This window comes from Hydra vulgaris, chromosome 10, assembly GCF_038396675.1.
Source record: "Hydra vulgaris chromosome 10, alternate assembly HydraT2T_AEP".
NCBI classification, from domain to species: Eukaryota; Metazoa; Cnidaria; class Hydrozoa; order Anthoathecata; family Hydridae; genus Hydra; species Hydra vulgaris.
Window position 1 is genome coordinate 15,048,634 of NC_088929.1, and position 72,089 is coordinate 15,120,722.

The 72,089-nt window shown below is 29.2% G+C and overlaps 4 protein-coding genes and 1 long non-coding RNA gene across 5 annotated transcripts; 3 read left to right on the forward strand and 2 right to left on the reverse strand.

The window, feature by feature from the left end:
• Positions 1–12,013: 12,013 nt before the first annotated feature.
• On the reverse strand, positions 12,014–13,303 carry LOC136086157 (zinc finger MYM-type protein 1-like). The gene has a single exon (XM_065808434.1). It carries the CDS (start codon positions 13,301–13,303, stop codon positions 12,014–12,016), a length of 1,290 nt encoding a protein of 429 aa, XP_065664506.1.
• Positions 13,304–13,371: 68 nt separating this feature from the next.
• Positions 13,372–14,550, reverse strand: LOC136086158 (zinc finger MYM-type protein 1-like). Its single transcript, XM_065808435.1, has one exon. The coding sequence runs from the start codon at positions 14,548–14,550 to the stop codon at positions 13,372–13,374; it is 1,179 nt and encodes a 392-aa protein (XP_065664507.1).
• A 14,052-nt stretch (positions 14,551–28,602) lies between these two features.
• LOC136085809 (uncharacterized) lies at positions 28,603–29,338 on the forward strand. The gene is made up of 2 exons (XR_010641190.1): positions 28,603–29,069; positions 29,142–29,338. It is a non-coding gene; the product is annotated as an uncharacterized LOC136085809 (long non-coding RNA).
• Positions 29,339–38,100: 8,762 nt separating this feature from the next.
• On the forward strand, positions 38,101–38,556 carry LOC136086159 (deoxyuridine 5'-triphosphate nucleotidohydrolase-like). The gene has a single exon (XM_065808436.1). The coding sequence runs from the start codon at positions 38,101–38,103 to the stop codon at positions 38,554–38,556; it is 456 nt and encodes a 151-aa protein (XP_065664508.1).
• Positions 38,557–41,192: 2,636 nt separating this feature from the next.
• Positions 41,193–42,431, forward strand: LOC136086160 (ATP-dependent DNA helicase PIF1-like). Its single transcript, XM_065808437.1, has one exon. The coding sequence runs from the start codon at positions 41,193–41,195 to the stop codon at positions 42,429–42,431; it is 1,239 nt and encodes a 412-aa protein (XP_065664509.1).
• The last annotated feature ends 29,658 nt before the right edge of the window (positions 42,432–72,089 follow it).

Consider the following 72,089-nt stretch of genomic DNA (forward strand, 5'->3'; position numbering starts at 1 on the left):
AATTAATATTATATTCTCTGTTACATTGTTTTGAAGTATAAAACTCATTTTCATATTTGCAGTTACAGCACTTGATAAGTAACTTTGAGGCAAGTCATTTTTTGTCTTGCATTTTTTCGAACAATGACAAGGATGAACACTCACCATATTGAGGACATGCTATAGCACTAAATATATCAGATAATATATAACAATCTAAAATGCTATATCCAAATATTTTCATTCTTGTAAAAGCTCTGGAACATTCAATTGGCTTTACCTTCTTCGCAGATACAGATGTAGAAAATAAATTTAATCCAGATTTGTTATTTACAGAGTTATTATTGACGGTTGTAGTATTTGAATCAACCAAAATTGTAACGGAGGGATTATCATTTAACTCCATTTCAATATTTTCTTTGTCAAGACTGTTAAATTTCTTCCCTAAGAAACCTCTCCTCTTTTTTTAGTTATTATTCTTGATTTTATTCTACACGCCTTACTCATTTTTTTAAAAAATTAAGAAAAGTGACAACTTTAAAAGCTTCAGAATAACAGAAAACTGCAATCTGACTTAATAAACCAGACTTTTTTTGCTCGCTGGATAAGTAAAGAAGCCAAACCAAGCATTTTACTGCAGCTATTTAGAAATACACATTAGTTATTAGAATTTTTATTAACGTCCTACACCGTTGCTATGGTATAAATTTTGAGGTACCTTAAAAAAATGCTAAACTTGAAGGATTTAATGATTAAAATCAGTAAAAAAATAAATAGTTTTAAATTCTGCATACATTAAAATGCATAAATAAGGAAAAAATATTTTTTATAAATTTTGGGTTAATTTAGAAGGGGTTTCCCCCTTAAATAACGGAAAAAACATAATACATTAAATAAATAAGCTATTTCTTTTGCTTCATTAAACCTTTTTGTCATAACTCCAATAATGGTATTTATGAAAACATAGAAAATGTTAATTCTAAATTCTTCTTTCGGCAAAATTATAAACTCGTGGGCATTTTTTTGTCATTTTACTATATTTTTTTTACTAATAACTCTGTGTTTATTTGTAGAGAAGTGTTCAACATTCTACATTCATTTAAAATAGTATCCCAACTATCTTTTACTGTATTATATTTAACAAAAAGACTTAACAAATTGGCTACTTTTACATCCATTGAATTGCAAGCTTATAAAACAGTATTTCTGTATATTTATAGTTGCAAGTTTAAAAATGAACTGCAACTCTGTGCCAAGTTTTCCTCAGTACTAGATATCCAAAAGGTTTTATATATTTTTAATTCCGATTAGCTCTGTTTGAATTTCAGATGTCAAGTTAAGTTCCATTGCATTTTTAAATTAAGAAATATTTTGTTTTCATTATCGCAATTATTTTGATAATAACAATATTTCCATTATTCTTAGTTTATGAAGAAATTATAAACCCCAAAATTTCTATTGTTCTTCTTCACCTAGTTGTCATCGTTCTTCTAGTTTATTTATGGCAATATGTTTATTTATGGCATTCGTATTTATGGCAATAACTCATCCGTATTTATGGCGATAACTCAAATTCTTTATAAACAAAAAATAAAACTTAAAGTTTACAAATATTAATAATTTTTATTGATTATATTATATTCAATATTAATAATTTTATATGAATTAATATTTAAATAATGCTAATTTTGATACCGTAAACTTATTAAAATGTATTAGTCAATAAGAAAAAATCGAAAACAAAAGTCTACAATTTAATCACCACAAAAGAGAGTTCAAATAAAGCAATCTTTACAACTTTTTGTTTTTAAATGAACATTTACAAAAGAACACTTGCAATTTTAATTAACAAAAGAACACTTGCAATTTTAATTAACAAAAGAACGAAATTTAAGGGCAATACTCCACTATTTATTATCGGTCGTCATTCAATCGCAACTATTTCTTTAAACAATAAATTTTTGAATTCAAGCATTTATGAAATAACGAGTGAAAAATAATATTTATATGGGATCACTGGACGTTATTCCTGATTTTTTAACAATATTTATATATATACATTTGACAAAAGGAACAAAAAGGATATTTTCCACATTTTTTGATAAATCAATCACTTTCAATGCATATCACGTTATTAGTTGGTGGATTTCTATCTTTGTTGCTTAAAGAGTTTCCAGCTCTGATGCTTAAAAATATTGTAGTTTGGCTGGTTGAAGAAGACCCAGTCGTGGATTGAAGACTGACATCCAACTTTCTTTTATCTCCTTCCTTAATAAAATGAATTTTGGTTGAACTTTCAACCAAGACTTCAGTTGTTTCTTCCTGAAGAAGTTCTTCTTCAGCATCCTACTCTGCTTCATCCTCGTAAAACTTTGCGGAAATCCTAACCTTTGGTAAGTTGTCCTTACAGTAAACTAGCATGTGGACATTTTCGACATCAAGCTCTGTCCTTCTGTAGATTACAACTGCACCACTTGATGAGAACGCGAAGACGATGTCTGAAAAGTAAAATAAATTTAATATTGTGTCAAATTTTCAAACAAATTAAATTAAAATAGACTGGGAAAAACTTTCAAAAGGCTAAAATTCAAATTTAAATTTGAGTGACGAAAGTTCAAAAATTTGGTTTTACAAATTTTGGAAATTGGCGAGTCCTTACCCCTTCTAAAAAGCTATTTCAAAACAAAGTTTTTTTTAAAAAAAAAAATATCTTCAAAATAGTTTTTTTTTACGTGAATACAAAGGTATTTTCTGGAACACTTGGCAATAAGAGGATAATCTGAATGATGTCTTCTCCACCATTGTTGTACATCGACATCGGCTGGAGGAGGATCTGTTAAGTTGAGGTACCTGCTCATTTCCTACTGCATGGGGCTAATGGCTGCCTCAAAAAGTGACCGAGTGGGCTAGCTAGACTGAGAATATCTCATTTTAGCCCTAAAAACAATAATGACTACAGTAAAAACAAATATATATATATAGAGTGGCGTAACTATAAATTTGGGGCCCCCCGCCAAAAGTGTAAAGGGGCCCTCCCACTTTAAATTTTTTCAATATATATTTACAAATGAAATATCCAATATTTGATTGTTATATTGAGTTAATATAACACGATTAAGTATACAAAAAATATTTTTTTTATAAATTTAAGAAATAATCAAGAATCTTTTCTCAAAATAATTATAAAAAAGAACGAACATTGAAATTATGTTTAAGAAATGCATACTTAATAGCAAAAACTAACTTTACCTCACTTATTTCTATGGCAGAATTTTTATTTTCATAATAGCTATACTTTCTTAACGCAGTATAGTTTACATTCGTTAATACGTGATACATAATGACGCAAATAAAAACAAATTTAAAGTTTGATATTTTGTCCCTTAATTTTAGAGATTCAGTTTGTTCTACTCTTTTCGAATATTTAAAAAAAATTTCACTTAAACTTTTAACTATATCTAAAAAGTGTAACTTTATAGCTAATAAAGAATTAATTCTTAAAGACCATCTTGTTGGGTTTAATTTTTTTATTGTTTCTTCCGATTCCCCGCTAAAATTTGATAACAAATCCCATCTTTTAATACTGTTGCTAAAAAAAGAAAAAATTTCTTGTAAAATTATAAAAAAGTTGTTTACTTCTCTACAACCAGAAACAGCGTCATTTATAACCAGTTTAAATAGTGACTCGCACAATGAACATATTGCGCAGATGGCTGAATATTATTTATTTTTTTCTGAATAAATGCCGATCATCACATTAGCTCCAAATCAAAATTACTGCCGAGTGATCTTTTATTTCATAAAATCCAAAAAAATTTCTTTAATCTCCATTTGACAAGGTTGAGTGTCCTGTTTGCGAATTATGTGAACGTATCGAAAAATTAAACTTCTTTTCTAGATACGTCTTAAGTTGTGTCAACTATAATAGAAAAAAGGCAGACTCATTTATTTCCAATAATGTTTTTTCTAAATTTTGACTTAAATATTGAATCACTTCATTTTGGATAGCTGGAAGATATTTTATAGTGAGCCAAAATCGCTGTGTTCGACCAAATTTATATGCACAATAATAATAATTTGTAGGAAAATGTCTACAATTTTATGAAGGATCTTTTTTAAATGGTCCTTGTGGTTTACATCTTTCAGAGGAAATAATAAATCTTTTTGTGCTATCATCAAGAAATTTTCCTTTAAAATATCCCATATCTGTTGCAAATGTATTTAATTACTGAAATATATTCGGTTCTGGATCTGTTTCTTCAACTTGCATTGCAGTGGTAAGATGTTAGGATTTGCAAAAATATCTGCATTACTTTTATAACGAGATTCATTATGATCTTTTGAAATTTCATTGTGTTCTAAGTTAATTGAAACAGATAACATTTTTTCTTGTTGGGTTGCTTGAGAAGTACTAGTAACGACATATTTGATATTGAGTATTCGACATATCATGATATTTTTTATCCACAATTACTTCACTAGGTTTCTGTTCTACTGATGAAAAAATAAGGATATCTTTGTATTGTTTTTACATAATCTATCATCAGTCTCCTTTTTTAATTTCCTTTTTCTGGCTCTACCCATACAAGTTCTTTTTGAGTCCATGCTATTTTAAGAAAATTATTTTATTAGAACAACTATATCTATGTTTTAACCCAATAGATATAAATACATATAGCTAAATATTTTTTAATAAATAATAGACTTAATTTGTATTTATTCTTTAGTTCGTATTTTGACTCCGCCCTTTTAATTTTATATCAGACATGTACACATAATTTGTGTTTCTTTGTTAATTCGTACTATCCTCGTACTATAACAAAACCTAGTGCGTACTCAACACAAAAACATTGTTCTACCTGTATCGCGTTTATATACATTTTTTAATTTAAAAATTTTAAATTAAAAAGTGTAATTTTAAATCAAATTTTAAATCGCTAGAACAAAATTGCAAGTTTTTTTTAACAAGCTGTTAAAAAATGTTACCAATATTATAAATATAACTAGTTTATTACCTATTAGCTAAACATTCTGATAACTTAACTTATTGTAATGAAAATTATAATTCTATGATTTTTACTGCTTTGCATGAATGCCTATAAAAAGAAAAGCACTTACCTTCTAAATATAATAATATTTAATAATTTATACTTAATTTTCCACTTCAAAATGACCTAACTTTATCGACAAATACGAAAGTACTAAATTATATCAGGGGTATTTCTATAATAGAAAACGTTAATATTCACTAATGTTCACTAGTATTCAATTGAAATACTATAATAGATTTGCTATTGAAATTAAATTCTGTAACAGAATCTCTATTGAAATTTATTTCTCTAATAGAACTTCTGTTAAAACTAAATCTTTAATAGAATTTCTATTGAAATTAAAATCTAAAATAGAGTTTCTATTATAAAAAAATAACCTGTTTTTTATTTAAGAATACGTGAAAAATCTCCGTGGGCCCTCTAAGCTCCGGGGCCCTCCCGCCTTGCGGGGTTGTGCTCCCCTAGTTACGCCACTGTATATATATATAATTTTTTTTTAAATCAAAAAATATTCGAATTTAAAATTTGAGTTTCAATTACTTAATCTTAGCTTCAATGCTGAAGTCTTCTTCATCAACTTCCTCAAAGAATCCATGATTCAAGTCATGTACTAGCTCAACTTCATTCTCCTTGATGATCAGCTCTATCATTTCCCTGTAATTTGAACTTTCATTTTCGGCAATTGTAAGTCCTTTGTAAAATGGGTGGAGAATTGCTCCATAAGCATAGAGCTTGATTTTGGTCCTACAAACCGGAAATCTCTTTTACAACTTTGACTGTAAGGTTTTGCAGAATACTTTAGTCTCCTCGTTGATTGTTGGTTTATTGAGATGAGAATTTAGATAACCATCGATATTAAAAAGTTTTGATACTACATAGCAGATGGTTGGTTTTTCGTCAGAAGAAAATAGTAAAGACATCTCTTCAATCTTGGTGAGTGGACCAATGATGGAAACAATCTGAATATAAAATTATTACAATTATTGATAATTATTATTCGACTAATTTATACGAACCAGGCCCCTACTTTTCTTAAAAATGGCTTTGGTAATTTTGAAATTTGAAGGCCCTTGGTGACAAGTGGGTTCTAAATTTTGGGACTGAATTAAAAGGAGAAACATTTTGTCCCCATTTAATGCAGATTTGGGCCAGAAAGTCTCCCTTACCCCGTGAAATAAGATCTGATGTTTAATAACTAAATAATTCAAAAAAAACTGAAAAAAGCTGGCCTTAACTTTAGAATGGATAGCATCATCATCAAGATGGAATTCCAGCGGGTGCAATAATTTGGACAAATTCAACTAAAAGAAATATTGTTAAAAATTTGGTTTAAAACTAGTCAAACTAGGTTATACCAAACGCAACTTCATTTTGCATAAATGTAAAGTAGTATAAGACGCTTCTAAAAAAATGTTTTTTTTATAAAAAAAAATTTAAATATAAAATTTGTAAATAAAAATCAAAAAACTCAAAATTTTCATTTTTTATTTTATTTTGAAATAAACATGTTCTTTTTAATTATGAAAAAACTTTGAAAGTATTCGAAACACCAAAAAATACATAAAATGCTTATTTAATTGAAAAATGTATTTATATTAAAAAAAAATATATAAACATTTATACGAGCTTTTGGCTAAACTCTAGACTAGAAACAAACACGTACTTTTAAACTTTTTAAAAAACATTTTCATTTTTTTTTTGCGAATCTTTAGAAAGAAAAAACCGTGAATTTAATTGTCTTATACTATACAATATACAATAATATCAGCATTGGATTAAGGAGATAGGGGGTAGGGGGGGTATAAAGTTCCGAGTCCCGCACATTTAGGGACTAAAATCTTTTTAGCAAAGCTTTTTTTTAAAGACTTTTTTAGAAGTAGCTCTAGGCCAACACCTAAAGTCTTATTTTGCCATGTAATAACCAAATTTTTATATAATAACTAAATATAAACATAAACATATAATATATAATATATACATAATATAAAATATATACAAATAATGAATGTATTATCCAAACTTAAAATTAAAAACTTTTTCAATTGAGAATTGAAAAGTTTAAAGAAATTAATTACCAGTTTTAATGTTTGAATCATCCTTACATTGATTGTTTATCCTTACAGTGTTTCTTGACTCTCTGTTGATTAATGCTGCTTTTTTGAGTTCGAGATGACAGTTTCCTAAATGCATCAAAAGCATTCTTCACTTCGGGGATGCTGAGACACTCAGTCACCACAAGGTTAAGTATATGGTCAACACACCCAAGGCCTTCCTGAATTTCCTTTGTTAGTTATGGGATGGCTGCTAGCATATTACCTGCATTTGTGCAGGTCTTGTGGACATGTGATGGAAGGCCTACAATCTTACTAATTGTCTTGTCAAGAAGTTCAGCAATGTTTTGAGATGTATGTCTACCCTCTGCACTTCCACAATACACCAGAAGCTTTTCTAGGGTTTAGTTCTTTGAGATATAGTGAAGTGTCAAACCAAGGAATGGAACTAAGTTTTTAAACAAGAAAATAAATTTTCTATTATATCAAATTTTATTACTAACACGTCGTTCTATGTTATTCAAAAGGCCGGTATTTACCTATATATATATATATATATATATATATATATATATATATATATATATATATATATATATATATATATATATATATATATATATATATATATATATATATATATATATATATATATATATATATATTTATATATATTTACCTGTAGTATGACTAGGCCGCGGTCTAGGGCCCTACGACTTCCAAAACGTTGTCATTTCTCGTTTTCTATACAAAATCACTGCTATCATACATTTATATAAAATCATTTTTATTTCTATTATTTATTAAATATTTAGAAAATTGAAACATTTTTAAATAAATTAAAGAGTAAATAATTAATTTAAGTTTAAAAAATGTTAAAGTTCATGTCTGACGAACAAAAAACATTATAGTGAAGAAGAATATTGCAAAAATTTAGATTTTAAGGAGCCCAAAAAATTCCTGAAAATTATAAATTTTAATTTACTTTTGATTTTTACGAAAACATTTTGCAATGTCTTTTTTAAGGCGCCAAAAATTGATTTTACATTGGACGTCTTAGTGTAAATTCAACAATGGCCATCCGATGTTATTCCCTCCCCGGTAAAAAAAATTAACAAAAATAAAAGATTAATAATTTTTTCAATTGACTTACTTTGATGACCACAAATCAGTCGTGAAAGCCACTCCAACAGCATTGTCTTTTAAATCTGTTACAACCTTATTTGTCACTGCCTCTTTGACCAATCGGTTAAGAAGAGAAAGTTTTGCTCCAACCTCTGGCGGACTTCACATGGAACTTTGGATCCAAGTATTTGACAAAGTTTTGAAATGCTGCCCCATTGACATGGTTGAAGGCAAGATTACTGCTTTTTAAATACTTTATCACAGCCAAATCAAATTTCAGCTGGACAGGTGACCTCACATTGTGTTTGACATACCTCTGAAAGTATGATGGTGTTGTTGTGACAAACGATGCCCTACCACGAAATGGAGACTTCAGAAAATTTTTTTTCTGGTTTGCCTATTGTTGGTGTAAACGAGACCTAAATTAAAGGATTTAATGATACAAAATGGGTATATTAAATAATTAAATTTGATATCGATTTATATCAACAATGAAAAAACAAAATCATTTCAATTTAAATTATAAAATTTGGTAAAAATTGATGTTTTGCTTTAAAATTGAATTTAGTCAAAATAAAATTTTATCTTAATTTGTGAAGCATCAACATCAGTTCTGAAATCAGAGAGAGTTGAATCAGAAAAGCCAGATCGGTCTGTCTTGTTAGAAGTTTTCTTCTCAACTTGGTTGTATAACTTATCATGCTTCTTAGTATTATCCAGTCTTTTTTGATTCCATGCTACCTCAAATGTAATAACTGCTCTGGCCTGTTCCGGATGTAAAGATCTAATATGAGTTCTCAGGGAGCTAGTATTTGAGCTAGGTGTAGACAGAACCTTTCCACAAATTGGTCCTGTTCCTGCGGGCACTTTAATCTAATAAGTTGCCTTGGGATAACTTTTGTCCTTTTCGTTATGATGTTGGATTTTTTCAAAATAAGATCACAATTGATAATTATTTTTAAACCATGTTGACTTGATTTTAGCTTAATTTTGGTTTAAAAATGAACTTGTTTTTTCAAGAAGTAATAAAATTATAAGTTTTTTTATTTATATTGTAATGATTGCTATATATACAATTCCCTATGGACATTATTTTCGCGCAAAGGAAATTGTTTTGAATGCCCTTTGAATTCACGCAATTTTTTCATTAAATTCCGAGTTTTTAATTGTCACTTTCTATCGTTTGTTTTGTTTAAAAATGTTCAATTTTTCAATTCCAAAAAATAAAAGCATAGCTTAGCGCGCAAAAATAGAATCGTAATGTTTTAGAATTTTATTGTAAAGCTTAATTTTGTTGCAGTGCGTCGAACTATTTTATAACTTCTTGAAAAACTGTGTCTTTTAACTTAATTATAAATTCAATTTGAAATTTGCTCACTCAAAACTCAAATTTGAATTTCATATGTTTTCAAATTTTTATCCAATTAATCAGAATTCGAAATTAAAATCGAATTAAAATTTAGATCTCAAGTTTGAAAAAATTTGAATTCGAATTTGACCCCAAATTCCGAATTTCGTCGAATTTTTTCGAATCGAATTTAAAATTCGTCCGAGCTTCCTTCACACTGTGCGGAACGAAGCGGACAAAGCAACTATCATTCATTTAATTATTTTTGTTGAAAACTATAGTGATCGAAGTGAAAGTTTTGATTCATTATGTAAATTACTAATGTGCGGTAAGAATAAATCTTTTTTTTAAAAAAAATAGAATATAAATAGTTTTATTAGTAAATTTATTACAAAAATATAGCTTGTTTGACACAGGGACGTGGTGGCCCAGTACGAGGGTACGAGGATTTGTACTGGGCCCTGATTCTACTTCAGGAAACTGGGCCCCCAAAAAGAAACTGGGTCCCCAATCCTCAAAGAGAAAAAATTTATTTAAGTTCTATAAGTTTTTATGAGGGCATTTTTTACAATATTTTATTTAAATTGCTTTCACGTCGGTTTGTTTGCTTGTTTGTTCGGTGTCCACACAAAGCAAACACTAGGTCAGCGGTAATGAGAAAAGAAATACGCTAAACATGATTTTAGCGTAAATAAAAGAAATCGTTAAGAAAAGTAATTTAACAAAAAAACAAAACACTTTGTCTAGCGTAAATAAATAAAATCGCTGTTGAATAGTAACAACGAAAAACGTTGTTGACCTGAAATTGATAGATTTTATACTGTAAAAAAGTAAGTAATGCTTTAAAAATTTACTTGTAAATAGCAGTTAAAAATAATGATTAAAGTTTTTAGGTAAATAAGTCAAAAAAAATATCTTATCAACGTAGAAATATAAAGAAGAAAGCTAAAGAAGTATAAAGAAGTATAAAGCTAAAGAAATATAAAGAAGAAATATAAAAAAGAAAGCTAGGAACTAAAGTTGATCGATTAGCTTGTCTTGCTCGAAAAAGAAAACGGAAATTTCGAGCTAGAGCAAATAAATCAGCTGAACAACGAGCATCTCGGCTAAAAAAATGAAGAGAACGATTTGTTAAGGCAAGGGCTGCTGAAACAGAATAAGTAAGGGGCAGACGTATTGCTTAACGAAAAGAATACCGAAAACAAGCATTGTAGTTACAAACGAATAAACGATGCCTCCTCTTAATCTGATGAAATTAACCATCCCATCAACAGAAAAAAAAAAAATTGTTATTGAAAAGTTCAAAACAATAAATATATAAAATGCATGAATTAATTTGCTTTGCATTGATAAATATGCTTAATATATGTTTGATAGATAAAATTGTGTGTTTAATGAATTTTTGTTATTACTTTCATTCACTACTACTCAATATGCTCCAGTCCACTCCCTATCGGTCCATAGATTTTATAAATAGTACTACTATTTATAAATTCCATGGACCGATAGTAGTTATAACTCAAACGAAAGAAATCAATGCCCTGGTCTCATCATACGACGTATTTTTAACTTTATATTTATTAATGTTATAGGTGAAATGAAGGAAAAAAAAAGACAGAGGCAACATGGAAATACAAATCTGATGCTGAAAAAAAAGCTCAAAAAAGAAAACATGAACTGAAAACAGCTCGTAATGATCCAAAACAGTCAAAGTTAACGGCAGGTCTCGTGTCAGTGCAAGAACCACAAATACAGAGAAAATCTGGGACATCTTTTACAGTAACAGAGAATGTAGAATTAACATCAACATTCATTGTGATTATCACAAGTAAGCCTATTATTGAAACAGAGCCATTAACAGAAGTTAGTGACCAATCATCTGTAAAAGAAACAAAAAATAATCAAGATGTCATAATTGCAGCAGATAAAGGAGCAAAACTACAATATTCGGAAACATTCAAAAAACCGAAACGTTACTGAAATTGAGAGAGTGACTCTAGAAATAGGTAATTATGAAGTGCCTGTAACTGCAGCGGCAGACCTAACTCTAGCAGAAAAGATTACTCAGAAACAATCAGACAACGTTGTAAATGTCAATGAAAATGATCCAGCCAAAATTCTAGAGCTGAAAAATGCAAAGATGATTGATAAAAGAGCAATTTATTTTATTAGGGCCTAATCAACCCACAAATCACTCAAGGTTATCTAAGTATTACTCTGAACAGTGGCGGATTTACCATATGCGAGGCCATAGGCAAGTTTTCTATTTTATTAGTTGAGTTTTTAATTTTTGTGTTCTATTGTGTTTTGGATATTTATTAGAACGTAACGAAGCAAAAAACGCACATAGGTTTTAAATGTACATTAAGTATTTTTTTTATTTTGGATGAAGATGCACTACTCAAAATGCGATACCATTTATTTTTTTCGCAGATTTTAGGAGGATCGATTACATTGACTTAAAACTTAACCTTTCTGACTTTTAAAGACGCAAGCTCATCAATTAAATCAGAACAGTCCAAGGACCGACTTATTTTATTTTCAATGGAAATTAAAGCTAATGCAGATAAGCGGTCTTGACCCATAGTGGAACGTAAATAGTTTTTTATGAGTTTTAGTTTGGAAAATGACCTCTCTGCGCTTGCCACTGAAATAGGGGAAGTTAGTAAAATTCGTAGGGCAATAAATAAATTTGGAAAAATTTCGATTAAAGAATTTGCCGTAATATACTTCAAAATTTCCAGTGCATCTTTCGATTCCGCCGAAGCTTCCATTCTTAAAAATGTATTTATTTCCGAGTATAACTCTTCATGGTTCACTTCCAATTCTTCTGTACTAGGATTTCTCAGTGATAAAACTAAATTTTTACAATCATTCAACAATTCATTTGCATCTAAACTTTGCATTTTTTTGGTACGGGTTAAAAAACCTAATATTTTGTTGTATGAATCAAGCATTTTGAATCTTTCATTTAAGCTTACTAATGCAACATCAATTATTGCATTAAAAAAATCTACTTTATATTTAGACTTTCCATTTAGAGGTGTATCAGTTCCTTCATATTCAAAAAAACGGCGTTTTCGGCTAAGCCGCACTTGAGGGAATACTGGCTCAGTACCTAATTTTATAGCTATTTCTTCAGATTTTTTAATAATCGCTTCAAATGATTCATCACTTCTGAATGATTCTAAAAATTTTTTCCTAGTTTCCACCAATTTTATCATAATAGAAATATCTGCCGAGGGATTCTGCTTAACTTTACTTACTTTGTTAATTTCAAACAATAAATCATGATAAATTGTAAGTGAAAGTATAAACTGATATGAGGATATCTCATTTGCAAGACCGTTAGCTTCAGAAACAGCAACTCCAATTGAACTTGAATCTGCAACTTTGTATAAAGCTTTTATAATTTGAACCAAATTATCTTTTACAACTTTTATACTATTTATACGGCTTTCCCAACGCGTATCTGATAATGATTTAACAGTCATTTTACAAACACTTTGCAGTGTGTCCCATCGAACGGTTGATGCAGCAAAAAATGTAAAAATTGGTTGAACAGTACCAAAAACGTTAATTGCAATTGATACTGATTTCGCAGCATCACATACCATTAGATTAAATATGTGGTTAGCACATGGAACGTAAAGAGCTCTGGGATTTTTTTCTTTGATTAAAGCTTGAACCCCTTTGTATTGCCCTCGCATGTTAGCACCATTATCATATGATTGCCCGCGACAATTCATTAGATCCAAATTATACTCAGCTAATTAATTTAAAAAAGTTTCAACAAAACCTGAACCAGTGCTATCAGTTATGTGAAAAAACAACAAAAAATTTCTTCAATTTGTACTTCTTCCTGATAAATTTTAACGCATCTCAAAAGAATTGAAAGCTGTTCCTTATGACTTACATCAGGAGTGCAATACATGATAACAGAAAAATATTTTGATGACTGTACAGAAGATACGATAGTTTTCAGTATTCTTCTCGATATAAGTCCGATTATTTCATTCTGCACATCTTTTCCAAGATAAGTGTCAAAGCATTCTTTATTTTTTATTCGTTTGAGATGCTCTAACCTAACTGGATCAAATTTTGCAATAAGTTCTACTTTTGCCAAGAAGTTTTCATTATTAGGCTGATAAAGTTGCTCACGGTGTCCACGAAAAGGTAATGATCTTTCAGCTAACATTAGCACTATAGCAAAAAGACGTTCAAGTACCAAGCGCCAATGTTTCTTCTCATTTTCTATCATTCTCTGCAAATTTTGATCAATTGTTGCATTTGATTTTAAATCAACTGACATATTCATCCATTTTTGCATACAGCTAATGTGATCCTGAGATTTATCATGTTGTTTTAAGCTAGAACCAATATTTTTCCAATCTGAATAACCTTCAGTCGACGATAAACATATTTTTCGGGAGGAAAAAATTATGCAACAAAAGCAAAATACCGAATTATTTTGTATAGAATACACTAGCCAGCTTCTAGAAACTTCTTCACCGTTAGCAAGAACTCTCGTGTAGAAACTAGTATTAAATCTGCGACCCGATTTATCGGCTTTAAAATTTATTTGTTTAACCTGAGTCGGTCCTTTTTTAACAATATCGACTCTTTCTCGTTCATTAAACGAAATAGGCCATAACGCCGGGTCGTCGGAAACAATAACCACATCAGTTATATCTTGTTGTGCTTCATGCAACTGAGGATTCGAAGCTAAAACAAAATCATTAGAAGCTAACGAGGACTCTTGAGACAAATTCATTTCAAAATCTTTTTCATGGGTGTCCGGTAATAGGACAGTAGAAACTTCAGAATTTGAATCATCAAAAGAGAAAGACGCTAAAGATGTTTCAGACTGGTCTGATAAAACATCTACCAATTTTTCTGAAACATCTTGCAAAGTAATAGCACCTGTATCAAAAGTTGTGTTAGTACCTGATGATATATTAAAAAAACTTGTCACTGGTTTAATTTTTTTTAACATATCTGTATGTTTTTTCTTATTTCTTTTTTTTTTCGGCACCCGAAGCCCATTTTCTTCCAGTGTCTCGATCACGATGAGGATTCATAGTTAAATAACGATGAATATAAATTTAAACTTTTTTTAAAGTTTGATATTTATTTATAAATATATAATATAATTTATATAATAATAATATAAAAGCGAATAATCAGAAGAATAGCCAAGGAAAGAGCAGAAGTCGTCAATATAAAATGTATAATCAGAAGAATAACCAGGAGAAAAGCAAAAATCGTCAATATTAAAATCGCATAAATTACTAAGAACACCAAAAACGAACGTCTGAACTATAAGAATTATAATTTAGAAGTGAAATGGAAAACAAATAATCTCTATTTTTACATCATTAATTACTTACATTATACCAAAAAATTGTAACTCGCACACAATCATAATACAACATTTTTTATACCAACAACAATCATACTATAGCTATATCAATATAACAAACCATAACAAACGAGAAACTAAAAACAAAATTGTTGTCAGGAAAAATAAAAAGATCATTAATGAAGACATTAAAGTGCTCACAAAAACAAAAATGGCATAGCGACGTCAAACAAATATAATACTACAGAAACCACAAATCTTTTCAATATAAAACCAAAAACGTACCAGGATTTTGTATATTAAAATGTACATAAAGAACTCAACTTATAAAATGCATAAAGACTCAAAGTCAGAAGGAAGGAGCAAGCGTCCTTATGAAAACATTAATGTAAAATAATAAAAATAGTATGTAAATGTGATAAATTAGTAAAAGAAAAATCAGTCTTTGTTGTAAGTTCTGTAACGTCGAGTCTAATCAAAAGCCAGCGTAAGGAGTGAATATAAAAGCCACAACAATAATAAGGGAAGTGCCAGTCGTAAATCAAAGAGCCCAAGATGGCTTTAACAGCAATGCAAGGAGAGTCTCCAACTTTAGACTTCACCAACTCACCAAGGATATTCCCAGGGACGGGGGCAGCCCTGCTTATGGGACTATTGTCAATAACTGTTAGCAAATGTAACCATACTTCATCGAATCCACAATGGATAATACACCTATACATGGAATAAACACTGATCTATGGCTCAAAGAGAAACCACTACAACAACTATCCGGAACCAACATAACATCCCATCACTGCTCAGATTATGTCTTGTGCAACAGTAAAAATGTAAAGACAATATTATATAAAATAAATAAACAAACAAACAAAAAGTCATTCAGTTACGAGGATGGAAAAACAGAAAAAGCCTTTGAGACGTGTAGGTGTATATGGGCAAAGATATATTTGTCACTGTCGTTGTCAATGTATATGAGACTAGAAACCACATACACTTTCATATGGTTGCCAGGCATTATGTATAACGCAAAAAAAATTGCTACATACATAATAATAGATGCATATGTAAAGTTAAATATTTTATAAAAATACTGTTTATAAAAATACTGTAAGCATACATTATATTGAATTTTAATAAATGAGTTTCGTTGTTTATATTTGTTGTACTAAGAAAATTTTTTTATATTACTTGTACTAAGAAAAAAAAATGCGAGGCCACCTAAGCGCGAGGCCACCGGAAAATGCCTGCTTTGCTTGTGCTTAAAGCCGCCGCAGACACTGAATCAGTTAAAGTTAAAGACATTCAAGTTGTGCAGTAAAAGTCATGACTCTATCACTACACAAAATTTTTTGCATTGTTTTTTTATGCTTTGGGTCAAGAGAGAACACAAATTCTTAACGTGATGGGTTTAATAATTGGTCAAACTTAAGTCACATCATAACAAAGCATTGCACCCAGAAAAACCATCGAAATGCTGCTAAAGCTATGGTTCATGCATTATCAGACTCCACAATTGATAAAATATTAAATATTGAAACCATGAGACATCTGTATTAAAAAACGTAAAGAAGTGCAGAAACTACATCAATACCTAATACAAGTTATTGATGCTATTCGGTAATTGATTGTAGAGAGCATTTCTTTACGTGGAAATGAGGAAGCCAACTTTTACAATGACTCTGAAAAAAGTGAAGTTTTTCATTGTGGTGCGGGTAAATTTCTAAATTTGTTAAATTTACTCAGTCATTATGATGAGCTGCTAGTAGATATTCAAAAGTGTGTGGGTATACCTTATGATGGTGCGAGCAATATGCAAGTTATAAACAAAGGAGTTGTAACACATTTAAAGCAGCGTTCTCCCATGGAAATAAATATTTATTGTGGATCTCATGGAACAAATCTGGTTATGAAAGCTTGTGCAAAATCTTCTGTTGTTTCTGTTAATCTTTTTGTAACAGAAAACAAGCCTGGTGATATGTAGAAATTAAAGACTTTTCATTACGGAAACTCAAGGAAACGAATTATTATATATGAGAAGTGCAAATTTCTTCTTGAGGATGTGAATTTGTCTTTTGAACTGGCTGCTACCCATAGTGTTCGTCTCCGTGCCATACAAAATGCTACAGACCGACTGCTGACACTATACCCTGCGGTAATTAGTTGCCTTGAACAATTTTCAAATGACATGGAATTAAAAATTAATATTCGAAGTGAAGCACAAGGTCTTTTAGCCCGATTTCAGTCATATGAAACAACTGTGACTTTATGTCTCTTCAAAGAAATTTTTACTATCTTGGGTCCCTAAATGAAATTTTTCAAGGAGAAGCACTTAATTTTTCCATTGCTATAATGTCTGTCGATGTATCACTGGAAAAGCTTCAAGTTTTAAGGGACAGTGCTGGCCAAAATGCTATTTTATCTGCTGTTAAAATTGCAACTGAAGCTCAGCTTGAACAGCAAACATTTGTTGAGAAAAGAGCTCTCAGAAAGAAACGACAGGACTTCGGTGAAACAGAAGATGAGCGGCTTACTCAGGCTAAAGATCAGTGGCTAGCAGAAGTGTTTTATACTGCAGTGGATTCAGCAATTGCAGTTCTTGTTGACAAATTTTCTTCGCAACGAAAAATTTGAGTAAGCTTAGACACCTTTTTATTGAAGAATATGAGTGAAGATATCAGTCATAATTTTCACTATGATCAGTCATAATTTTCAATATGAGTTAAGATATCAGTCATAATTTGAAGATATCAGTCATAAGTTTCATAATTTTTAAAAACTCTAATTCTGCAAAAAAAATTCAATCAGTGCTTGAAAAATTCAAAATTGGTATCAGTTTAAATGAACTCTCTACTGAAATGGTTGATTTGTGGAGATCTACAGAAAGGCTGTAAGAAGGATACAAAACTTTGCCTTCTTTTCTCACCATTAAAATTAAATGCAGAAGACTATGTTAGATGCTGTATTCTCCTCTGTTGCAATTCTATACAAGATATACAGTACAAGAAAATGTGGAATTTGACTCATTCAAACATAATAAAAAACTATGCTGATACAAATGAGTTACGTAATATTTTGTATCTATAATAAACTTTTTTTAGTATAAATGTAACTTTCGTTGATCGCTTATTTGTCTCTCTATAAAAGTACTTAACCGGGCCCCTCTTCAGGAAATTCGTACTTACTTTTCAGGTGCCACCAGTCCCTGGTCTGACAAACAAACACATTGACTCATCAACATCATACCGAATTTCACAGAGAACTGTAATATGTTTAAGAGGCCAGCAAAAATTACATTACTGATTTAAACACTTGCATTTTCAAGCCAACGCGAACAAATCAAATGCTCGTAAAAATCCGATAAGCGATCTAAGGGCTCCTAAAAATTTTTAAAGGCATCTATCGATAGAGACTATAGTAGATCTTATATATAAAAGTTCAAAAAACACAATATTGTTTTTTTAATGGTTCTGTGAGAAAAAATAAATTATTTGCACAGAAACGGACCTCTGCAATCTTCCCCATTCACAAACCCCTTCCCTTTTTCATCAGGCCTATAAACATACATACATACATACATACATTCATACATACACACATACATACATACATATGTATATATATATATATATATATATATATATATATATATATATATATATATATATATATGTATATATATATATATATATATATATATATATATATATATATATATATATATATATATATATATATATATATATATATATATATACATATATATATATTTCGAAAAGTACATAATAAGGCCTTAAAAAGTACATAATAAGGCATTAAACTTTAATATATACTTTTTGAAAAAATTGTTTGAGATTGTTTGTAATTTAAAATTTTTTAAAATTGCTCATATATATGTTATATATGAATTAGAGTAATAAATTTAGCTCGGGTGTATTTACTTTCACTTAGAAGTTTATGTATAAACCAATTCGCCACATCATGTCAACTATTTATCTTTAAAGATTGTTTTTTAACCAGATTATCATTTATTATCAAATAATTTACCCAGTGGGCAAAGGACCTAAATAAGACGTCTTTTGAGCGTTCAAAAGTTGTTTAAAAGACGTCTTTTTTACGTTCTGTGCCCACTGGGTAAGTGGTAGACTTTCTTCTTGTGTATTTTTTATGAAATAATGTGCATTAAGTTTTATTTACATTAGTTGACAGTTTATTTGCTTTGAACAAGTTATTCATTTTATTTAACTTTAAACTCATATCTATATAAAGGATATCACTATTGAATATGAAAATGTTGGTATAATCAATATATATTATTAATTTTTTCAGATAAGTTAAAAAATTCATTTATATAGATTTAAAATGTGTGAGGACCAAGGATTGATCCTTGTTGTATTCTGCATAAAATTTTTAATGTCCCAGTATGCTGATTTTTTCCGCTCAGTAAGACAAGGAAAAAGTTTTACTTGTTACACTGTGGTGATTTATTGTTTCAAAAGTATGATCTATAAATTCAAAGGCCTTTGGCATACCAATAAATATTTCTTATATAAACTGTTTTGTTTTTGATTCATTGCTTATTTAATCGACTAGATTCATAAGAGTATGATCTGTTAAAATGTTAATTTTTAAGCCAAATTATTTGAAGTGTAAAGCTTTTTTAGTGAAGTTATCTAAAATTCCGTTATACATAACGCGTTTAAATATTTTTGAGAAAACAGGTAATAAAAGTATTGGTCTATAGTTGAAAACATCACAACTATCATTAATTTAAACTTTATCTGCATTTATTTTAACTAGGAATATTGTTTCATATATCAAGAGTTTTAAGCCATAAAAAAGAGATTTTTAATGCAAAAAACCAAAATGTCTTTTTTTGTTTGAAATCACTGCATTGCTTAATACTCAATTAACAGAGTAAAAGCGGGTCAAACCGATCATACTGTTTTCTCGATCACTGATCGAAAAACTTAAATAAAACCAGAACTTATAGGAATATTTAAAGTATAAAAAAATACCAAAAGAAAAAGAATCATCTCCATTCAAATGTGTCAAAATAAAATCCAAGTCATTTTATTTTTTATAAAAGTTTAAAAAGATTAGTAAATATTAGCTTTTTTCTCGGGAACCATAATTCGTTTAAAAACAATTTTACCCCTATCTTGTAGAAAATTTAATTTTTATACCGATTACATAATTTTTTTTCGTTTTATAGTTAAAAATTTGACAAAAAGTAAGGAAAGTTTATATTTAAATTTTTCTGGTAAAACCAACCATTCACATATTTAATTTAAATTCCTTTATTATCTAGTATGTAAATTTTTAAATTAGGAACCTATGTAAAATAAAATATTCGATTTACTCATGTGTTAGTTCCTGGTTCTTCCTTTATATAGTTCTTTTACAAAAATGACTCAATGATATTTATTAACTATTCACTTTCGAGATGACAATAAGTAAAAAGTCATTCAATGAAAAAGATATAGAAGCTGCGTTAAATGATATATAAAATTAAAAAAATTCAATCAGAAAAACTGCATTCACATGAGAGAATGAAAATTGAAATGGAAAATAAGCTAAAGAGATGTTTTCAAAAAAAAAATTAATCTTATGTAAAAAAATTGAGCCGACCGAATATTCCAAAAATGGCCAATATATTACAAAATATTGTGTTGTAGATCATCTGAAAAGAAAAGAAGGAATTAAGCAACTCAAATTAGCTAAAAAATAAGCCAAAAAACGTAAAACCATTTACAAACTCATAATGCCATTGCCAAAATAAATAAATATAGTTTCCGAAATAACAGCTTTTTTAACGAAACCTTTTGTCAAACAAAGTTTAACCAATTACTTATCACTTTCAAATTACATCACCTTCAGCCAAAAGAAGAAAAGTTATTAAATGCAGAAAGTGTAAAAAAAGAATTTCATTCAGACATTATGTAATGCGAGAATCCAAATTGCAATACTTAACTCTGCAAGAAAACATGTTTTCCAAAAAAAAATTTGTAATGGGTTTTTCTTATTGTAAAAAATGTAAAACTTAAATCCCTTATTATTTCTGTATGCTTTATAAAAATATATTTCTAAATGTTATATATAAAATATATAAAAATATATACATTTAGATATATAAAATGTTCAATTTATTAAATGTATTTTATCGGTTTTAACCGAGTTTCTGCCAAATGCGATAATTTTTTTTTTCTTTTGGTTTTCATGTTTTCAAACATAATAAAAAAAATAAAAAACAAAAACTAATAAATAATATGCTTTTTGGTAATTTCTATCTTATTTGAAATAAAAAGTTTTAAAATTTGGAAAAATAATAAAGTTATTTGATTTTTTATGTTCGGTGATCGGTTTGACCTGCTTTTACTCCATTGTCTTTTGTTTATATATAATTGGCCTATTGTCTATTGTAGCAAAGTATGCCTAAAAAGCAAATAAACTATCTTTTTGAATTAACTTAAAACTTCGAAGATTAGTTACAATGTTGATAGTAGAGTCATGACGCGGGTTTTTGATGGGGTCAGACTAATAAAACTTTGTTAGAAGTAAATATAAAAACACCTTTTAACAAACCGTAAATTTTTATGTATATAACGATAAAAAAACAATACACCAATTAAAAACTAAACGCGGCACTGTAGGTATACCTACATTATAATAGTTATCTTTTTTATAAACTTCATGCATCTGCTTCAAGCACAGTTTTTTTGGTTGCAATTTTAATGGAGAAAGTTTTTTATACCTCGACCCCTTAAATTATTATCGCTTTGTATGGGCAACACCAACTTTTTAGCAACATCTTGTAGTCCATGTGACTCATGTGAATTTACAAGAAAATGTTTGGCTATATTACTCTGTTTGAAATTAAAAACTGGAAAAAAATTCTCCTCAATGCAAACAAAACATTTGTGTGCCGTAAAATCAGGTGAATAGAAACAGCTGAGTAAAGTAGGAGCTTAACAAACTAAGTAATCAAACCAAATTGATTTTTTAAACCCAATCATAAAATGCATTTTCGAAAAGATAACGTAAATCTAACTAATAAATCTAAATCTAGATTTTGTCGAGGTATATTTTTTACAAAACGTTTATAAACTATAACTTTTAATTTAAAATTTATGAGCACTTTATACCAACTAAAAAATAATATCTTACGCTGTATATTCCGTATGATTTCAACAACTACTCTTGGAGCTGAATGTTTTGGTTTTCCTATGCCGCAGAAGCGAACATAAAAGCTTGCAAGCATTATACGCTTTTTCAAAGTATATTAGTTCTAAATATATTAATTTCATTTAAAACCTTTTTTAAAGTAAAAACGGCATAGAATATCTATAAAAATAAATTATTCCACATCATTATAGCATGTCTATAATATAATGGCATTGTCATGCAGTAATGGTATGTCAATCCCAATATATCTGATGAAAAAGAGCCAGATGATAATCTTAAAAAAAAAAAAAGACAGTTCCGAGTTTCTTAATTTTGGAAATTTACCCATCAAGCGGGATAATGAAGGTTGATCTGCTGAATAAACCCAACTTTGCCGAAAACAAAACGCTGACTTTGAAGACGCTTTAATTTTTTTTTCTAAGTGTAGACAGTAATGAGTTAAACTTTTCAAATTCATTAAGTTTTCTTATTCCCGAATTAAATATAAATGTGAAAAACACAAAACAATACTATGCTCGGTATTAAAAGGATAAATATGTTTAAAAAATCGATATTAAAAAAATATTTGAAAGTTTTTGTTTATGTATGAAAGATATCCTAAACATTTTTAATTTAATTTGTATAGCCAAAACATGGTGCAACTCTGATGAAGTAAATTCTAACGCAAATATCCACTTAAAATTTATCCACGCCTGATTTTAAAATAATATAATTAGCGTGTAAAGCAAAAAAGCGAGGTGGCGACGTGCTTATTCATATAAAAAAAAGTTTTCAATTTGTTACGAGGTTTGACATGTGTATTTCTGATGACAATAAAGAGATTTTAACAACCGAAATTTTAACCAAAAAACTAAAAATATACTATTAAGTTGTTGCTATCAGTTAAAAAGTTCAATAACTTGACGTTATTGAACTTTGTAACTGTTATTTAATTACAACAGTTATAAGAAAAACAACTAAACAACTAAACAAATTAAACTATTTAATTAGTGATTTTAACTAAAATTGCTTTGAATAAAATATGAGGCATTGCGAACGAAAGGGGCACACCAACCAATTTTCGAACATTCGTTTTCTTTAACCATTTTTTACTTTAGTCTGTCATCTACAATATAACACAAGATCAACGTGTCAGTGGGCCTCTTTCTGACTGAAAATCCCTTGTTATTTACACGTGATAAAATCTGAAGAAACACACTTTGTAACTAGTAAAACATTAGTCCGAAAGAGGGGTCTGAAAAAAACCACCAACTACCACAGATGGGGAGAGGGGTGAAAACTCTTCTACCACGTGTGATGAGATATTATAATGGGGTTTTTTTTTTTTCATCATCATTATCATGCAAATTGCGCCCTAAGAAGGCGATTGGTTGTAATGGTTCTCACGTGACCGAAAAGGTGGACTGAAAAAAGTGGCGTTAAATGGGGCGTCAAGGGGTGTGATATGGTGACAAGTGGTGACAAGTGACATGGTGACATGGTGTCAAGTGACATGGTGACAAGTGGTGACAAGTGACATGGTGACATGGTGACATGGTGACAAGTGACATGGTGACATCGTGACATGGCGACAAGTGGTGACAAGTGGTGACATGGTGACAAGTGACATGGTGACATGGTGACAAGTGACATGGTGACAAGTGGTGACATGGCGACAAGTGGTGACATGGTGACATGGTGACATAGTGACAAGTGAAAATAACGCATGCGTGACAGGGTCATTCTTGTCACAGTGTGCATGTTGTGACATGGTGATTTATAAAAGAATAAAAAAAATTGCGTTTATATTATTGAATTTATTAAAAATAACGGTTTATAATCTCGATAGGGTCGTTTGCCATATATTAAGCGGTTAAAAAAGAAAAAAAAAATGTTTTTATATTATTTCTTTACAGTTGTAAGATAATTCAGAACTGAGCGCTTCTTCTGCAATAAAATCTTTTTCTTTTTGTGTCAATGATAGCGAAGAGTTTGGCATTTTTATTCTAATCTAAAAAAAATATTTTTAAATGGGTTATTCTTTAAGGAAAAAAATTTTCAAGTTTATAAATTTGAATCTGTTAATAAAAAGGTGTTGAAAAAATGGTATAAAAAAAAAACGCAAGAAAACGATAAAAATAATCGATAAAAACTCGGCATTGACATTATTTTTAGATGGAGAAAAATAAACCGCTGCAACAGTTTAAGCAGCCGAAAAAGTATTAGTCGTGAAACCGTACAACCCTCAAGACGATAGCACGATCAAGTATCATAATGGTATTCCGTACGATAGCACGCACTATAGTTTCCCTGTGTATTAAATTAAAGAGAGTCATGGTGGAAAAAAGATTTTTTAAAAAATCAAAAAACTTTTTTGTTATTCGGCCGCTTCAGACATGATATAAAAGAATACAGCTATAAAAAATACTAATTTTGCAATAAAAAAGTAAATAATCTTGAAAATTGACTTGTTGTAAAAAGAAAAAGTATTAAAATATGAAATAAAAATGTATTATAATAAAGTCTATTTACAGTTTAAAAAAACATCTTGTTTTAAATGTGGGATGCAAAAATGACATCCCGCACATTGTTCGTCTATATCCCATATAAACGAGCACTCTTTCCAGCAGCATGGTTTTTCTGGCCAACTGCATAAACAGCAACCAGAGCAAAAATATCTTTTTTCCGGTTTGTCAAAGTCTTTTTTAATTTTCTCAAGCTCTTTCATTTTTTTTCTTTTCATATCTTTCTCCTTTTCGTTTTTTGTTTTTTTGTAGGCATAATTTATTTCTAAAAAAGAAAAAAAAAGTGATTAGGTTGTGCTCAAGTTTGACATGTTTATAAATGTAACTGTATACATACCTTTAGTTGAGATTGTGTTTTCCGTTTCTTTTTTTTTGCAATACCTGTTTCTTTTTCCTGTTCTTCCTTTTTTCATAATTTTTTTATCCATCTAAAAAAATTATACAAAATATTCGTAAATTATTTTATGGTTAAGAAAATAATTTGCATTTATAAATTCGTATTGATTTTTTAACCAATAAATAGTTTTTAAAATAATATTAAATATATTGTCAAGATATTTTTTGCCTTGGTTAACCAAACAAGGTTTAAAATTTATTTCTGCAAAAATACAACTAAAAATACTTTGAAGTCCTTTTATTAAAGCTTTTTGTATAATAAAAAAAGACAAATCTGTAGAAGTTCTCCATAGCCAATACGGCCCGCGAGTATAGTTTAAATTTTTTATAAATATTCTATGTGTCCTATATTCAGAAAAACCATATTCGTCATGAAATCTCCGCAAGATTTTGTCAAAATTAAATTTGAAATTGACCAAAATAGATTCAATTTCATCCATGACTGCTTCCATTTTATTTTTTAACTTTTTTATTGATAATTTACTTAAACAGAGTTGTTTTAATGACAAATCAATTTCTCCATTGGGGTAACATTTTATTTCTTTCATGATTTGATCGTAAATGTCAATATTAAACCAAATTCTTGTGTTTTGTGCCACTTCTTTTAAATAGTAAGAATAAGGAATAAACTTGTTTTCTCGTTTTGCTTTTTTCCGTTTAATTATTTCTTCCCAGACTATATTTTCTTCTAAATCTCGATGAAAAACACAAAAAAAATCAACATTAGGTTCTTCATAATTTTCCGTGTCACCAATTTCTTGAGTGTATTTTTTAATGTTTTTCATTCTGAAAAAAAAAAAACTGTTATTAAAGATAATCGAGTATACTATTATTACAAATAAATTTTTCATAAATGACAAAGTTATATTGATCGGTAAACCATTCAATAGTTTTTAAAATAATTTTAAAAAAATGGTGCAGATAATCTTTATTCAAGTGATAATATTTTTTTTTTGAATATTCAGTTTCATAATATACTTGTGCAAATAAATAAACTAAATTTATTAAAACATTATGCTGCAAAATAAAAAATTTTAAATGAGGTTTTATAAACTTTTCCAAGTTTTTTGTTGATACTTTATCAGTTTTTAGTATATATTTGGCAACTTTTTTTTTCATCGAATTTTCTTTTCTTTTTTCGAGGTAGTAAAGAAGAGTTTTTTTATCAAAATGTTTTTCGAGCACACAAAGTACATTTTGAGTTAAATTTGTCATTTCTTTTTTTATTCGAATAAATACCATTTTGCGTTTACATAAATCTAATAAAGAAAGTATCGGTTTGTCGGTATAAAGTTCTTGAAACGTGCGAGAAAGATTATCTTTATCAAGCCATATCTGAGCTTTATTAATAAACATTTTAGTGTAGTATGTGTATCGTCTCAACTTTGGATTAAATGAACTATGTTCTCCATTTTCCATTATCATTCGAGGACGTTTGTGTTTGATAACAAATAAATTGCCGCTGTATTTTCTTTTAAGAGTCTTCCTTTCTTTCTCCGTCATATTTTCTTTTTTGGTTTTTTTTCTTTGTTCAATTTTGATTTAAATTTGCTAATCTCAGCGTTGGCAAAGAATCTTCGAGCAGTTTGGTAACTTATCTTTGAAATTTTCTGAAAACGTTTAAATGTCTTTGTAAATTTACCTTATTTTTGTGAGCATTTTTTTAGTTGGTTCTAAAACAAAAAAAAATGACAAAAATAATTATAATATATATTATACTGTGTGTGAATAACAACAAAAATTAAAGTTAATATTTATTCTTAATATTATAAAGTATCATTTGCTATAAATATTTAAAAGTTCTTTTTGTTTTGCAACCACAACTTCGACCGGATAATTGCTTTTGTTTGGTTGACCGTCAATTATCGCTGCTTTTGGCGTCTGACCATTTGATAAATTTATGCAGTCTTCATATGTTGGCAATTGAGGAATTTTCTTCTTATATTTTATATATAAATCCGTTCTTCCGATTATTGCTAACATTTCTAATAAAAGATTGAATTTGCTTTCAGGTGATATGAATTCTTTGTTGTCGTGATAAATGGAATATGTGTTAAAGTGTTCCATTAAATCGATGCCATCTTTTATTTGTTCCTTCAAACGGAGCGGTATAGATAGACAAAATTTTAAACTACGTGTGTTGTCGCTCGTAAGATGATCTGCAAGTTCTCTGAAATATTTTTCAATCATTTTTTTTGCTAAAGAATAAAAAAGTTTTAATATCAATTATTTAATACAACTTAAAAAAAATATTTAAATGTGATTTTCAATAGACACATTAATAAACAGCATGTTGTTTACAATAAAATTTTTCAAATGTTCGTGATTTATAAATTCTGTATATCCGATAGCCGGATTATATTCATGAACAGGTTGGTAAAAGTATCGACAATATCCGGCATTTTCAAGTTGACCTTGGTTATAATTACCAAATGATATTTCCTTTTTCATTTCGTGACCATTATTTCGCAGAGTAACAATAACTCTTCTTTTAAACGGCCATTTTAAAACGTGATCATGTGGAGATTGCAAAAGTTGAAAGTAAATGGCCATTTTTTTTTTCAGCAATTTCGTACCCATACATTTTTATTCGATAAAAATAACCGTCTGTGGTGTAAGCAGGGTCGGAATAAAACGGTTCATTGGACAGTAATCTGAGATCCATTTGGTCACATTTGATAATTTGATTATCAGTGATTGGAAAATTTTCTTTTGATATTTTCATATCGCAAACAAGAGATTTTAAATTTGCAATTTCTTCATTTTTTTCGTTTATCAAATTTGTCAAGTATTCTGTTGAGCTTTTGACATGATTTTCAAATTCTTTATTTTTGCAAGTGACCAAACTTGACAGTTGAGCAATTTGTTTGTTTGAATTGGAAAGTGAAAGCATACAGTTATTGATTATTTTGTTAAAGACATTTGTGTTTGATTTTATGGTTTCGTTTATATTTTCAGTCGCCTTTATTATAAATCTTTCTTCTAAATGTGATAAACAATCTGTGACATGGTTTGCCATTATTTCAGTTGGTATTTGATGGACGCATAAAAAACACAAAAAGGTGCTTGGTTGAATTTCTTCATATCGGCATTCGTGCGTTTCTAAATTATTTACATTGATTCCACAGCAAAAGCAAGAAGTCGAATTAATTTTTTCCAAACAGTTTTGTTGATGATCAAGCAGGTTCTCGATATTTTGCAACATTCCACAATAACAGCAGCATATTTTTTCAGTGTTTTTGCGACTAAAGAATTAATTTATGAGCCCATTTTTGAAAAAGAAAATACACAAAAAAAAAAAAACGTTTTTTAAAAAACAAAACTTACTTGATAAACGGTTCCATTTTTTTTAATTGAAAATTTCAAGTGTGAAATATTTTTTTTTCTAAACTTTAAACTTATATAAAAAAAGTAAATATTTATTAAACAAGTGTGAAACGACAAAATTAAATGATCGGATTAAAATAAAAAATGACAGTAAACTGTAAAAACAAATTTAAAGAGAAAATGATTTTCATTGATAAAATTCTGAGAAAATATTAAAGGTATTTTTCGAAAAAAAAAAAAAAATTTAGAAAGATTTTTTCCGAGAAAATTTACAAAATTTTATAAATAATCTATTAATTATTAATTATCAACTTTAATAATCAACGCGTTTAAATTGCTTATAAACAGTTCGTCGCGTTCAAGACGGTTTTTTTCATCGTTTAGCCATATTTTTAAACTGTTTACAATGTTTATGATTGCCCATTCGTGTTGTTCGCGTTGAAATAATAATTGAAATACTCTTGAAAATTTATCGTAAATACGCAAGTAATCGTGATCAATGATTTCTATGGTATTATCAGCAAATCCAAAATACTTGGCCATTTCTTTCCACCGAGCACCCACAACATTTTCAATACATTTTTCCAATTCTCTTCTCGAATTTATACTCATTTTTATATTCTAAACAAAGCAAGTTATATTGTTACTGCCAAAAATATATATATATATATAAAAGAAAAAATTTTTAAATAGTTTTATTGATGGCAAAAATAAGATATACGCCTAGAACTAAAGAAACAGCCGGTAACTTTTTTTATTTAAAAAAAAAAAAACAGTTTGAATATTTTTTAAATAAAATAAAAAATTTATTTTTAGAATATATGGCGCGATCAAAAGCTACGGTGCCACGCTTAAAGTTTTCAAAATTAACACAAACAAATAATCCGATTACTCTTCAACAAAATCTTCCTAGCAACTGTAAAAACATAGTTATGTGCAAACGTAATACAAATAAAAAATATAAAGATAACAAAACAAATCGAAAACTGGGAAGAGTCGGTAAAAAAATAAAACGTTGGCGACAAACAGAAGAAAATTATATACATGGAAAATTAAACAAAAAACTAAATATATTCTCAAAAAAATTGTAAAAAAAAAAAATATTTATAATGTTACACGCTGTATTTTTTTAAAATATATAAAATTTTTCTTTTATTGTTCCGCGCTTTATAACTTTTGCTTCTTCTTTTCTTTTTTTTTCTCTAAAAAAAGTGAAAGAAAATTAAAAAAAATAAAAAAAAAGCAAAACTTATTTTTATGGTTAAAAAATATTTACCTCTGTAACTTTAAAGTCGATTGATTCTCCATCTTCAACTTTTTCAACGTTGTCTTTGACTTCATTTTCTTCGACTGTTAAATCAATTACTTTAACTTCTTTTTCTTTCATTGAACTCATGACCAAATCATAAGCCGCAATAAAATCCTCCATAGGTACTCCGTCCGGTTTCAACACCCTTTCATAGAATTCCATATCCTTATCGTCGAATTTAGTGATAACTTCTGCTGTGTTCATTGTGGCGAATTGATATTTTTTCAAAACAACCTGCTATTTATCTGAAAAAAACAAGTAATGTTTGCTCAGCTATATTTATTTTTTTATAAATTATTACAAAAGAATTATGTAGTTGAAAGAAATATTAAATATATGTTATAACAAACATTTTTTTTATTTCTGATCAAAATAATTAAAAAAAACTTTAATAAACTTTAATGTTTGTTCAGCTTTATAAACCCTTTTTCTTTTTCTATTCATTCTCTTCAAAGAGTAATGATTTCTGAGAAAAGTGTTTAGAAAAACAAAGAACTGTTCTCTTTCTTAGAGCGAAACAATAATTTAAAAGATTTCAAAGTACATAAACACATCACGTATACGTAGCATAGTGCGTTCGCATTCTGCACTATGTTGTAATCGCCATTCATGAACCGTTCGTGGGTTCAAATCTCAGCTTCACCCTTAAACTTCGATCTTTATCATGTCATTAAATGTAAAAACACTATAACCGTATGGTTTAGTGAACACTATAACCGTATGGTTTAGTGATGTATTGTCTAGAAAGTTATGTGTAAAAACACTATAACCGTACGGTTTAGTGATGTAATGTCTAGAAAGTTATATGTCAAAACACTATAGTCATAGTGAGTGCACTAGACTTAGTGATGTCCGTCTAGAAAGTTATATGTTAACACTAAAGTTCTGGTGAATACACGAGACTTGGTGATGTCTGTCTAGAAAGTTATAAGTAAGCAGGCAAAAAATAAGCATGCAAAAATAAAAATAAGTAAGAAATAAATTAAGTTAGTAAGCAGGAAAATAAGTAAGCAAGTTAACCGCGGTTAAATAAAAAAAAGTAGGCCTACTCATAAGTAAGACAATAAGTAAGTAAGATGAATAAGTAAGGCTAAGTAAGACAGTGTCGGGGACACAAAATTTTTTACAAAAAATAAAAACAAGTCACTAAGCAAGAAAAATAAGTCAGTTAAAATGTCTGTCTTGGAAGTTATAAGTAAGCAGGCAAAAATTAAGCATGCAAAAAAAAAATTAAGTAAGAAATAAAAATAAGTTAGTAAGCAGGAAAATAAGTAAGCAAGTTAATACTCATAAGTAAGACAATACTACTCCTAAGTAAGACAATAAGTATGTAAGATGATTAGTAAGGTCAAGTAAGGCAGTGTCGGGGACACAAAACTTTTTTATAAAAAAACAAAACAAGTCAATAAGCAGGAAAAATAAGCAAGTTAAAATGAAGAAAAAAATACTCAAAAAGTAAAGTAGGTCTACTAAGTAAGATATGCAAGTAAGACAAATAAGGTGTAAAAGTAAGGTAGTGTTGGGAGCCACAAAATATTATTTTAAATAATTATTACAATTGTGTAAAAAAGTAAAGTTAATTAAACGTGTATATAGAAGAAAAAATACAGCGTAAAATTAAATATTTTTATAAATTTCGTATAAATATATTTTAACAAAATGTACACAATTTATGAAAAAAATGTCAAGAACAAGGTCAATAGCATCTAGGCGAGAAATTGATTTTAGAGTATTTCCTGCCAGTCCTCCACCAGTAAATTTATTAAATTTAGGAATGGGAATGAAAGATCTACAAGTAGTTGTAGATCAATTGGATTGTAAAAAAATTCTTTATTGCAAGCGAAAAACAAAGGCAACGTATAAAAGAAATAGACAAAACATCAAAAATGGACGTGCAGGACAGCCGATATATAAATGGGTCTTGACAAAAAAACATTAGATAAATGTTTACATAAATTTTATATTAACAAAATATTTTATCAACAAAACCAAATAATCCTCCATGAAGAACTTAAAGTAAGACAAAAAATAAAGTATTGAATATGTCAAAAAGACTTGATTTGAAATAAAAAAATAAAAAAGCAAGTATAAAAAGACAAAAGAAAGTTAAAGATTAAATTTAGTCGGAAAACGTGTTTTAAAAAAAAAAAAATGAAAAAATCGCGACAATATCATGGAAGGAGGAGATTTAAAAAACGAGGAAGAGTAAACACTCAAAAACACTATAAAAAACGCGGACAAGGCATTTTAGGAAGCGTACTTGGTAGTATACCATTGCTTGGACCACTGTTTAACACTATATTTTAAAAGAAAAAATGTATAAACGCTGTCATCGAATTGGCACTATTCATCATCAGAAACAAAAATGTTCAACTTGTTTTTTAAACGCATTTTTTACTATTGTGCAAAATGACGTAAAAACATTTTCTTTGTTGGTAAAAGACATGAAACGCGATGTTAAAGGATACATCAGAAATATCAGAATGGATGTTTCGAATCGCGGAGAATATATTGTTTTATTTTCATATTTAAACGGTCATTTGGTCGAGATGATATGTGGTAATGTAAATGAAGGTGATTCGAGTTTAACTTCTTTTTTAGGCGGATTCGAACTTGAATATGTTGTAGCATTAAATATGTACATTGTAAAATATAATGATAGAGTTTTATATGAAGGAAAGAAATTGCCTTTATTATAAGAAAACAAAATTGTATTTTTTTAAAATTAAACAGTGTTTGAATTTTAATTTTTTTTTAATAAATAACGCGACTTTTAAAATTTTTTAATAAATAACGCGACTTTTAAAAAAAATAACAAGTATTAATCATGGATTTCAAAACATGTTTGACCGAGTTTTACAATAATTTTTCCTCGCCTTCGCCTGTTTCGGATTTACAACCGTTAGATTCTTCATATAGCACGTTAAAATCTTTAAATAAAAATTTTAAATTGTTTTTCCGAGTAGACGCAAGCAATCAAATGAAAATAATACGATCATCTGATATGGCTATTATTACATTTATAATTCGGCAAAAAGAAAATAAATTTGAAATGCTATATAATGACTTTATTGAAGTGATAAAAGATACATTTCAAATATGGCTACTCGAAAGCGAATGAGAAAAACAAGCGCTAAAAATAAAAGACATTTTTTGAGACGAAAAATGAAGAAAACTCGGGGACACGGATTAGCCGATTACATAACTCCGAAAAACGTGTCAAACGCTTTGCAAGTCGGTTCTCTTTTGTATAGTTTAAAAAAAGCGTGGAAAGGAAAAAAACCAAACACGGTAAATTTAACAAAAGCTGTCGAACCTTATATGCAAGATTACTCTTTTGAAGTACGATAAAGAAAAAAATTATAACTTGTATTTTATTTTTTATTTAAATAAAATGTATATACAAAAATAAATGTTTTTTTATTTTTTGAAAACTTTGGTTTCTGTTGCGTTTAATAAAGACTTTTTTTTTGCCGTTGCAATAATCACAAGTTATGTTAATCTTTGGTAACTTAAACATCTTTTTCTCGTATGTAACATATAATATATCGTCCTTGATAACGCCAAGACATTTGTTAAATTCTTCCAAAACTGCTTTTTGATTTTCTTTTGCCAAAATACAATATAATTGACCGTAACCACCACACGTATTGCACAATTGTTCTTCGATAGTGTCGCGTAAAGGACATATAGCTTGTCTTTGCATTTTTTTTTATAACAAGTTGAGATCAAAAAGCCTTTTTAAATGTTCTTTTGTGATGACGTCATCCCAAGGTCTGTCTAAAAATCTGTCTATTGTTTGTAATCGAGAAAAATTATTCAAGTATATTTGTTTTTTTTCTTCGTTTTGCATTAAATAAATATTTTCTTCATTCATTATAGAAGGTATAGCTAATAAATCCTGCATTGAGATTTTGTTCCATTGTGTTTCATTATTTGTTCTAAGCAAATCGTGACTTTTTAAAATGTTGCGTACAGTATTATCAGACAATATTTGTGCTTCATATATATCACGATTAATTGTTTTGTCTTTGGATTTAGCCGACAGCGAGTCTCGCTCCAGTTTTTCTTGTTTTTTGAAATATAAAGGTAACAAGACGTCTTTTTCAAACAGTCGTTTGGCTGTTGCATCAAGATAAGGAAAGAATTCTTTTTTTACAAATTTAAAGAATGGAGCCATCTTTAGCAGAATTTGTTCAGAATTATGAAGCTCAGAAATTTCAAAAAAATGACGGTTTAACAAAGTGTCAAGTAAAGGTATGTAAAATGATGAACTATATCTGTAATCAGGTATGTTAAATAAAATTGTTAAAAAATATGCCGCGAAAGCGCCACACAAACTACTGTTATTCCATTGATAGCAATTTTTGTTGTAAGATAACATGACATTTTGTTGTCCAGTTTCTGCGCTAAATTTCAAGATGAAATGTGTAAACCAATAAAATTCTTTATTATGAAGTGTCCACTCGTACGGAAAATGTTTTGTGTTTTTTATATAAGAATTAATTTCAATTTCGTTATAATTTATATTCAAGGTATTAATTTTTAAATTTGTTTGAACTTCGTCTACAGATTCAAACAAATGTCTGTTATATCTTAGATGAAAAGGAATTTGACGAAGAACGCTTTCTGGACCTAAACTGTCAAAGCAAAAAAAATGACCGTCATCCAATTTTATCAGCGCTCGCCAGTGTTGACCATCTTCTTTACTTGTTTCATTGTTATAAATAATAAAAGAACCGTTTTTGTTCATGCGTTTAATAATGTCGATATGGGCTGTGGATCGACTTAATTCGTCAAAGCCATACACACCTTTAAAATAATTCTTATACGCAGGTTGAGAAAAATACGAAATTAAAGACTCATTTGAGCACATTATTCTTCAATACTAAAAAAACTTGAAATAAATATTGTTACAACAGCATGTAAAATATTAACAAATAAAGTTTTTTTATCCGTCGGTTCTTCTTTTATTATTCCGTCAATGCTTCTTTTAACAGTTTGTTTTCGCAAAATTGCCTCGAGTTTTTTAATTAGAGTGCTGGCAGCACTTTTGTACTAAACGTATCTATAAAACCGTCTGTTTGATCACCTTCTGCTTCAAACCGGCTTTTATTAGGTTGTGATTCCATGACCAAAACTACAAGTTTTGAATGATAATATTTTGCTATACAGTCTTTTTGATCCATATAGTCTTTTTTTAATTTTTCAAAATGATTCTGATGGTCAAAGCAAAGCTGAGGCTCGTTTAAAAGGTGTTTAAAATTGCTATTATTGAAACATTTTTCAATTGAGCTAGAATCAAGATTTGCTCGTTTGGAGTTTAATATTTTTTGAAGCAATTCGTTAGAGTATTCATCTTTTGTATGTTCATCATCTGATATAGGAGAATGTGGAGAGGAGTTGCCAGATTTATTAAACTGGCTGTATCTTTTACTCACTTCGTCTAAAGCGCATACAACGCAGTTGTTGTGAATTCTTTTAATTATACTGTCTACTCTTTCCATTTTTTTAAATTAAAATTTAAACACATTTTACATTTTTATACTTGTAAAAGTAATTTTCAAAGAAACAGAGGTTATTTATGATTTACTACTCTTTTTTTTTTTAGATATGGTTTATGGATGTCGAATATATTGAAAATACAGAACGACATATATGGGGGAAAAGATGTCTAAGAGAGTTGTGTTTGCGAATGTTTAATGGAAACAAAATTTATCACGTTCAAATTTGGCCATGTGTACCTTTTGATAAATTAAGTTTCAAGGAACAAAGTACTTTTAACTTTTGCAATCGTAATATTCACGGATTAACTTATCAACCTGATAATTCCTTTTCTGGCGAACATATCTTTTGTTGTAATACTGACGAATATTTGACTCTTATTTTTAAAAATTATGCAAACAATTTAATATTGTTTAAAGGAGGAGACATGGAAAAAAGTATTCTAAAATCTTTAAATCTCAATTTATATTTCTTTGACTTGAATTATTTAAAATTTCCAAAAGTGCAAAATATGCGTTATTGGTATGGAGAACAAAAATGTGAATATCATTATACTCATTTGACATTTCAAATTTGTCGTTTACATCACTGTTCAAAATATGAAACCAAAATGTTGTTATTATACATGCAAGATTTACTTTATTTTAATATAGATGAAAATTCATCAAACAATTTTCGAGAATTTTTAAACTTTTTAAAGGATAACAACTGTAAAAATAAGAATACGTGTACATGTTTTGAAAATGTATTTTTTTTAAATGAAAATTTTTTCAAATATAATATAATTAAAAAATAACAAATGTTTCTTTTTATGAGTGAAAGACAATTTTTAACTCTTCCTTGTTTGCAATATTTCTTTCTTTATGCTTCAAGTAATCGTAAAGTTTGTCGTCTTTCTTGTAAAGAATAGCAGATATTGTAAAATTTCTTTTGAAAAAATAAAACCAGTTTGCTTGCGGAAACAATTCAATTGGCGAATTGTGGTAAAAATTACATTGATTAATAGCTTTGTAAATTAAAACTTTATCTTGCACTATTTTGTATTTTTCAGTTTTTGAAAAATAATCATAAATGCGAATAGGCGTGTATATAGTATAATAACCATTGTGAAAGAGTTTGTCATTAAAACTAAAACGGGTATAATTGGCTTGAAGAGTAAACTTTGAAGGTATGTACTTTTTTCGCAATTCTTCATAATCGCGGTAATGGTTATTCAAATAATCACCATGATTATTAATCAAATAAGGAAACAAAAAGTAATATTTGAGAGAAAGTTTTAATTTGTTTTTCCAGTGTTAAACGAAGCTCGATTAAAGTATTTAAAATTTGCAATAAATTCATCCAGCTTATCTTTGTACAATTTATATATCGGGTGTGTTGATTCCTTTTTGATAATTTCTAAAAAAGTTTCATTTATTAGAGCGCAAACTTGATACATTTCCCGAGTCCAATTAAGCGTTTGTTCTTCAAATGACATGCATTCTCTAAAAGATTTTGCAAACAAGTCTATATTGTTATTATAATCTTTCATTATAAAAACATGATAAAGAACCGAATATTGTTCTTCGGGTAAATTTAATTGAAGATTCCATTTTGTTAAATATTCTTTTATAATATTAAGCCAATCTTCATACGTGTGATCCAAATGATGAAATTCTTGAAGTATAGGATGTAGTTCATTATTTGGATAAAACAGTTGTAAGGCTTTCTCTACAGATTGATCGACTTGCTTGCTCGTCATTCTTTTAAAACTGACTGTAATTTAACATTTTCAAAGTATTTATACCCATTGAAATTACCTTTTAAGGGAATAAAAAAAACAATGTTTCTGGTAATAAACTGGTTTTTTTCAAGTTTTTAATAATAATACATTTAAATATCTCAAAAAAAAAAAAATAATTAAATAATGTTTAAAATTAAGCTTCTTCTTCTTCAGTTTCTTTTTTCAATTTTTTATTGCCAGTTTCTTGAATGGCATTTTCTTTCGCAGCTCTTTTTAAATTTTGATTAAAATTACGATAACCTTTTTCTTTCAATATGACGTTCATCATGGGAGGTTCAATTGCGGCCAATCTTTCGTATTCTGAATAATGAAACATTTCGTCGTCTTTTGCAAGTCGAATTGCAAAATTGGCAAACTTAACTTCTTTATAAATTTTCGTAACGTTGAACGCGTACACATAAGCTTTATTTTGAATAATTTCCAAATCGCTCATTAAATTTTCCAAAAATTTCTTTGTCACTTTACTTTGCGCATGATGTATAAACGCTTGATAGTTGTTTTCGCCGCCTTTTTTATTTAAAAAACTTTTGTCATCTTTACTCGTTTTTATTTCTGCTCTATACAGAAAATGAATTTTTTCTTCGTTTTTGCATTGCTGCCTGTATTTTTCAGGAAGCAATATCCATTCTTCGTCGTTATGATTAGAATAAACCACTTCGTTTTTTGTAAAATCGAATTGAGCGACAGGTTTTACCGGGCATTTTGAATATTGCCCAGCAATGACATCTTTCTCTCGTTGAATGTCACAAAGCCACAATGTATTTGCAGCCAAATCACCAAATTTCAAATAACTTTTGTCGTTGCAATATGTAATTTCAAAATCAACACTAGCCATTTTTTTTTTGTTGAATGAAAAAAAATTTTAAACAACTTTCTTTTATACGTTTTTTTTTCATTGTTTTTCTTTTTTTTTTTTTAAACAAATAAAATTCAAGATTAAAAAACAAGAATAAAACAAGTTTTTTTCGAACAATAAGCAACGTACGATTGTTGAACTTTGAACTCGATGACGTTTTTTTTGTGCACTTTTCGCTTTAAAAAAGAGTATAAAAGGAACTGTTTAGTTTAAAAAAAAAACAGAGTGCAAGTTAGCTTGAAAGGTATGTATGCGCTAAAAGTTTAAATGTTTTTTTTAAATGTAATTCTTTAGATACATTGTTTTTTAAATGTTTTTTTAGATGTCAGTTTTGATTGAAGATTTGGAAAACCATTCTTTTTATGCTACTTCGGGTAGCGCCGGTCTCGATTTGAGAAGTACGCAAGAAGTTATTCTTGAACCATTTGAAAAAAAACTTGTTTCGACTGGAGTTTCTATATTTAAAATGGATAATCATATTCAAGGTTTTATAACTGCAAAATCAGGTCTTGCTTTAAAATATGGATTAGTGGTATTCAACTCGCCTGCCATCATTGATTCTGATTATACTCGAGAGATAAAAGTCATGCTTTTTAATAACAGTAAAGAACCTTATAAAGTCGAAAAAAAAAGTTTTATTGCTCAAATCACATTTGTACCATTTGTTCGAGCTCAAAAGGTTGAAGTTGAATTTGAAGGTTGTCAATCTTTGTTTCATGTAGCATCAGCCGTTATTGAAAATAAAAGAGTTGGAGGATTTGGATCGACTGGACAATAAATATCATATAAAACTTTTTTTGATTTTTAGAACACAAAATTTTCAAGCATTGCTTATTTTTTTTATTCGTTAACTTTTTTTTTTTTTGAAATTGACAGTTGTTTTGTAATTTTTAAATAAAAAACTTTAAAAAAAAAAAGTCGGCAGGTATAAAAAAAAGTAACTGAATGTCAAAACTTTGCGACAATTTAAAGGAATAGACTTGTAAAATGCAAATTTCTGACGAAATAAACAATTACAATTTTATAAAGAATAAATTTTTTTCAGGATATAAAAAAATGAAATGCAACAGTAGAAACAACTCTGGCAAAGAATGCAGTTTTAATAAAAACGTGGAATGGGCAAAACATAAATGTGAACGTTTGTATATATGGAACCGCGTTTTCGATGAAAATCCAAAACATTATGAACATTTCAAAACAATTAGAAAAATTTTAAAATATGACAAAGACGACTGGGAAACAAAATGGAGCTCTGGTACAATAACAAAAATTTTAATGGAGTTAAAACACGATATTGAGAGCATTGATAAAAATTTATTAAGTTTATTGTACATGGATTGCATTTTCAAAATAATTAAAAAATGTCACAAAGCCATTTTGGAACTGGAAATTTTAATAAATGAAGAAAATAAATTTATTATAGAGAGGGATGTTGCCATTTCAAAATATTTAGAACTATGTTTTCAATACGACTTTAAAGGACAAATCTTGCAAGATTTTAATTATGTAACACGCAAAGAAAAATTTTTAGTTCATAAAAAAATAATAAAATCTGTATTTGGATCAATTATAAAACTTTTTTTCTAATTGTTTTTAGAATGTCACAATATAATTTAGTATACAAATCTAAATCTTGGAGAAATCTTGCTTGGTTAAACTTTGAACTGTATGAATCGTTTGTCCGTTTGTTCGAGTGTAAAGACAATGGTGAAGAAGAAAGCGATAATAGAGAATTATATGTCCGTGTAAAAGGTCATATTCAATCTGAAGTGCAAAAGCACTTTGACCACGACGGAATATCTTTAATAAATATTATTTTAACAAGTCTAAATGATGTTATTGTGGAATATAATCGAAGTATTAAATTAAATCAAGATTTACTCCAAAACTATTCTTTGTACGCTTACGAAAAAATGTTTGCTTTTTTAAAAGAAAATGATATTCCAGAAGAGAAAATTGACGAGTTTAAAAACTCGTGTCGAGAATATCGCAAAATGATTGAAGAAAATAGTAAACTCGAGTTTGAAAAATTTGTTAGAAATGATTTGTATTTAATGTATTGTAAAATTATGAACGACATTATTAATCTTTAATATATGTATCTATAATAAAAAATTTTTTTTAGTCAAGCAAAAATAAAAGTTATCAATTGTTCTCTAAACACAAAAGAAAGAATATGTTTTGAAAACGAAAAAGGATTTCAAGATTGTGAAAAGTTAATAGAAAATGGCTATACTAATAATTATTTTTCCATCAAAGTGCAATTTTAATAATACACCTGTCGGTCGCCAATTCATAAAAGATATTGATATGACATGATTGGTTTGTTTGTTTATGTCTTTGTCAGTGTCGAAAAATGATCGTTTTAAAACAGTTGGACAGTTTTGTTGAAATGATTTGGAAATTTAATAAAGTTTGTTCTTTAAAATTTATTCAACAGGCGGCTTTGAAATGTTTACAAGAAAATTATAGCACGGACATTTATCAAGTTTCTATTTCAAATTTTGACGACTGGGTTAAATTATTTACTCTCGAAATGAAATGTTTAAATTTGACAAATGTTGAAATTTTGATATTATTACAACACTTTAAAAACCGTTGTCCGTTTTATTATTGTCAAAGTTTTGATGCTTTTTATTTTTATTATAACAATTATAAAAATAAAGAAAAATGGTTGACTGAAATAAATGAAATAATAAAAGATGTTAAAAATATTGAATGGTATGATGATTAAATTTTTTGATTATTTTATTTAGTTATAAAAATAATGTGTCTTCTCCATATCATGTCGGAAGAAAAATTGAACGATTTTTTGCGACTCTTATACGAACAAAATTGTTTTTGTCCAGCTACATTAAACGAAATTCGAGTTTCCATGCTGTTGTGTGAAGACAACGAAGACACGTGGCAAAGTTTTTTCATGCACGTTGTTGATTTTAACGAATATCCGCAAAATTTAAGAAGGATTGTTTTTCAAACGATAAAAGAAAATTTTGGCAATTATTTTAATGAAAACTTTGACAATTTTTATACGTTTTATAATTCGGAAATTTTTGAAAAATGTAATTTTTTAACCAAGATGAACGATAATATTGCCAATTGGAACGAACAACTAAGTTCATTTGTATATTGTTATTTAGCTTATAATTATTTAAATAATTTTTAATTTTTTTTAGATGATTAACAAACAAATAATTATTGAAAATGTAATCAATTGTCAAACGAAGGAAGAATTTGAAACTTATACAAAAAGTCTAAATCCAGAAGAAATAATATTTTTGACAGCTTATTTGTCTTCTTTAAATAATAAAAGTTTTTTTTGCAACGATAAAATCATGTATTTTTTATGGTTTGTAAAATTTTTATTTTTGATTACATTTTCAGAATAAATTATTTTTAGTCAACTAAAAAAAAATGAAACTATCAAGTGAACAAAAATTAGCTTTTAAATGGCTAGATGACGGAGAAAATTTTTTCATAACAGGCGGAGCCGGCTGTGGAAAAAGTTATTTAATAGATGCGATTGCCAAAAGTGACCAAATTTATAAACAAATGACAGTCACAGCAAGTACAGGCATAGCCGCCTATTTATTAAACGGGAGTACCGTTCATTCTTTTGCTGGAATTGAAACTGGCACCAAAAGTGATGACTATTATATTCGGTACATGCATCCAGAAGTACACAAAAGATGGTTACAAACAGATGTCCTTATTATTGACGAAATATCAATGATAAACGCTGAAACTTTTGATTTATTGCACCGATTAGGTTGTAAAATTAGAAAATGTGAAGACGAGTTATTTGGAGGGATCCAAGTCATTGTGTGCGGTGATTTTTATCAATTAAAACCCATTGTCGGAAATTATGTATTTCAGTCTTCCATTTGGAAACAGTATATTGTAAAAGTGCTCAATTTAACAACGTGTTTTAGACAGAAAGACGACTTGCAATTTTTCAATGTGCTCAACGAGTTACGTTTAGGTCAAGTGTCTGCCGACTCGATAGAATATTTGACAAAAAGGCATTTTATTAACGAGGATTCAATCAACGACGAATATACGCGTTTGTTTTTTAGAAATTTATCTGTTCAATTTTATAATCATAAGAAAATGAAAGATATTAAATATAAAGAATTTACTTTTTATTCCAAAGATGTCATAAGAGATCCAAAAGCGACGGCGTTATTCCGAATTCCTCAAGTTCTCACAGTTAAAGTCAATGCGATTGTTATGCTGATTAAAAATATAAATGTCGAAGAAGGTTTGTGTAATGGTGCAATTGGAAAAGTCATTCAAATTGAAAATGACGGAGTTTGGATATTGATGAACAATCGTGAAATTAAAATTGAAGCGGTGAATGAAGATATTTTAGACAATGTCCATTTTACGATTGCTTCTCGTGTTGGAATTCCGCTGCAATTAGCCTTTTCGTTAACCGTACACAAAGCGCAAGGAAGCACCATGAAAAAAATAGTTTTGGATTTTAATGAAAACGCATTTAACCCTACTCTTTATTACGTTTCGTTGTCGAGAGTTTGCAATATAAACGATGTTTATATTTTGCATAAAAATAAAGATCAACTTGAAAAAATTTTTAAAAATATAAAGATTAATCAACTTGTTAACGATTATTATCAACAATTTGTAAAATAATTTTTTTTTTTTAGATATAAACAATGAATTTCAAAGAAACTAAAAATGAAGAAACCTTAAAAAATGGAAACATTTATAGCGAATACTTTTATTACATCATGGACAACTATAAAAACGAAGATGTCATTGAAGAAAAAGAATTGAATTATCAACTTCAATCACCTGATGACATTGTTTTTCATATCAACGAAAAAACCCAACACGGTTTTGAAATTGAACTTGACAAATGCAAATCTTTATTAGAAGTATTTCAAAATTTTCTTATCGCTTTTAATATTGTGACATTATGTGCCAAAACTATCGATAACGGTTGGTCCAAAATAATAAAAAGGTGTTACAAGTCTCCTGTCTATTTCATTAAGCCGTTAACAGGACTTGTAAATTTACAGTATATTAAAGATAACAATATCCGTTCTGTATTTAATATTTTAGAGAATGACAGTCAATGGCGCATCATCAGATTATGCAATTTTAAAGTCAAAAGTCTAAGTCGATTGACCGAAACTTCAATGTCAAACTTAAGGAATTTTAATTTATCTGGAAAAAGAAAAATGAATGAAGAAGACAATGATGAAAAGAAGTTTTGCAAACATCGAAAAAACAAAATTGCAGATGTATGCCATAAATATTATAAAAAAGATAAAGACAAAATTGCAAAAAAACAGCCTGAATATTATGAAAAAAATAAAGACAAAATTGCAAACAAACGGCTTGAATATTATGAAAAAAATAAAGACAAAATTGCAAAAAAACAGCTTGAATATTATGAAAAAAATAAAGACAAAATTGCAAAAAAACAGCTTGAATATAATGAAAAAAATAAAGACAAAATTGCAAAAGCTAGACTTGAATATTATGAAAAAAATAAAAACAAAATTTCAGAAAAACGACTTGAACACTATGAAAAAATAAAAGTCCATATTTCAGAAAAATATCATGAAAAAAATAAAGACAAAACATTGGACGAATGGGAAGGAGAATGGAATCGTCCACATGACGGCAATGTTCGTCGTCCGACAACGTGGACAGTTTTAAATTATAATCAGAAAAAAAAAATGTTTTTAGATTACAGCGGTTTATTTGATTCGGGTCTTTGTTTTTATGCTGCTTTAATGATCGGTTTGTTAATTCGAAAATGGAAAACCAACACCTTAAAAAAATGGAATCTTAAATTATTTGAAAACAACTTGTCGGATTTTAGTTCTGAAGACGAAATATATCAAATTTTATTTGAAAACACCGAAGATGGTCACTTGTATACGGCCTTGCAATCTTTAAAAAATAAATGTTACAATATGACATATGAACATCTTTTAGAATTTTGCGAAATATTTCACGAACCTCCTTTTGACAAATTAAATTTTAAAATTTTTAGTTTGAGAAAGCAAACAAAAAGAGTTCGGCTTTTACATCCTCGATTAAAATCGCAATACAAAAAAAAAATGGAATTATTACTTGAAATTATTTAAGAAAGTGCAAATATAACAAGAGAAGACCAAAATCCCTACAAAGACTTTCTTTCAGAAATAGAACGTCAAAAAGCGAACGAAAGAAAAAATGCTGACAACACCATTAAAATTTGCATAGTTCAAAAACAAGATAACTTTCACGCACTAAGTATGCTTAACGAAAATTATACCGTTTTCCATGAAAAAGGAATTTATCACTGCGAGAAGTGCGGACAAAAATTTACAGCAAAAAATTCGCATAAAAAAATTTGCAAAGGTTTTTACGTTCCTAGAAAAGTCGATATATTCTATAATGACAAAGCACTTATTACGGCTACAAGATCAATTTATTAGAGAAAGTCGAAACTGTTTTCCGTTTTTCATTACTTATGATTGTGAAACGGCTATTTTACAAAGTAATAACATTGCTTCAGATACAATAACGCCGTTATCAGAATTAAGTTATTATTGCCACAGCGTTGTTATTCAGTGTGTAAATGAAAGTTTAGCAAGAGAATGTTTTGGCTTGGATATTTTTGGAAATATTATCACACAGTGGGTGTTTTATTATGAAAACTCAATAGACAGTCTTCAAAAAAATCCTTTAAACGAATTGCCTCTTTGTTTTGAAAATGCCATCTCGATTTTACAAAAGACTCATAGAGACAATTTGTGGGAAAAATTAAATAACACAAGAGATACTTGTGAAAATATAGAACAGTTAAAATTAGAGTTGCGAGTCTTTGATATTATTATTTTAGCAGATACTTTGGTGAGATTTTCATATCAAATTTTGAAACCTCGCTTTGAATTTTTAAATATTTCAAAGGAAGATAGAAATTTAATATGGGAAAAAGAAAATCAGTTGTGCAGTATCTGTCGACTCCCGATAGATAAAATATCATATATAGATATATATAACAAACCGCCGACTCTTCAAGAATTTGAAATGCAAAACCATAACAATATTAAAATTTTTTCTGATCACCGTATTCGAGTTGTCAATTTTATATTTAAAAAAATATCCAAGTTAGAATTGTTTATGACTCCTAAAAAAGTTCAAAATTACTTGATATCGAACAAAGCTGAAAAAATTAAAACTGATCTCTATCAAATATCTTTATGTTTTTATATATGTTGCAAATGGTGGACTTGCTTTCGTTCTTACAGAGTAAAAAACGGATTATTAAGTCAGTCGGTCCGAATAACAGCTTATGATATTATATCTCATCTTAAACTTTTATGTACGCTCATAATGGATGAAGAAAAAATAAAAATATGGTTTGAAGGTGACGAAGTTGATATTATTCATAATCAACCTTATTTTTTAAACAATCTCTTTCAAAAATGTGTGTCTGAATTTTCTGTCCCATCGATATATTTACAGAATAACGAAATTGATCCTGTCACATTTTTATATTTTATTTCAAAACTAAATTTTTCATATTCACAATTGTGGTTTCAATGCATGGTCGATATTGAAAACAAGTATGAAACCGAAATTGTATTTGACAACTTAGTTCGAATAAAAGAGTCGCGAGAAAAACTATTTGCTCGTTGTAATTTGTTACTTTCTACTTTTGAAAGACTACGCCGTTATTGATCACGATCATTTTACTGGTGAAATTTACGGACTCGCGCATGATTTTTGTAACAAGAACTTGGGCAGAACTGATAATTATTTAGCTTGTCCCATTTTTGCCCATAACGCTTCCTTTGATAACCGGATAATGATTATGGAAGGGTTAAAAAAAATACTCGACATTCCTTTATATAATCATTGCGCTGATTCTGAAACAGAATCTTTCGACGCATTATTAAAATATAGCAACATGGAAAACGTATTTGTTATTGCAAAAAACACAAGCAAACTGAATATAATATGTATAGGAAAACATATAAAATTTGTCGATACGTTAAGATTGCTCAATTGTTCGTTAGATCAAGCTAGTAGTATGATTTCCAAAAAAGCTCAGCGTGAAATTATAAATACAATGACACGTTATTTAGAACCGTTTTATCCACAAATTCAAAATTTAATTTTCGATGATGAATTTACAAATTGCTTTATAAAAAAAACTCTGTTTCCCTATTCACAAATTAATGACGAACTGTTAAACATTGAATACAAAAGTGTGCCTCCAATAGAACTTTTCGCCCAAAACGATCTAATGAAATCTAAAAATTTGGAAGAGGAAATAAAAAAAATTAAAGATTCATACACGACAGTTTCAAAATTATGGAGTTTTTTAGAAAAAAAAATTTAAAATCGTTATTGCAAATATATACAGTTTTGGATACTGTCGCGCTTGCTTCTGTTATGATTGATTTTAATGAAAGAACTTTTAAAAATACCAATTTTCGTATATTGCCTCATCTAAGCATGTTTAGTTTTACAAGTAAATTAAACTCTACAAAGAGTTTAATTCAAATACAATACCCTCCAACACCTCAACATCAACAAATGATTGAAAATAGTGTTCGAGGAGGAATGTCTAACAACGGAGCACAACGATACGCTTTAGACACTGATTATTTTGATTCGAAAATCAAAGAATTGAATTTAAATAATAACATAAGAGGTTGTTTATTATTTATGGACGAAAACGGACAATATGGAGGAGCTCAATTAAAATCTTTACCTTTTCAGATGAAGTATTCGCTCGATTATGAGTGTCGTACACTAGGCAATGTAATAAAAAAATATTATCGTAAAAACCCGAACGGTTTTTCTACTGGCGCGTTGGTACATTGCAAAATTGCGATGGACCCTGCATATCAAGAAAAAGTAGGAGGTTTTTCTCCCATGGTTGAAAAAGATTGTATTCCGTTGGAAAATTATTCTCCGTCAGAAATAATGGCAAAACGTTACTTGAAAGCAAACGGGTGTTACGGCATCGAAAAAGACAAAACTTTTAAATTATTAATGAAATTAGGTCCGCACGAAACATGCGAATTTTTAGACACCTTAATATGGTTAACAAAATCTTGCGGTTGCAAAATTTTAGAAATTTATAAAGTTTTACCTCTATGGAGATATCCTCTTGCTCGAGACATGGTAAGGCAAAATATAGAACAAAGAAAAGAAGCTGTTAAAAATAATGATAAAGTCAAAGACGCCATTTCAAAATTAATGACAAATGGCCACTATGGTACTTTGTCAAAACAAATAATAACCAAATTAAATGTGGATTTTTTAGTTCACGAAGAAAAAGTTTTACAAGATTTAATAAATAATATACACGAAATTAGAAAAGTTTTAATAGTTAAAGGATTTTCAGATCAAGCTATTAAAAGTTTGCTGCCTCTTCATATTCAAAATTTATTATATAATGAAGAAAATTTTAACAATATAGAATCAAATCGTTATAAACTGGATATTTTTAAAAAAAAAATTATAATTGACCGATACGAAACTGAAGACTTTACTTATGACAAATATTTTAGAGATTTGTTAATCATTTCAAGCACAAATTACAACACAAAAAGCATCTTGATGTTAAATAACAATGGAGAAATGGGAGATTTATTCGATCTATTAAAATCTGACGATGATTCGATAAAATCATCTCTAATTATAAAATCGTCAGATAAATGCAACATGAAAAACAAATCATTAAGAATTGTCGCTTCACAAATTTTATCTTTTGCCAAACTCAATGTCGGTCGTTTTAGCTGGGATCTTGGAGAAGCTTTGCGGAAACATGGAGCAGAAAAACATTTAGTTATAACAGATACAGACTCTGGCTGCTTTTTTATTACTCAAAAAAAAGACGAAGAAGAAAAAACTTTTTTTCGACACAAAGTCGAAGAATGGTTAAACAACTCGAAAATTGGACAAAAATGGATGGACTATTCAAATTATCCAAAAGACCACCCCTATTATTCGATAGAATATGCAAAAGAAAGCGATCATTTTCAAAACGAAATTCCGCCACCACAGTTTATAGTTCAAACATTTGCTTTAGGGCCAAAATGCTACAGTGTTCATTCTGTTAACGAAAATATGGAAAATAAGCATAAAAACCGTGCAAAAGGAGTGCCAAATTATAAATTAGTGCCATCTAATTATATAAACGCGTACAATACATATCGAGTAGAAAAATATTTTAGAAATTTACCAGATCAACTTGATAACGAAATTCAACCTATTCAACAAAATAGAATGTCTGTCAATTTTAAAAACATTAGTATAAATCAACACACCATTGGTTTTCTAAAAAAATTTACTCAAAAAAACTACGTTTTTGATGATGGTATACTTACCGAAATTCGAGACTGTCATACCCTCTATCCCATTGTTGATGCAAATCTCAAAGTTTTACCCGACATTGAAAAATTTTGTAGTGATGAACATATTCAACATTTGCTAAACATTGAAAAAAATATAATTAAACAAACCGAGCGTTATAGTACAATGACAACGTTTAATAAAAATATTTTAATTCCAATATTATATAATTTAAAATCGGACATTTAAAAATTTTTTGTTATAATTAAAAATGGAATGTGCTCTCTGTGATATTACTGAAAAATTGGCACACATTTCAAATCTGCAAATTAATAGAGATCTCGCAAAAGGAGAAACAAATTATAAAATTTTAAAAAAAATATTAGAAAATGTATTGGAAGACTCCAAATTATTGACTTTTGTTACCTTTTGGAAAAGTATTCACGAGAAAATTGCAAATAAAAATAGATTATGTGAAACCCATGCACAAATGTGTGTGTCGACATCAAAAACCGTTGTTTTAATTTCAAACTATAGTGCAAAACGAATAAAATTTGAACGGCAAATACAACCTTTAAAAAGAGAATTGTCGCATCTCAATAATGCTCTCGGTAATAGTTTACTTGCACTACATCTTGTCAACGATGGTATTGTAAGTCAAGAAAGTGACATCTTTGACAGCAAAAACAACGTTATTCGTATAATTGCGAGCACTGTCGAACAAATAAGAAACGGATTGGAAATAATGGTGAATGCCAGTTTTAGAAAAAAAGACGTTAACGACGATATTAAATTGGAGAACAAAAAAAACTTTTATTTGGAAATTATTCTTAGTGTTTACAGTATTCTTTTGAGTTTTGTTAAAAAAAAAAAATGTTTAAAAATAAATACTGTTTGAATATAAGTACTTGATTTTTTTTAACTTTTATTTTTTTTAGAAAAAATAAATAATATTATGAACTCGACAGCATTTTACTGCTTAACAGTACGAGCAAAAATGCAACAAATGTTAACAGACATTTCACGAGGTATAGCGAGCGAATGGAAAAGATGTGCCAGTTATTTAAATGTAAGCGAACACGAAATTGAAATGATTGACAATGGTCATAATCGAGTAACGGACAAAGCTTACGGCATGCTCCAAAGATATATGCGAAAACACAGCAATATAGATATGATCATGTCGGCTTTGGTTGCCATGGGAAGAAACGATTTAAAAAATTCAATTTTAACTCGATACTATTAACTTTTTTTGTACTATATTATAAATTGACTTGAAATAAAAATGATTGAAAAAAAAAGTTTTTTTTGTTTAACAAAAAAAAATGGACAAGGAGACAGAAACTAAAATATCAGACACTCTAAATCAAGGTTCGAAAACGTTAACAGAAATTTTGAAAGAAAAAGGTTTTGACAGTTTTCAAATTAGAGGAAAATCCAAAGAGCCAAATTGTCCAAATGAAGCTCCAAAGTTTAACATTTTTAAACCATGCAAAGATGTTTATCCTGAAAATACAATTATAACTGGACCGACTAATAGCGGAAAATCGACCATGGCTCGCGATTTAATTCACTTAGGAAAATATCCTGATGCAGAAATGGTATTTCTAATTCAAATGAGAGAACCGAGCGAAGCACAGCACAAAATATGGCAAAACATTATAAATTCCCCAAAAAATAATTTACAAGCCTACGATATTTTAACAGTCGTCGGTCCTGAAAAGTTAGACGAAATTGTTCAACGCGTTATCGGTTTTTCCAAAGACAAATTTGGAATTCAAAATAGTGACTACCGTTTATTAAAAACAATATTATTTTTTGACGACATTAGCACTTTTTGTTTAAAGAGTCAACAATATGTAAGCGCGTGCACAAGCGGATCACATCACGGTGTTGGAACGATAACAATTTTTCATTCGGTTCCTTTTAAACAAAGTTCGTCTTGGAATAATTTATTATCGCATTATAAATGCATCATCACCTTTGATAACAACAATGAAATTGAAAAAATATTTAAAAACGATTTTCCATCGTGTGGAAAAATGAATCACGCAATAAGTGATTTATTAAATAAAGAAACATCCAAACCTCTCGGTCATTTGGCTTTATTTAAAAAAAATTGCTCTTTTGCAAGATTGAGAACTAATATTACTAACATTAAAGAACAAAAAGTATTTATTCCGGTCGATATTCAGGGTCAATTAGATTTTGACTATAACGGAATGAGTGTCAATAAAAAAATTATAAGTTTTCAATCGTTTACGTATGCAAAAACTCCAAATTTTAAAAATTATTATTATTTAAAATCTTATCAAAATACTTTTCCAGGTGGAGAAAACAAAGAAGAAATTGAAAAACCTCGCGAAGAAGTGCAAAAACCAGACGAAGAAGTGAAAAAAAATATAAATATCGAACAACCGATAAAAAGAAGGAAATGGAGTGACAGCGAGAAAGCAGCGTATATTTTAAAAGAAATTAAAAGAAGAAAACGTTATGGAATTTACGACTCTTCAGACGACTCTTCAGAACGAGAATCTTCAGAATCAGAACGAGATTCTTCTGAATCAGAATGAAATTCAGACAATTGAGTGGGACAGCGATGAATTTTTCAAACTATTACAAAGCGACTACGAACAATGTAATGTCATAAAAAAGAAAAAAACAACAAAACGACAAGACATGCGAAAAAAATTAGCTGTACGCGGTAAAATTTTTATTCCAAAAATGACAAGTCGAAAAGATATTGATGAAAACGAAATGAAATATGGATAAAAGAAATTTTAACTCGATTTAACGCCGTAAAAATGCTCAAGTGTGAGTTATTATCTGACAATGAAAGATTACAAATCAAAAACGCTTTTCAAGATAACGTTTGTCTTGAAATTAAACTTTTTGTGAAAGAGTCGTTATATCCGTACCCAAAATTTAACGAAAACGGGAAATTGGTTGTGAAAAAAGAAAAAATGAAGGAAAGAAATCAAGCGATATCTGATTTTGTTTCTGATAATTATAACGTATTAAAAGATTATTTCAACTCTACTCGTTTCAAACGTTTTCACGAAATAATAAATTATTACTCTAATAAATTAATATCATTTGATACCATACAACCTACAAAAACTGTTATCGATTTGTTAAGACAACAATTTGATTCGGATTACAATAAAGAACTTTATTATACTAAAGATAATTTATATTTTTTACATTATGAGTAGATATAAACCCTACGATTTTTCGTCTCCTTTACTTACTCTTCGTAAAATTTTATCTCAAAACGCTTTTCATACCGATATTTATAAAAAAAATAGAGCTTTAGAAGAACATCTAGAAAATAACACATCGGATAACGCAACAAGTGAACCGCAAGGCGAAAATAATCCAAATATTTCTTCGACATTGAATTTTTACGATTTGTCTGAATCTTATAATTATGCCGACAATATAGATTTAGAAAATAGGCTCCATGGCGAAATTCAATTTCAGCAAAGTATGAATAAAATTTTACCTGTGGAAAATTTACTTAATGGCGACGTAGCGAGCGGAATACTAGCAGATCAAGAAAAATGGAAACTCTATATAAACGTTGGACAAGATCCTTATGCTTTTAGTCAAATTTTATCCCAAAATAGACAAAACGAATTTAATTCGCAAGTCGATCAAAAAAATATAAGCGAGACTTTACGGTTGATGAGAAATTCGCAAAAATTTTCCAATTTTTCCGATAACAACAACCCGATCGAGTCGCAACAAAAACACTCTTTGGTTCAAAACAGTTTAAACCGACTTCCTCACTCTGCTCTCACCAAAAATATTGAACAAACTCGCTCAAAAATTTACGTCTTGACACCGTTGGATAAATTTTTATTTGCAAACGAAATACCGAAAAAGTCTGAAGTCGTTACATTATTAGCAAACAATCAAGATTTGAAACAGCAAGAACTCCAAAAGTATAATATCATTGATCACTTGATAGATATGTGTCAAAATCAAATAAATTATCAATACGGATCTCATGAAATAACTTTAAAAGTGTACAAACCTAGAACAGAAAAAGCTACTTTGAATAATTTAAAAATTTACATTATATATTTATCGAAAGTTGTAGACGTAGACGAATCGTTGGCAAACATTATACAAAATCTAACAAATACCACTTTTGAAAAAATAAACGATCCTAAACAGTATTCGTTTTATTCAAACGAATTTTTAAACTTGTTAACATCTCCAAATACTATTGGAAAATTGAGATTTGTTGCTGACTATTATCAAATTAAACATCTTACCTTTGCTAAACTGTGGAATTTTATTCAAAAATACAACTTGCCATTTCGCAACGAAAAAAAATTAACTTTGGAAGTTTCATACAAAGCTTCATTAGAAAGTGAACCTTATACTGTACTAACGTCAGCTTTTTTAGAATCTGATTCGATAAACACTCAAAGTTATTCAGCCGAAAAAGCATTTAATATATTGTCAAAATCAAAATCTTTGGTCAACTCGTGGCTTGTAAAATACGCTGAAATGTTTAGAGGCGACGAATATGATATTTTAAAAGAATATATTCGTAAAAATCATTATTTGTTACAAAATCAAAATATATACGAACTTTTGATATCCAACTATAATGAAAACGCTGTTAGTAACACGCCCATTGGCGAAAATATGTTGTATTTAACATTTAAAACTTTCTTTTCCGAAGTTCCTTCTTTACCGTTTCGAGAAACTGACGAAGTTGTACTGCTTAAAGAAAATGTATTTCAACACGTGCAAGATTATGAAATGTTTTTGAACGAAATGATCAAAAATTCAAATCAATTTTATGATGTCGAACCCAACATGAAACAAAAATCATTATTAGAAATGATGATAATAATGGGTACATTGTACAATTCTAATCTTGCACGTTTAAAACCCTTATTAATCGCTTATAAAAATTGCTTTGATATATCACTTTACGATGATAGTGTTGAAATATTTATATCCATGTTAAAACAAGACACGGCGTTGCCAAAAAATTTAAACTTGTACATTTATCCCAAGTCTGTTCTTCCGCAAACGTTTCCATCAGATTCGCTTTTATTTTCAGAATTAAAAAAAGAAGAACCCTTTGAAGAACTGGCAGCTCAATTCGCTTACACACCAAAATCAACTTCTAGCGAAAAACACAAAGCAACTCAAATTAAAAAAGTTAAATCGGAACCAAAATACAAGTTGAGAGATAAAAAACTGAAAAAATGAACGAAAATTTGCGAGACAAAATTGACCATTTAGTAACAAAACAAATTACAAACTTGTCAAGTCGTTTATTTGGATTAACAAATACAAGTCAAGTTAAAAAGGTTTTGACACAATTCGACTCTATAAAAAAAAACGGCACAGATTTGAAATTATATGAAGAACTGAATCAATTACTCGCCAATTCTATTTTTGCAAAATGGGAAGGCATGATTACCGCATGGTCCCATCAAACATTATTATTTAAAAAAACAGCAAACGCGTTTTTAAAAATACAAGCTCCAAGAAAGCCATATGTTTATGAAACTCACCGTTATTCGTACGAAAATGCGCACGAATATTTTCAAGCTGATTTGGCTGACATGAACAGTTTTAATTTAAATTTTAGTCCCCATCGACCTGAATTTTGTTTGGTTGTTGTAGACGGAGTATCTCGAAAAGTTTATTTAAGAGCGACCAAAAATAAAAGCGCTGAAAAAGTGTTGAACAGTTTTAAAGTTATATTTAAAGATATTGACAGACCCGACAATAAAAATTTTATATATTTGCAAACTGACCAAGGAACAGAGTTTTTTAACAACAAAATGAACAATTGGTGCGAAAAAGAAAATATACATCATTTCCATTCTAAAAATTATGGCAAAGCTTATTTGGCCGAAGCAGCTATCGGAAGATTAAAATTGCTGTATCAAAAATTGGCAAAATTAGGCCAACTAAAAAAACACAATTGGAGTAAATTTCTTGAACAAATGGAACAAAAATTAAACAGTCAAGAAAAAGTAACCACGGGCATTAGCCCTGAGGAATTGGATGTTAATGACGCAAACGGTAAAGCGTTACGCATGATAGATCAATACGCTTTCGACAAAAGACGACAATACGCATTTAAATCAAACATGTTAAACAGAGTTGAAAAAGAATACAAAAACCAAAAATTAAAAATTTTAAAGCCGTTGACGGTCGGAACAGAATGTTATTTAAGAAAATATAAAAAAGATCCACAAGACACGTTTAGCAAATCTTCAACTCGCGATTGGAGTTATTGGGACTCTAAAAAAGTTATCATTTTAAAAGTATCCAAACGCGCCAACCCGTCAGTAGACGGTTACTTACCGGTTTATATATATAAAGTAGGTCGAGTAAACGATTTAAATACGACTTGTAAAGTAAAAAGAGAAGATTTGTTTCCGATTGACGAAAACGATAAAGACATTTATTATAAAAACTTTGACGAACATATAAACACATTTTACAAACCGTTGAAAAAATCTTTACATAAAAAACTCAAAATAAAATGAACAACTTGACTTTTGATGATGTTTTGGATTTGAATAAATATAATTGTAGTACTTTTTATTTTAACGAAATTAAAAATAAAAACGAACAAAGTACGCATTATAATGTTTTGAATGATTTTACTCTACCTTTATCAGCTAACGATTTAGATGAACCTAATTTTAAAAATAACACAGTTGTTCATTTAATGTCAATGGACGTTCCTACAAATCTAACTCGTATAGACGAAAATTTGTCGATATCAGAAAATAATTTTGGTTCAAGTATGGAATCCAATTCGACTATTAAACAATGGTTAATAGACGTGCAAAATGATATGATTTCAAATCCAACTCGAAAAATTCCGTTTTATCTTTTAACAAAAAAGATTGTCTTGTATGTCAATCATTCGACTTTGCCTGGCGATACTTTCCCTTGTTACGACATATTAGATGTAGAAAATATGACCTATAAACATCTTAATGAACTTAATTCCGTCATACCTGACATTAAACTCTACGGTTCGTTAACAGTAAGTCCTTATCAAGATGATTTTTTCATAAGACGACTTGAACTTTTCAATACGTCTTTAAACAGAAGGCTTACGTTATCGGACTTTTTCTCAAATTATCACAACAAAAATGAAAAACTTGCAATTTCAAAATATTTAAATTTAAAATATTTGTTTGATTCTAACACGCATCTGCGTTATGTAAATAATAGCGAAAACACAATTATTTCAAAATTTAGTTTGGATAAAGACAATGTTAAGTTGTTATTTCAAAGTTACTCTTTCATCAACGTTCCCAACTATAATTTTTTATGGTATTTTAAAAAGAAAATAAATGAAAATAATCCTTCCGGACTGTATCCTATCCGTTCGACCGTCGATCCATCCAAATCCTGGGAACGCGGATTAAGTTATTTTGGTTTTTTTTCAAACAGAACAACTAATGCTCAATTTGCAATAGAAGACTTTACAAATTTGTTACAATACGACTACAATGTCACTAAATCAAGATATGACAATTTGTATAATTTTTCTTTATCAACGCAAAATAGCAAAAACTTTTTAATCTATGTTAAACATCCCAATGTGACTGCAGGAGATATAAACAAACTTTCACCTGAAAAAGATGTCATTTTAGACAAAACAGAAGAAACTTTTGTTCGCCCTTTTATACATATTATGATTACGCCTAAATATGGGGGAGCTGTTACTAAAAATGCGTTAAATGTAATGGTACCCGACACGAGCGATTCGAATATTTTAAGTGTAGACTTGGATGTTTATGTTAATAATTTATTAAGCAGGTCAGAAAGCGTTAAATCGTCCAAAATGAAACACATTGTTCCTTGGCAAATTGCATTTTTTTTATTAAAAATAATAACAAATACAAACACTATTAAAACTGTTGGCAACGTATTCAATATCGAAACAGAACTTACTTCTGTACCTATTTCTATTAACGCGTTGTGGAAAATTTGGAACAATCATGTAAACACTGATACAAATGAAAAACAGTCTGTAATAGATTTTGCAGTTTTCCTTAAAGCGGCTTTTATATCTATATCGACAAAGTATCTTTACATAAGCTCCTCAGCGACAGGATTTGAACCTACAGAGCTATTAGCAAGTTTTTATCAAATTTTTTTTCCCAAAACAAACGAGCGAAAATATTATCGATTTAGTTTGCAAGATATACCGCTTTCTACTTTACCAATACCTTTTTTTAACGTTGAACAAATTATATGGCCTGAACGGGAACTAAAAATGATGGATATTTTTACAGCTGCTCTAAATTATAGTTTACCTAATAATTTACTCAATTTAAATTTAAACAATATTGCATTCAAAGATTTTGTTTACGAAGGAACTGATCCTAAAAGCAATCAAATTTTATTACGAGGTTATGATATTTTAAAAAATCGCTCTTGCATTCCTGCTGACAAATTTAACAACTTTTATTCCTTTTGGTGTCAACCTTCATTTGAAAGACGGTTATTATCGCCAAAAAAAATAAGTTTGTCACTCTTAAATTCCCACGCTGAAAGAACAGTTGAATTGAAATCGAATTCGTATTCACCTTACCATATTTTAAATCAAAATAATTTACCATTGGGAACACCCGATCTGTCTGCCACTCCGTTTCAAGTTTTACCATCAAACTTACCTTTAGATGTGTATAATATTGTCACAGCTGATTTATCTTTAATTGCAAAATATAACGCAGAAACTTTTATCGAAGTTTTACTCTATTGCGAACAAACAAAACCCATTTACTCTCCTTCGATCAAAGTACCACTTTTAACTACGGCCTCTTTTGAAAGAACTACTACACCCAGTTACAAAACATGGTTAAACGGATCAAAAGTCATATTAAACGTTAAAAACGCAAAAGAATTGACGTTTTATAGCTCATCGCTCAACGGTCAGTTTATTTATCAAAAAAATTCGAGTAACGCGATCATATCGTCTTGGGCAAACAGTTTACCGTTGAAAAATATCATTTTAAAAATGTATCAACCGCTTGCAAACAACGCGATTCCTTACACGCTCTTATTACAAAGAGATCAATATAGCTTAACCAACGAGATTAACCCGTTTACAATGTCGGTCGATCAAAGTATGGTTGACTCTATGAATCAAGATTTTAAAATTCCAAAAAGAAAATTCTCTTTTTTAAGGTGCGCATTAACACAAATAAGCAACTTTAATAACACTGTTTCAAACTTTCCGAATAGCGCAGATAATTATATTTTTATCAAATGTGATCATGCAACCAACTGCGGCATGTATTTAAACAGAAAATTTGATTCAAATATTGTCTCTTTTTTTAATTTTGCAGACTATAACAACTCTACACAAGTAACAGTTAATATCGATTTTACAAAAAATCGCAAAACCGAAATTCAAGGACAAATAGCGACATTTGACATTGTCGATATCGGCGATTGGAAACAAACAAAGTGGTCTTTTTTAAATTCAAATAAAGAACCGCTTACCTTTTCCAATATAAGTAGCACAGTTTATTTCAATCCGACTTTAAAAATACAAATGGTACCAATTTACAACTAAAATTTAATCAAACATCATGCCGTTTAAAACTCTTGGAACACGTTATAACAAAAATTTGATCGACTGCGATATTGAACTGTCGATTAATCCAAACGATCAAATTAATCAATTGAAAAATCATATCGCGCGTTTGCAAAATCAACTCTTACAATATCCAACAAAAACCGACGTTGAAAATGTAAAATTGGAACTTAATGAAAAATGCAAAATATTAAATAAACAAAATAATTCAGAATCGAACGATCAAATAAAGCAATCCGATCACTCAATACCTTCTGAACCAAAAAAAAACAAAAAAATTTATCGGAAAAGAAAAATTGAAGAAGTTTCTGAAAATAGCAATTCGTCTGATAGCGACACTGAACACAATAGCAAAAAAAATAAAACAAACACTTTATATAAAACCGGTTTCCCCAGTCACGTTTGTTCTCAATGTTATCAAGAAGTTACCGCAGTTGACAAAATATACGGTTTGTGTAAAAATTGTATAATCCAACAACGAGCTATACTATCCAGTCCACTTTTGCAAAACAACAACGAGAAAAAAAAAAAGAAATTGAACAAAAAGAGTTTAATTGAGCTCGGTTATACTCGCGCTTTGAAGGATGTTAAAAATAAAAAACTGCCATTTAAAAAAGACGCAACAGATTCCGACGAAGAATAAATATATTAAAAATATCCTTCTTTCATTTTTCAAAAAAAAAAATGTCTTCAACAGCAAAATACCAAAGAGGAGGCGACGGAAATCGATATACTCCCAATGTGGACGGACAAATTACTCTTGAAGACGTTTTAGCAAAAGCTGAAAATGAAAATAAATTGCTTCAAGAAGCTACCAATGGCAATATAAGTGCCGAATTTAAACAGCAACTCAGTCAAAAATATCCCGGTTTTAAAAGAGGAGAAGCTCAAGACGAAGTAATCTCTGTCGGATATCAAAAGTTTTCTTTTGATATGTCTTCTGATTTCAGTACTTTAATAACATTTATTTTAAAACTTAACGAATGGACTATTCCGCAAGACTACTGGTTGGAATTTGATTGTTTTTTATATAAAAATTTGAGCACACTGACTAAATTTGGAACAACCAACGAAGAAAAAGCTTTACTCGACAAAATTTGTATAACGCAAAATTTTATATCCTACTTGATTAAAACAATGAGATTGTATCCCAATTTGCAAATGAACAATTCTGTGCCTGCTAATAATGTCAATTATAACCGTTCGTTTGACAGATTTAAAGCAATGTTGGTAAAAAAAAACTATTTGAAAAATTTCAGAGATAACATTATTAACAGAAATATGGGTATTTCAGAAAATATGGAGGGTTTTGCAACTTGGGCCGAAACAAAAACATTATGTCAAGCTGCTGACGCAGCCGCCATTATTAGAGCCAATAATGGAGCAGCCGCAGGTTACCAAACCGAGCTAAAAGCTTATAATGCTTTAATGACAAGTGATAAAGGTTACAGATTTAGAGTCCCTCTTCAACTTTTGGACCCTTTTTTTCAAATTAAAGAATATTTTGGAAAAGCTAAAGAATTTAAGCTTGAATTTTTTATTGAAAACGACATGAATCAATTGTTAGAACTAGTAAGACCCTATACAGATGCCGACGCCACCGCATTAGCAGGAGTTGGAGTCGCAATAAGAAATCCAGTTATTTGGGTCAATACTTATCGAATTAAACCAAGCATTCCCTTGGAAAAGGCTTTATATTTAAATAGCAAACCCGACACACCTTACACGGTTGTCAGAATGCCACATTTTGAACAAGTTATTACAAACGTAGAAGGAACGACTGAAATTACAATTAACTTGGGCAACATAAAAACTTCTGACTTGGTACCTCACGCTATCATTGTTTCATTAATGTCAAAAAAAGAAAATGATCATTTAAGTAAAGCGTGCCTTACACCTGTAGAAATGGCTTGCACTTATATTAAAAAAATTACTCTAAACAATTATAGAAGAACTTTTGTCAATTCACCAGGTGACACTGTTGAAATTGATTTGGGCAACAAATTAGAAGATCAACAATTTTGTTATAGAAGCTATGTTGCTTGGTGCAAAGGAAATTCAGCTTCTACTTTAAATCTCAATAATTTTGCAGATTTTTACACGAAAGACGACGACACGTTTATTAAATTACCAAGCGACTATTATAGTAGAACTGCAAATTTAACAGAGCCTTTAGTCATTGACTGCACAAGCGATTTTGGATATGCGAACGACAAACCTCCAGCAACAATCGCAGGAAACAACGCGTTTCAGATTCATTTTCAATTTATAGACACATTTAAAGGAGTTCTTACTTTGTACCTGCAATACGAATCTGCCATTGTTCAAACTGGAGTTCAGCAAAATGAAAATTATAGCTATGCGCCCGCTAAATTTAAATCGTCATAAATTTCAATTCAAACATTTTTACTTTAATTAAAATGACCTTGTATTTAAATTATTCATGTATATATAATATTAATAAAAAAACAATATTTGTATTTTTTTTTACTTTATAAAAATGACTTGTAGACGTTGTCGAACGAGAAAAGGAGGTCGAAGACATAAAAGAACAAGAGGGAAAGGATTTTTAACAAAAGTTAGAAACTCAGCCAAACGATTTTTAAAATCTGATATTGGAGGTTACGCTTTAGATTACCTACAAAAACGAAGAAATGGTTAGAAGAGGACGAGGAAGAGTTTATTTACCCCCACTAAAAGGCGCCGGTAGAAGACGTTTAAAAAGAAGAATGCGCGGTAAATTTCTTCCAATTTTAGCTGCTATGTTGGCGCCAACTTTATTATCGTCTATATTGCCTCGATAATAAATTAACATTTGATTTTTTTTTTACAATGAGGAAAAGAAAACTTTACAAAAGACAGTTTAAAAAGAAAATACGCGGAGGTTCTCTCCCTCTGTTTATGCAAAAATTTATTGTTCGAAAACTTGTACAAACTCTTGTCAATTAATTATCTAATGCGTAAAAAAATATCACGTAAAAGACGAATCAAACGAATCAAACGAAAAAACAGTTTTGAAAAAAAATTACGAGGGGGATTTTTACTACCATTTTTTAATTCGTGGAAAGCTTATAAAATTGCAGAAAAACGAGAACAAAATGATAAAAAAACATTATAAAAGACGCTCGTTTCAAAAAAGACGCACTCGCCGTTTCAAAAAACGGTTACGAGGAAAATTTTTACCCATTTTGACCGCGTTAGGTGCACGACTTTTACCCACATTAGGAGCATCGATATTACCCACAATTGGAAAAGCAGCTTTAGGCGGATTAGTATCTGGCGGAATTTCGTACGGAATTAATCGAATTGGAAAATAAAAACGAACAAATGTTAAAAATAATATATTTAAAATATAAAATGTTATATATTTAAAGTATAAAATGTAATATATTTAAAATATAAAAAATGTTAAAAATAATATATTCAATAATATAAACGCAATTTTTTTAATTCTTTTATAAATCACCATGTCACAACATGCACACTGTGACAAGAATGACCCTGTCACGCATGCGTTATTTTCACTTGTCACTATGTCACCATGTCACCATGTCACCACTTGTCGCCATGTCACCACTTGTCACCATGTCACTTGTCACCATGTCACCATGTCACTTGTCACCATGTCACCACTTGTCACCACTTGTCGCCATGTCACGATGTCACCATGTCACTTGTCACCATGTCACCATGTCACCATGTCACCATGTCACCACTTGTCACCATGTCACTTGACACCATGTCACCATGTCACTTGTCACCACTTGTCACCATATCACACCCCTTGACGCCCCATTTAACGCCACTTTTTTCAGTCCACCTTTTCGGTCACGTGAGAACCATTACAACCAATCGCCTTCTTAGGGCGCAATTTTCATGATAATGATGATGAAAAAAAAAAAACCCCATTATAATATCTCATCACACGTGGTAGGAAAAAGTGTAATTTCGCGCGCTTACTTAAAACTTGATTTTGGTTGGTGTGCCCCTTTGCAAATTTCAGTCTAGAAACTTAAAACGCGATTTACTCAAAACTCGATTTTGGTTGGTGTGCCCCTTTCGTTCGCAACGCCTCATGTTAAGGAAACCTTAAAATTTTTTTTATCAATAAGTATAAAAATAATAAGCATAACCAAACGTCATCAGCAAAGATGATTGCGTTTATACTTATACATTAATTAGGTAATCTAATTAATAGTATGAATTGCACATTCTAACATCTAGTGCAACTATCTGGTCGCTTTCTCTATGCTGTCTTTCTAACTCGACTTCTTCTGACTTCTAATATCCTTCATTCTTCTTAAACTCACTTACTCTTGGTCTGTGAAGCGGTTTATGATGCTCCTTATGGAGCTGAAGTCGTCCTTGCAGGCGCAGGGATCTGGCCTTCGATATGGCAATTAGCCGGAGGAAGTTAAACCACAATACCCAATCTATGCTATTTTTCTAAATCGACTTCTTCTGACTTTCACTCTAACTATTTTTGTTCTTCTTAAACTCACTAACTCTTAATCAGCAAAGCGGGTGATGATGCTATTTGGTGATCTGAACTTGTCTTCGCTGGCCCAGGTATGTGGCCTTTATATGGCAATTAGCCGGAAGAATATTTAAGATTAAATTAGACGAATAAACCACAACATCCATTAAAATTTTTTATAACAAATTATTCAAAAAAAGAGTGTTTTCATTAATAAATAAACCAACTAGATTTACCGAAAAAACAGCTTTGCTTATTGATAATATCATATCGGTTTTTGCATTTAATCTGGTAGTTTTTTGCACGAATCTGGTACAGGTGGGTGCACCGCAAAAACCGCACAAATGATAGCATTCTCGTATTTTCTTATGAACAATTTATTTACAAATTTTCTTAATATTTTTTATTACTACTACTATAAGTAAGTCCTTTCAGAGGGTTGCTGGAAATTATTCATAATTGGTTACTATTTTTTACCATGTCAAAAAGTCATTGTTTTTTCAATGCGCACCTCAAAAACTACATCAACAAAAATGCAAATAAAACTTTTTGCAAACAAGTTTATGATTTAGGATTTGTTTTGCGGTAGTTATATTATATTCTGAGTTGATTTTATATGTGATTGCAAACTTACTTTTTTATTTAGCATGTTATTCACTAAAAAACCCACATTATTCGCACCCAAAAACCACATTAGTTTTTCTTTACTATCCAATAATTATTCTTAAAATTACATATAACAATCATTTATTCTTGTTATACATATATAACTATACCACATGTAGCAGTTTTATTAGATATACTTATATTTGCTTTAAGTTACTGTCAAAACAACTTATATATATATATATATATTTTATTTGCTATACAGAAACAAAAAATTAAAATACTTTTAAAATGACAACAAAGTTTACTTTATATTTTGGAGCAAGGTCGATAAGCACAAGTAGAAAATCAGAAACAGTTGTTACAAGAAAGCGCACAAATGCAAAAAATAAACAGTTGGCATTAGCTGTAGCATGGTGCAAATATAACAATGTAAGAGAACATTGTGCCAATAAATCAAGACTTTTCCTATAGATTAAAGATCAAGAGACAATAAATCGACGTTTTGATGGTAAAATAGAAACAGGAAAAGAACGTCAATACTGCTCTATATTATTAAAAGAGAAAGAGAATTCAACTGTACGATTTGTGAAAAATAAAAAAAGATCTTTGCATGGTGTCAATAAAGCGCAACTGACTAAATTAATGTTAGATACATTGAAAATAAGAGATTACACAAACAAGAGATTAAAAGGAGGACGAAAGTATCATCTATTGTCACCTGCAGATAAATTGGCATTTTAGAATCAACGGTATTTCTAAAATTTGCTTTTATTTTCAGAATCTTTAGTACTTGTTAAGTGATGATATATGAAAGTTGGATTTTTGTTTCTCGTAGGTCTGTCAACTCGCCCTTGCGCAATATCGCCTTAGTGCCAATTGGCCCTCGGTATTGAAAAAAATTAGGAGAATTAAATTTGTTTAATCAACACCCTCGGTAATAAAAAAGATGTTAGGAGAATTAAATTTTTTCAATGAACCGTGACCAAAAGTATATAAAGAATAAAAAAATAAAATAGGGTTATAATAAATGGAAACAAAAAACAAACCATTACAACAATTTCAAACTCCGTCAACGGTGGCAATAATTCAACCCAGTAGTAAACCTGATCCTCCAATAGATAATGGTGGTACTCACGACTCGCATGGCAATCATATTCGACCGTTTCCAATCAATTATATGTAAAAATTTTAAAAAAATAATGACAATATTAGCGCCTTCAAGTCTTTTTATTATTATTCTAGTTGGAGGTTATTTGTTTGGAGCGTTATTGGCTATTTTTATTTTACTTGGATCAATGATGGGATTATATATTTGTAATAAAATAATAAAAAAAACATTGTAAAGATTATTTTTATACATTATATTAAATTATTTTCTAATTCTATTGATTCGTAAGAAATTTCATCTGAAATAGCGCCACCCAAAACAGCTCTTTCAATGGTTTGTAAAATAGTACTAGCAACGGAAGATAAAACCACTTTAGATGCCAATCCTAAAAGGGCTCCGAAATATTTTCCACGCATTTGTCTTGTTCTTTTATAACGTCTTTCATATTGTCTTTTTTTTAAGTCTTTTTTTATACATTTTTTTTATCATGGTATAAGAGATGATAATAAAGTTGGGGCTAAAACTGCTGCTAATAAGGTAGAAATTTACCACGCATTCGACTTCTTAAATATTTTCTTAAACGTTTTCTACCTGCACCTTTTAAGGGAAGTAAATAAACTCTTCCTCTCCCTCTTTTCCTATGCGTTACGATGAGTTTGACGTTAGATAACGATTTTTTTAACATGTTCAAATTTAGTTTTTTGTAAACGTTTTTTATGACAAACTGTAAGTGTACAAATTAATTTTTCGTCTTCTTAAATGTTTTCTACCTGCGCCTTTTAATGGAGGTAAATAAACTCTTCCTCTTCCTCTTTTTTTAAATGAACTCTTTTTTATTTTACATGCAGTGCAACAAAATTTTTTACGCATTGCGTTATTTTTGTAGATAATCAAGCGCGTAACCTTCTACGTCTGATTTCAGTAATCGTTTAGCGAAATTTTTAACTTGTGTAAAAAATTTCCGTTTACCTCTATGATGGCGATAATGTACGCTGCCTCTATGATGTCGATGATGACGTCGGTATCCGCTTCTTTTTGCACGCCTGCGAGCCATTAACACAAGAATAAAAAAACAACAAGTTTTTGATTTTTAAGAATTTTTTAGAAATAAATAGTCGTTTGCTTATAAAAAAATACAATTCAAATACGGTTCATTTAATAAAAAATAAAAATGTTTAATGACAAATTAAGATGCTTTAAATTTTTTAGGAACTTAGTTTAATTGTTCTTCATCTGCTGTTCCAGTTGAAACAAGTGCAGATGGATATTGAAGATACATAATAAGTATACCTCTAAATTGTTCTAAAAATTACTCGGTGATTTGAAACGATTTATTTCCTGCAATAACGGCTGAAGGTTTATCATTCACATTATTGTAATCGCTAGTAGTGTCAATGACTATAGGTTCTGTAGTGTTAGTAGTATTAAAATAACGTCTGGTGCTTTTCAAAAAACTGTCATCGTCTGCAGTATAATAATCGGCAAAATTGTTAATATTAAAAGTAGAGGGTGTATTTCCTTTATACCAAGAAACATAACTTCTCCAAATTTGAAGTTGATTGTTGGGTTTAGTTATATCAAATTCAACACTGTCACCTGGCGAATTAACAAATGTTCTTCTGTAATTATAAAGATTAGTTTTTTAAATTATATTACATGCCATTTCACATGGTGTAAAACAATTTTTGTTTAAATCATCCCTTTCTTTTTTAGAATTAACGCAAAATATAATGCAGTGCGGTACAACGTCTGTGTTTTTATATTTCCTAAATTCACAGTGACTTCGGTGACATTTTCTAAATTGGTTACAACTTGTTCGTAATGAGCAAAACGTAGTAAAGTATAAGCTTCGTCTTTCTTACTGTTGATATATAATGATTATTCTAACTTTAAACTCGGTTTGATTCTATAAGTATTGACATAAATGATAGGGTTTTTAATAGCTAAACCCACACTGGCAAGTGCTGTTTGTCGGCGTCGGCAATAGGTCTTACCCATTCCAAAAGTTGGTTCATATCATTTTCAAATTCAAAATTCCAATCTAATTTGTAAATTTTTTCCAAAATATTTTTTTATTTGAAAATCTTCACACAATAAACTCAATGGTACTCTAAATTTACAATCTTTTTCCCCAGGTAAGTAAGCATTACATCTATCTCTGAGTGCTACTTGATAACTGGCAGGTGATGAAGCAGCTCCGCTTCCTACGGCAGCTAGCGGTCTAATAAGTCCATTAGGGTCAGCAGATTGCACAAGCGCTTTGGTTTCGGCAAAAGTAACGGCGTTAGCAGTACTATCGGCTTCTTCTATTAATCCTAAGTTAGGATTGATGATTAAATCTCTAAAAGCTTTTAAATAACTTTTTTTAATCAGTAGTGCTATAAAACGATCGAAAGCACGATTAACTATAGCGTTGTTGCCGCAAGTAGTATTGTTTTTTTGATATTTGGGAAAAAATTTGACAGTTTTAAATAAAACATTAATTAAGTTTACAGCTGCGCAGATTTTTTGTAACATAGCATCCCCAGTAGACACCGTACCAAAAAAAGACGTATTTTGAACGTTCAAAAGGCGTCCAAAACGTTCAAAAGATGTTAAAAAGATGTTCAATACGTTAAAAAGACGTTCAAAAAACGTCTTTATTATGCTTCGTGCCCACTGGGTCGTCTGTTCTAGCTACAAATTTTGTTTGTGTGCATAAATTTTTATAAAGAAATAAATCAAAATCCAAGTACTAATCTTGTGGACTTGTCTATTCGTTAAGTATGTTAGTAAATGTAATTAAATTAGACATATCAGAAGTAAGATTGCAAGAAAATTTTTGGTTATTGACAACAATGACTTCATCTTGAGGTTGAACTGTTTGAAATCCGGGATATTTTTTATTTAAAATAGCGTTATATTCTTCACTTATATTACTACTTTTGCTTCTTGCAAAAAACGACTTTCATCGTTTTTTACATCTTCAAGAGTAACATGACCGTTTGTATTGGGCATATAACGATTACCATGGCCATCTCTCATATATTTAGCTAATGAACCCATTTCTTAAAAAAAAGAAAAATCATTTTTTTTTCTATTCATTCATACTATTTTTAGGTTTTTTTTAAATTTATTCTTTTTCTAAACTTTCGCTTTCAGACTCTGAATGTTTTTGTTTTTTAGGCTTGGGTTTGATTTGTACATTTTTTTCATTTTTATGGGAGGTTTTTCATCTTGTATTTCTTCTTAATGTTTTAATTTTCTTAAATGTTTATCCAAATTGATTTGATGTTTAATAAATCAGATTTGGTAGATTTTTTAGCGAGTTGATTTTGTAATTGATGAACATGATTTTTAATTTGATTAAATTGTTCTTTAGGATTTATTTCTGAATATTCCAACATTTTTTGTTTTAAATTGACTAAATTTTTATTATATCTTCCTTTGGCACAAAAGAGACTCATTTTTTTTAAAATGGAGAGAGAAAAAAAATACAATCTTTTTTTTTCTTTTTATATTTTTTGTTCATAATAAATAAAAATAAAAGACATTATTTTATAGTAAACCATTTGAATCTTCAATGTAGAATTAAAAAAAACGGTACTACTGAGATTACTAAAGGTAAGCGGTTCAGATTTGGAGTTGAGAAACGACCATCTTGTTTGTTTCCAATCTTCTGCATCGTTTATATCAAAGGTGGATAATTGCCCTTGAATAGAAGTGTTACAATTTTTTGTAAAATCAATATTGGTGGTGATTTGAGTAGGATTGGTGTAGTCTAATAAACTAAAAAAAGCAACAATTCCAGGAACATAGACTCTATTCATATACATTCCACAATGGCCAGCTTGATCGCATTTGATAAAAATGTAAGCGTCTGTAGCACTAGGAAAATTGAAAACGTTGTTATTAAAATTACTAATTTGTATGAGAGTGCATCTTAAAAATGCCAATCTTTTTTTTTGAATTTTAAAATCAAGAGTCATGGCGTTGGTCATATTTTGATTGACTTGCATAGTAAAGGGATTAAATTGTTGAGTTAAACTATATTGATCTCTTTGTAAAAGTAAAGTTTAAGGTAAAGGATTGTTTCCAATGGGTTGATACATTTTTAAAGTGATATTTTTTAATGGTAAGCTGTCTGCCCAAGTTTGTATAATAGTTCTGTCGCACTTTTTTTGATAAATAAATTGTCCGTTGAGCGAAGTGCAATAAAATACTAATTCTGTTAGATTATTTCCTTGTAAAACGGTTTTGACGCTGTTTAACCATGTTTTATGACTTAGTGTAGTAGCTCTTTTTAAAGTATTTGTAGAGATAAGAGGTACTTTGATGGTATTTTAAAAAATGGGTTTGGTTTGTTCGCAATATAATAAAATTTCAATAAAGGTTTCTGCACTGTATTTAGTAATTAAAGAGTTATTGATTGTTAATATTTTATAAACGTCATCAGGTAAGTTAGAAGGTAAAATTTGAAACGAACTACCTTTAATTTCGGGAGTACCTTAATTTTCAATAGGCAGATTATTTGTATAATTGATATCATAATCTGAATAGGAATTACTAGTCATTGCTAAATAGGAATTCCCTTTCATAAGTATTGTGCTAATTTTATCTGGAGACGATTATTTTTTTTGGAATGATGGTAAAGAAAAAAAAGTAAAATAATTTGATGTTCCGTCTATAGAATCAGGAATACATGAGGGAACACCTTTTGCTTTATTTGTAAGAAATTTATTAAATATGTTTAAATCCGTTCCTAAATAATTATGTTCGGCAAAGGTGAGGTTGTTTAAATTTAAATTGAGTGAATTTTTTGTCATATTTATACTTTCAGTAAAAGCATCCATCGTTTTTAATTCTCGTTCAGGCCATATCACTTGATCAACGTTAAAAAAAGGTAAAGGTAATGAAGCTAAAGGTTTATTTTTCAAAGTGAAACGATAATATTTTCTTTTGGATGTTAGAGGGAAATAAAGTTGATAAAAACTAGTTAATAATTCTGTTGGTTCAACTCCCAATTCGCTTGCTGTAACATATAGAAATTTTGTGAGTGGATTTCCAGTACCACTTGTAAAAGCAGCTTTAATGATGTCAAGTTGTGGTAACACTATTTTTTCATTAGTGTAGACTCCAGGATAAAAGGGATTTTTTTTGTCGACATATTTGTTCTAAATTTTCCATAAAGATTGAATACGAATATTGACATCATAGGGTATGTTGAAATCGTTGAGAATAGTTTCTACGTTATGAATGTTTTCCTCTACGGGTATTGTGTTGGCGTTGGTTATTATTTTTAATAAAACAAAGTAATTTGCCATGGTACAATGTGTTTCATTTTTGATTTATTACTTTTTGCAATAGGTAAAAGGTTAATAATATAAATATCTAAATCAACACTAAGATATTATCACCTGTAGTTAGCTGTACACCAAATGGACTGTTTATGTATGACAATATTGGATTTTTATAATTGGGTGTGATCATAATATGAATAAAAGAACGAACAAAGGTTTCTTCTATACCGTTTAAAATGACTTGTCTTTTTGGTGAAATAGCAGCTAATTGTGTGGGGGTTAAAATTGGATGTTTTGCATAAATTAAAATTTTTTTACTAGCGTGAGTATCCAATGATAAATTGAATATGTTTTCGTATTGAGATTTCATTGTATTATAGTTGTATTGTAATAATTTTGTAAAATCTTCTACAACATATGCACTTGCAGTTGTTCTGTTTGAAAAAAAACCAAAATAAGATAAACCTCTTTCGTTTAAATTTGTAGTCAAACTAGATCTAATAGGTTGTAAAAAAGAAGGATTGGTTGTATATTCGTTTTTTTTGTAATGCCATAATAAATTATAATTGGTTCTACCACTGCCATTAAAGACAGTTGTATTAACATTAAATAAATTTTGTTGAACATTGTTGTTGTTATCTATGCTAAACTTTATCATGGGTAAATCTATTACTGCTGTTTTAAATTGAAGTACAGTTGAAGGATTAAATAAATATTTGCGATTAAAATATTTTGTCGATGAAATTTTATTATCTTTATTATAATAGCTTGAAACAAAGTCTGAAAAAGTCAAAACTGTATTTAATTTTGAGTTTTCTGAGAATGATATGTTTTCGTCTACTCGAGTTAAATTGCTAGGAACATCCATGCTTGTTAAATGCATAATGGTATTATTTTTAAAAGTAGGTTTGTTTATATCGTTAGGAGTCAAGGGTATCTAAAATTGTTTAAGACATTATAATGCACGCTAGCTTCATTTTTATTTTTAATTTCGCTAAAATATACGTACTTCAATCATATTTATTTACATCTAATACATTATCAAATGTTAAATTGTTCATTTTTTCTTTTTTTCGTGCAGATTTTTCTTCAAAGGTTTTAAAAAAGTAGCAACATATTCATTAAAGTTTTTATAGTAAACGTCTTCATCTTCTTCGTTTATAGGTAATAAATCTTATCATTTCACTTTGAACGTAGTATTTAAATCACCTACTACTCCCACTTTATAAATATAAACGGGTAAAAAACCTTCTACTGAAGGGTTGGAGCGTTTAGAGACTTTGATAATTATTACTTTTTTTGTAGTATCCGAATACGGATGATTACGAGTGGTCGATTTGCTAAAGGTATCTTCAGAGTCTATTTTATATTTTTTCAGATAACATTCAGTTCCAATAGATAAAGGTTTATATATTTTTATTTTTTTGTTTTTGTATTCTTTTTCTACACGATGTAACATATTTGAAGAAAAATGAAGTCCTCGTTTTTTATCGTTTCGGTATTGATCTATTAAACGAAGAGCTTTACCTTTGCGTCGTCTACGTCTAAATCTTCAGGACTGATTCCACTCTTTACTCTTTCTTTTTCGTTTAATTTAATAATTATAACTTCGATATAAAAACTCCAATTGTTTTTTGAAGTTCACCATGCTATCTTAATTTTTGATAAAGTAATTTTAAACGTCTTATTGCAGATTCAGCCAAATAACTTTTCCATATTTTTTAGAATGAAAATAATAAATATTTTGTTCTTCACACCATTCATCCAATTCATCCATTTTTTTGTTAAAAAATTCACCACCTTGATCGGTTTGTAGGTAGATAAAAGTTTTATCGTCTTTTTTAATATCTTCAAAAATATGTTTAAAACTACTAAGTACTTTGTCTGCGCTCTTTTTACTGGTGACTCTCAAATAAACTTTTCTTGAAACTCATCTACTACAACTAAACGAAATTCAGGACGATGAGAAGCTAAATTCAAATTAAAACTGTCCATTTCAGCCAAATCAACTTGAAAATATTGACGGGGTCTGTCGTATGAAAATTGATGAGTTTCGTTAACATAGGGTTTTCTAGGTGCTTGTTTTTTAACGTTGACATCGGTTGTTTTTTTAAATAGTAAGGTGACATGTGACCAAGCTGTTATTAATCCATTCCATTTGGCATAGATGAAACTTTCTAAAAGTATTTTTAATTGTTCATAAAATTTTAAATCGGCTGAATTTTTTTTTAAAGTGTCAAATTGAAGCAAGACTTTTTTAATTTTGGGTGCGTCTGTCAAACCAAACAAACGACTTGATAATTTGGTCAGTTGATCTTCTACAATGTTATCGATAGCGTCTTTCACGACACTGTCCATTTTTTAAAAATCGGGATATTTTGTTAGAGCGCTTTTTTCTTTTGCTTTTGATCTAGTCTCTATTTTTTTTCTTAATCCTTAACAAGCTTTTGTAGTTAATATTGGAGTTTCAGTAGTATCAGTTGAGGCGCTAGCACCTGTTGGTTCAGCTTTACTATCTGCTTCAGGTAAAGCAGTCGCGCCTAATAATTCAGGAGGAGTACTAGTTCCAGGTTAACTATTTTCAGGTAGTGTCTTCTTCTTTTTTAGTTTCCAATGATATGTATGTAGCAGATGAACGTGGCTCTTTTTTGGGAGTAGGAATATGTAATAACGAGAGTTTGTCAATGGATGAGTGAATAAATTTCGCTTTTTAAAATTGGTAATTAATTTTAAAGAATTCGCAAAATTTTTAATATTATTAGAATCCATTTCAAAACATTTTTTATAAGATAATAAAAAAAGGATTTAAACGAGCGAGTTGAGAAATATACATTGCACCCGTTTTCATTAACATTTTAAGTAAAGTTTTTTTCTTTGATTTTATTTTCCGTATTGT

Excerpts from the sequence above, each read along its gene's own strand:
- LOC136086157 (XM_065808434.1), bottom strand. The coding sequence starts at position 13,303 with ATGAATTGTCGCGGGCAATCATATGATAATGGTGCTAACATGCGAGGG.
- LOC136086158 (XM_065808435.1), bottom strand. The coding sequence starts at position 14,550 with ATGTTAAAAAAAATTAAACCAGTGACAAGTTTTTTTAATATATCATCA.
- LOC136086159 (XM_065808436.1), top strand. The coding sequence starts at position 38,101 with ATGTCAGTTTTGATTGAAGATTTGGAAAACCATTCTTTTTATGCTACT.
- LOC136086160 (XM_065808437.1), top strand. The coding sequence starts at position 41,193 with ATGAAACTATCAAGTGAACAAAAATTAGCTTTTAAATGGCTAGATGAC.